We start from the raw sequence: 70,272 nt of genomic DNA on the forward strand, positions 1-70,272 counted from the left end.
AATCTAGACATGTAATTAAAATGTAATATATGCAAATAAATATAATTTGTACTTAATAATTAATTTTGTAAATTTAAATTAGATGTGAACTTATATTTTAATTTGTATTCTAAATTTATGAAAAATGTCAAACACCATACATGATAGACGTTAGATGATATATTGAAAAGATCGAAATCTTAATGTAACAATAGATATAACCTACGTTAAATATATAAGTGAAAATAATTTTTAACAAATATTAAAGTAGGAACAATCTTAACTTAACAAGTCCTATATGGTTTCACTCTATTATACACTAATATTTCAATTTGAATTACATATCTATATTTGAAATGTATATATTTTATTTTTAGATTAAAATATTTTAAAATAAATTAATAAAAAAAAATACTTGTCCTTTCTCAACCATCGTAACTCCATAAGTTATAATAAACTACGTCTATTTTTAACAACATTAACATTAATCAGAACAAAATTTGAAATACTAATGTAGAAATTAAAACAAATATATTTTTGTGTATAAACTGAAAGATAAACGTTACACATATATCAAAATTAAAATTAAAAGCCAAATATAGAATCTTAATCATGCTTCAACCCATGTCAACATTAAAAATGTCACCAAATACTTTTAATTAGAAAAATAAGAGAAAACCAAGATCGTTTGTATATAGATTGAATAAAAAAAATATTAAAATAAAAAAATGTGTATAATTGTAAATAACAAACGAATATGTAAACCTTAATTTTAAAATGATTACCCTTAAGACATTTGTTAACATTTTCTAGAATCAAAATTTGAAAGTTGTTTTCTCTATAAAAAGAAAGTTTATCCTAAAATGAATTGTTATAAGCTGCAAGAAAATCTGACAACCTCAAACAGCTGTGCCACGTTACCATGTCTAACATGCACACAATGGCATATGCAATGCAATATTGCTCAATGTTTTCCAACAGCAAAAATAAAATAAAAACCACATGAATCTTGGCCATTTCTTACTACCCAATTAGTTACACCTAACCCCTAATAAAATTAGAGTAAATTACAGAGAGAATATTTAATATTTAAACTTATATAGTTCAACAAATCTTTTAATTTTTTTATTTATATATTTTAAAATTTACCCCCTTTTTACAACTCTTTCCTGTATCAAAATATATAAATGCAGGAAAAAAAAGTAGAAGATAAAAAAGCAATAAAAAAATTAGTGTAATTTTGAATTTTATCATGTTTAATGCACGAAACATTACTTTATAAAAGAAAAAGTAAAGTACAACCAAATTTAAAAGAAATATGAGTAAAAATTTCTATTAGAACTTAAACTTTAATTTAATAGAGAGAATCTTTTTAAAAATTAAGAGTTAGTGGTATCTATATAAAAATTCATTATTTTGTTTATGTGATAAAAATATTGAAAAAACACTAATGGAGATGAAATTAAAATATACTTGTTTATACCAAACTAAAAGTTAAGATTTTTATTGAAAATTGAGGACAATGCATGATTATTAGGATGAAATATCCTTTAAGGGCATCGTACCCTTATTTTTAGAGTCCAACATTTGAGAAACATAACTATTTATCATTATTTTGACTTTCTTTGAAATGAGCTCATACATTTCAATCCAATTTATAAGAAATATATTTTGTCACTCTTTTAATCTACTATGAATATCACTTCATGCTATTGTAAAGGATGATATAATGAAATGATAAGTTCCTTTTGAATATTAATGTAATTAAGTGTTATACTAGCAATAAATACAAATTAATTAAAAAAATATGAACTAATATTGTCATCTTCCATAATCTAATTCTGAAATATCTTTAAGTGGTTTTTAATTAATATATTGCACGCTTAATTTATTTTGCTATTTTTCTTAATTAACTTAATATCAAAATGATGATTCTATTTTATTATTTTGATAAAAAATAGTACATTGATATATATGTGTAATAAATTTTTAAGCATACGTATGAGTACAAGCATGAAAATTGACAATAAAAGTTGTTATTTAACAGCACATGGGTTGGAATCTATCTCTTATAAGGATGAGCATAAATATACTTTACCACCCTGCTATAATATTATTACCTATCAGCCTGTGTATTACAATTAAATCAGGATATCTTTATTTAATTTTTGGCATCTTTTGGAAGTCTTTGCAAGTTTTTTACTAAAAGAAAAAGAAAACACTGTACTGTTGTATTTTTGTTAGGACTGGTGAATAATAAATAGTGAGGATCTAGTGAACTCACAAATTTTTTTAATGATATCTCAGTCAAATTTTACATAATATAAATTTGTATAAATATGTTATTTAATTATTAAAAGTTTATATATATATATATATATATATATATATATATTGAAGGCTTAATTAAATTTTAAATTTAATAAATTTAGATATTTTTAATTCAGTTTCTATTAAATTTTTAAAAGAAGTTATACTTTTTAATTAAGTTTTTATTAATTAATTTTTTTAAACTAGAGATGATAATAAATAATCCCTTCTCATTATCTTACTTAATTGTCTTCACATGTTATTTTGTGTTTAGTTTTGTTGTTAATATAACATGTGATTTTTTTTATGATTGGATCACAAAAAATAAAATAAAAAATCGAGCTTAATTGAAAAATATAGAATTTTGAATATTACATAAACAAAAAAAATCAATAAAGAATGAATTGAAAATATTCATATTTACCAGGAACTTGAAACTTAAAATAACATGATAAACTTTGAAATAATTTTGCATCCTGATCAAACTAATAAGAACATAAATTCAACAATTAGGTTCATCAAATTTGAATTATTTAAAAAATTATTAAAAGTATAATTTATCTAAGTTTAATATTTGATGTAAATCATTCCTAACTTACACACACATGTTTATTATGTAATAGACATATTAGATATCCTCTTGAACTTTGATCCTATATTAAGACACAAGTTCCTCATTGTTGCTGCTAAAGGTTACTTATTTTTAGATAGATTATAGATATGTACTTGAATTCACCAAACTAGTGTCTTATCTGTCTATGCCATCTTGAAAGAAAGTTTGAAGCATTGTTATAAATCTGCAGTGCATATGCACAATGAAGTGCTCTGTAATGACATCACTCTTTCAATTCAACCATCAATGCTTCTTGACCCTACCAAATGTATACCAAGCAAAGTGGGCATAATGGAGTCAATGGTGGCCTTAGGCCATCCTTTCACAAAGGAAAGATTTTCTCCCTTTAATAATACCAATTGCCATCATGAAAGCAACACCCTACTAAATATTTCTCATTTCAGCTCTTTCTATGTTTTAGTATTTATTGCACCTTCTTCTGCCAAATGTTGAGTGGGGATTCACTTCAACTGAGCTGTAATTTTGAACTCAATACTGCTAAATTAAATAATCTCAGTAGTTGGAATTTTCAAAGAGACTTACTTCAGTTAGTTCAATGCCTTGTAACTTGCACAAGATGGCACCTCCCCACTTAGTTAAAAAAAAAATTCCACATGTCGTGTCATCAATGTCACTCTATTTGACAACTATAGAGAGTGATTTCTAAGCAAAACCTTTGTGATCATTTGCTCATAGTATAATACTACTAGTACTTTTAATATCCATTTCCCTCGGTTCAAGCGACATAGTTTACACTGCACTACCTTTTTCATCCTCATAATTTTCGGTAACTGGAAATGGCTTCAACTTTTTTGGGTTTCTAAGAAGGAAACTAACTTTGGTGGTTTACATGATTAACATGAGATGGGCCTTTTTCATTCAATTTTGGGATTAGTGAACAGAATTTGTCTCTACAGTCTCACCTAAAAACTGTCCATTTCTTCCTGTCCTTACTTGATTGGAAATGATCCCTTTATTTAATTTCAATTTTCAAAGGCGCTTGTTGTCTCAATCATAATACATAATATGTCAGAAGAAAATGGAAATAATAAGAGATGGATGGGGTAATGGATTCTGTTCCCATGGTCTCACGCACTCAACGTGAATTGGGCATCCCTGGTTTGTAATTTTATGTCATGTAATGTAACAAAAACTGTCCTTTCTTCTGTAGCAGTGGAGTCACTGTTAAGCGTGGATTTTCACTTGTGTTGGGGGTGCTTTAACTGGAAGGTTGTTTAACTAAAGTGCCTTGAAGTGTGTGTGTGTGGCCTTCTACTTTTTTCATTTCTGGGTAACACAAAAGAAGAAGACCTTGGTTTCCGAGGGTGTTTGTTGTCACTGTTCATTGGTGCAAAGTTGCAATATTTTGGCTGATTCAGCGTTTCAGATGGCTTTTGGTGGTTGATTCTCCTACCAAGTTGAGAATTTGAGATGAGCAGCCAAAAGGGTCGTCATGAAGAAGAGATGGGCACCTCAGAAACCACCGGGAAAGTGGTTGTGGTTGCAGTTAAAGCTTCCAGAGATATTTCAAGGACTGCTCTGGTGTGGGCTTTGACTCATGTTGTTCAACCAGGGGATTGCATTAAGCTGTTGGTGGTCATTCCGGCTCTTTCTTCAAGTATTGCTTACTTTTCTTCATTCTCTCTTTTTTCTCCTTTTTAATTTATATCTGATTGGTTTGGCTCTTTCTTAGTTACATTACTCAGTTTAGTTTCACATTAATGGCTTTATAAAACTGAGTTAAAGAAAAAGTAAAACTAGAAGATGAGTACAGAGAATGAGGCATTGGGTGGCACATTCTACACAATTCTGTTTTGGACCTTCAAATATGTAAGGCTTTAGGACCTTGGCGTTGCTAGAGATCTGAACAATCCAGAAACCTGTTCTACTCATTCTTGTATCGAGGTTCTTAACTGACTATAATTTCTGCATTTGCAGGCAAGAGGGTATGGGGATTTTCAAGATTTACCACCGACTGTGCCTCCAGTAATTGGAGATCCAGTTTAGGAACTGCTTCAGATCAGAAAGAAGTTATAACAAAATCCTGTTCTCAGTTAGTGCTTCAACTCCATGATTTTTACGATCCAGAGAAGGTTGGGACATAACATTGTAATAACTTCCATATATGCATATTCTTTCTTTCTTTCTTTATGTCTAGTGTTCTGCTTTCCTAAACTGTCAAACAATTTACACAGATAAAGATCAGAGTGAAGATTCTTTCTGGTTCTTCATGTGGAGGTGTCGCCGCAGAGGCCAAGAGAGTTGAGTCAAGCTGGGTTATATTGGACAAGTAATTTTTAACTTTCTTTGTTAAAGGCTGCATTGTTGCTTGATAAATCTGTGAAGTTTTCCCAATTACTCATAGACCGAAGATGATTGTCTACTTGCAGAAAGTTGAAGCATGAAAAGAAATACTGCATGGAGCAGCTGCATTGCAATATTGTAATGATGAAGCGGTCTAGGCCAAAGATTCTGCGCTTGAATTTGAACAGTTCACCTAAGATGGAACTGAACATGGGTTGTTCATTGAAACTTGGAAGAAGCTTGAAAGACAACAGTGGACATGGAGGTATAATTAGAGGTCCAGCTGTTACTCCTGCTAGCAGTCCCGAACAAGGGTCACCACCACTGACTGCAACTGATGTTGGAACATCATCAATATCAAGCTCAGATCCTGCTACTTCCCCATTTTTTCACTCTGACAACTATGAGAGACAAAGGAGAGGTTTCACCTTCGTTCACGAGGGACTGACAAACCTAGAGGATATTGAGTCTGACTCCGAGAGCGAAAAGCTTAGCATTTCGTCCAAGAGTTCATATTTTCAGCCATGGATTGCGAATGTGATTTGCATGGATGGTGATTTCTCAAAGCATGAAGACAACGTGCAAAGATCCAGCGACAAGACTTTGACCACTGCCTATGAAGCTTTGCTTCAGAAATTCTCAAAGTTGGATGAAGATCCTATACTGGGAATGCTTAACTGTAAAATTGACGTGAACTTGAGCAAAAGTGTTAGAGAAGCAATTTCACTGGCTAAAGGTTCACCTCCTGGGCCTCCTCCACTGTGCTCCATTTGTCAGCACAAGGCACCGGTGTTCGGCAATCCACCAAGGTGGTTTACATTTGCTGAATTGCAGCTTGCCACCGGTGGTTTTTCACAAGCAAACTTCTTGGCAGAAGGTGGTTTTGGTTCTGTACACCGTGGAGTTCTGCATGACGGACAAGTGATTGCTGTGAAACAGTATAAATTAGCCAGCACTCAAGGAGATAAAGAGTTTTGCTCAGAAGTTGAGGTCTTAAGCTGTGCACAACATCGCAATGTTGTGATGCTAATTGGGTTCTGTGTGGAGAACGGAAGAAGAATGCTGGTTTATGAATACATCTGCAATGGCTCTCTGGATTCTCATCTCTACAGTAAATTCCTCTGCATTTTGATAATCTTTTCAGTAATGAGAGAAAATGAAATTTTAAGGGATGATTTGGATTTGCAGGACGAAAGCAGAATGTTCTGGAATGGTCTGCAAGACAAAAGATTGCAGTTGGAGCAGCACGTGGTTTGAGATACCTTCATGAAGAATGTAGAGTGGGTTGTATTGTGCACCGTGACATGCGGCCCAATAATATCCTTCTAACTCATGATTTTGAAGCTTTGGTACGTTTTTTTCTTCAATTTTGAGATGTACTAAGCAGTGTTATTATGGTATTAGGTATGTTTTATAATATGAAATTATGCGTGATTGATGTTAGGTGGGAGATTTTGGACTTGCTAGGTGGCAGCCAGATGGAGACATGGGTGTGGAAACCAGAGTCATAGGAACATTTGGGTAGTGGGAAATGAAACTCAATTTCTTTTTTCTCCCTTTTCCTTTGATTAGTTGTAAAAAAGGTTATAATGATGAAAACCTTTCTTCTTTAAAGGTATTTGGCGCCAGAATACGCTCAGAGTGGTCAAATTACTGAAAAAGCTGATGTGTACTCGTTTGGGATAGTACTGCTTGAACTCATCACAGGAAGAAAAGCAGTGGATATAAATCGCCCCAAAGGCCAACAATGTCTCAGTGAATGGGTAACATTTTCTTTTAAAGTATCGAGATAAAATGGGTACAAATTTCACTTTACAAGTTGGTTTGTTTTACAAATCGATTTTGTAAAATTTAGTTAAGTTTAAAGTTGATTTCTTAGCATTTTACCTACTTTAATCAATAAGTATTTTTTACAAACTAAGATCAAACTATAAGTGAGGTAAAATTTATGTTTGTGTCTGGAAATCTGCTGCACAGGCACGGCCATTGCTTGAAAAAGAAGCTATTTATAAACTAGTAGATCCGAGTTTAAGAAACTGCTATGTTGATCAAGAGGTATATCGCATGCTGCAATGTTCCTCTTTATGCATTGGACGAGATCCTCATTTAAGGCCTCGAATGTCACAGGTTGGAAAAGCGATTAACATCTTGAATCATTACATCTCTCTCTAACATTTTTTCGTTCTCACCGTTTTATCTTTTGTTATATGTAGGTGCTGAGGATGCTGGAAGGTGACATTCTACTGTGATTGCATATCCAATTTTCCATTTCCCAGGAACATTAGCGTAGAACTAGAACACGAACATGAACAAGGATAATCAGAATGACAACATTACTGTCTTGTGAGAAATTTCAGGACAATGTGGAGGATGCAGAAGTTTGAAGCTGAATTTTATCTTGTAAAAAGCTTAGTTTTTTCTCGTAGATTTTTTAGCGATGCTGTAAATATTATCTTCGATTTTGTGGAGAGGAGCGTAATTGGAAGTGGTGTTAATTATTTAGTTCATTGTACATAACAACATTTCAGTTTTCGTTAAATCTTTCTCTTCCGTTTTTCAATTATTTACTCTTGTTGTTGCTGGTTCGGTAAGATTTCTCACTTAGTGGGCTTGGGCTCAACATTTGGTCCTGATAGTTGCGCTCATGGATATGAGTAAGACAATGGTTACTTTTTGCACCACTCTTTCTGATAGTTGTACTATCTTTCATTTTTAATTAATATTTCAAAAGCGATTGAAATAAATAAAACAATATACAGTTAATAGTAAAGGTGTGTAAAAAAACATGTTGGAGGAGGGAAAGGAATGATATCCTTATATGGGTCCAATTGGGCTCCGATGAGAACAAGGCCCATTCGTAAATAATCAACAGTCCAAAAAAAAAATTTCTTAAGTTTCAGTTTGAGTTAGGCCATACAGATTCACTATCGCCTATTGGGTCAATACTTAAAAATAAAGTGATAAGGGAAAATCAATTGTAATATTATATATGCATAATAAATTTTGTTTATGTTAGACTATGACTGGTTATTTTTATTTATTAATTAACTAGTTATAGATATATTAAGTGATGTTTGTTTGTGTGTTTATTAAAAGAAATATAGAAGTTAAAGAAAAATAAATAAATATTTTTAAGTTTATAATTAAGTTTTGAATAGAATTAACATGAAAATGATTTATAGGTTTAAAAATTTATACCATATATATATATATATATATATATATATATATAATAGATTTTTTAAAAATAAAAAGATAAAATATATGCAAAAATATATAGTAGGCTTTTTAAAATTATAAGGACAGATAAAAATATATATAATATGTTCACTAAAAATATAAATCAATATATGAATAAAGTGATCTAATGTATATTGTTTTCTATCAATGCATCAACAAACTCGTCTAATATATATTATTAATTTATTTGATTAGCATGTGGACATTTGTCTGATGTATATTGTTAAATTCGTCTAATAACTATGTAGACAGACACAGTTAATATATATTGCAAGATTCGTCTAATCATAAAATAAATAAAGTCTTCTAATGTGTATTAATAAACTTATCTAATATGTGTATGAATAAATTCATCTAATATATATTGTTAGACTCGTGTAATAAGGTAACAAAATTCATTGTAAAACTTGTCTAAACAATATATAGACATATTATAATGATTCTATTTCGATACTAACGTTAAAGAATTTTGATGATTCTATCTTATTCAAGAACCCTACTATTAATATTAACATAAAAATAATGACAGATAACTGAGGAAGAAAATAAAATAAATATTAATTCAACATTCCAGCCCAATATCTATTTTCTTTCTCAACCAACAAATTCTGGCCAGGATGTTTCATCCTACACCTCCAAAGGTTTCATCCTACACCTCCAACTTTTTAAAAAATTTATTTTTAACTTTAGTAAATATTTTTTTTTACTTTTCACTTTCTATTTAAAGTAAGGTGTTTCATCCTGCACCTCCAACACTTAATTGTATTTCTAATTTTTTCAAAACTTTACTTTTTTAACTTTAGTAAATATATTTTTTACTTTTTTTCTTTCTATTCAAAATAATCCTACATTTTTTAACTCTGTATCATTTTTAAATTTTTTTCAAAACTGTCTTTTATTTATATTTTAATAANTCTTTAATTTAATTTAAAAATCTAATATAATTTAATATTTTTTCATATTTTAATAATTATTAAAATATAATTTATATTATTATAATAATTATATTACTAAAATTAAAATTAAAATAATTAAAATAAAACATTACTATCAGACTTGGAAATCCGATGAGTATGTTATCGGATATCAATATCCGATAACCTTTTTTTTTTAATTTTATTTTTTATTTAAAATTCAATAATGATTTAATTTTTATATAATACGTACATTACAAAAGTTAAAANAAAAATAATTATATAAAAACTGGTTTAATATATATAAATATACTAAATTATATTANAATATTAAATTAATAAAATAGGATTTCAAAATTTTTATATTTCTTAATTATTATTATTTTTATTTTAAATTTTTTANTATTAGTACTATAATAATATAAATTATATTTTAATAGTTATTTAAGTATAAAATATATTAAATAATATTAAANTTTTAAATTAAATTAAATAATTAATAAAGTATAAATTAAAAAATATTTGAAAACATTCCTGTGAGAATTGGAAATCCGATAACTATTTTATCGGACATCAATATCCGATGACCTTTTTTTTAAAATTTTATTTTTTATCTAAATTCAAAATAATTAAAATAAAATTAATAAAAATAAAAATAATTATATAAAAATTTATTTAATATATATAAATATACTAAATTATATTAAATTAATAAAATAGGATTCCAAAAATTTTATGTATATTAATTATTATTAGTTTTTTTAATATTTTTAATATTACAACTACAATAATATAAATTATATTTTAATTGTTATTTAAATGTAAAATATATTAAATATTATTAAATTTTTAAATTAAATTAAATAATTAATAAATTATAAATAAAAAACAAATTTATTAATTTGTATATCCGATAACTTTTTCTTAAATTTTATTTTCTATTTAAAATTTAATAATAATTTAATTTAAAGNAAAAAAAATTATATTTTATTAATTATTAAAATACAAAAAAATAATAAATAATATTTGGTTTTTAAATTAAATTAAATAGTTATAAAGTTATAAATAAAAGATAAAGTTATAAAAATTTTGTTAAAAAGATACAAAGGTAAAGATGTAAGATTACTTTAAATAGAAAGTGAAAAGTAAAAAAGATATTTACTAAAGTTAAAAGTAAATCTTTTGAAAAAGTTGGAGGTGCAGGATGAAGTCTTGGAGGTGTAGGATGAAACACTCTTCTGGCTAATTTAACTCGGATCAACTCCATTTGAAGTTGGGCCAAGTAGAAGGATGTGGCTCACACACAAACAAACCCATTTATATATAAATAAGAACATAAGTATTTAGTGTATTTGATGGAGTGGAGAATTGTATTTGAAGATAAATATTTTTTAATATCAATTTAAATCTCAAAGTATAATTGAAATAAAATTTTATAATACAATGTTAGGATAAAATATACTTAATATTCTTAAAAATTAAAATCCAAATAATTATACCGCAAAGCATAAGTAAATACATTTTTCTAAAAATACTTTAATTTTAAATAAAAAGTATAAGTATATATAAAATTAAATTTTAAACTTTTCTTAATTGTTACTTTTAAAATAAATGTTTTAATTAGTTAATTTTAAAAAATGTATAAACAAAATTACCAGCCTTGTGGGCATTATCATATACTTACCTATATTTTTCTGAGTAATAAAAAGACAATTAAAATACAAATACTAGTGTATATTTACTAAAAAATATTTATTGTAGGTTTTATCCGTTGAGTTTGTATATCACATTTTTTTTCCTTCCAATAAATAATCATCAGTTATTATTAGACTAAAATCTTGTTAGAATTTATATATCAATTTGTATAACTTAATAAATTGTTAATAATTATGGTTGAAACTTTTCTATTGAAACTTATACAAAACCCTCCATATCAAATTAAAGCAAAAACTTATAATCGTGTTGTGATACTTTTTATCACATAGTCATTTATTATCATAGAATAACGGATATATCTACATTTAGATGAGTTACTATTCAAATATTTATTAAATAAAATTTTATTGAAATAAAAATCAAATAAAAAAATCATATTATAAACATCTTAAAAGTATTTTTCCCTCTACTATCAATAATAAAAAAATTATAACATATCAATTGTAAACTAAAGTATCAAATAAATTAGAGTATAAAATAGTTTAAAATAAAAATAAAATAATCATTTATATACTTTCTTTTACCTATACTCATTCACATTTATGTCCAATAACTTAAAATATTTCTTTAAACATTAAAACTAATTAGATAAATTTGCAAATACCAATTTATATGTCATCCTATATACAACGCGCATAAAAAAATTAAACAATTGTGAATAAATTCTTAACCACTTTATAATATACTATTCTAATTATTTTCACTTTTACTTTACTTTTCTCTAATTTCTTTCTATTATCTTTTACACAATATGCTGTGTTTTTACCCATCACCAAGATTAACTTCTGAACAAAAGCTATCAATTACTTAAAATTATCTGCATAGAAATTATTCTCTCATTGAAGTAGAAATCTGAAATCCAAGATGAATAATCGCTTAATTTTGATCTCAACATCATCAAAACCAAAGAAAATATGCAATTATTTTCCCTTCCTTAACAAATAATTTGTAAAAAAAAATATAATATCAGCCAGAACTTTAATAACATGTTAAGAGATATACCTTAAGTTTATTTCGTCTTGATAAAATCAGTTTATGATGAGATTTATACTTATATATATACACTCTAAATTAATATCAGACTTTTAACACATGTACTCTAAATTGATACGAGAATTTTAACGTGAGAGCAAAGTTTTTGTTTATTATTTCTTAAAACGAGATTACACTGTCTAATGACAAAGATAACACATATATATATATATATATATATATATATATATATATATATATATATATATATATATATATATATATATATATATATATATATAGTTGATAATCACACAAGAAACCTAACTCATTGTGATAGGTATTTTTGTAAAGAATAAGAATGATTATATATATATATTGAAAAAGAAATTAAAAGAAGATAATTCAGCAGCTCTTCCACATTCAAACAGCAAAGTTGGTGCCAGAAAATGATGTTTTGTGTTAAAAATGTCCGTACAGTGCATCACTGGGTCGATCCACTGATTAGTTTTATGCGACAATCACAACGTATGAAACGAAGGTCTAGCACCAGTTCATAACAGCTGGCTTTATATATATACCATTTCAATTCTCTCATGAATTTCTTTTCTAGTTTGATATTCTTTTATTCTTATACAAAGTGTGAAAGATTTTATACATTTTCAATTTCTGTACAAGTAAGTTGTGGGAAACAGTAACATCTTTTATACCAAAAATTACTTGTTTATCGTTTCCATTGATTGAACCAGACACAAATAATTGATTATTTAGAAGAGAGTGACAAATTAATAGATTAAGAAAAGAACTGTTTCTGATATTAAATCCTCGGAACATGTTTGGAATCTTTGGGAAACAATAAACAGATGTAAACGTATATGCATTCTATATTTCTGTGTTAACTTCACCACTCAATAATGCAGACCTGTTTCCATGTTTCTTTTTGGACTAATCAATATCTATCACAGATAAATTCTCAATTTAGAATTAATGAGCTGTAATTAGTAGAAAGTTAATTAGATATATATATATGATAAGGAACGCGGGGACCTGTTAATTATCTACACTGTTCTTCAATCTGTCATTGCAGTGGTCTATTTTATCTCACGACCTTTAACTTGTCTTCTTTTAGTTGTCACTTTTTTTTTATTGTTTATCCTAGATAAAAGTAGACACAATTACTGTTTCTAACCTTCTTTTATGTTTTTCAATGTGTGTCAGTCGTCATATAAAATTCATCAATTCTTTTGTGTTTATTTTTTTCAAAGATGAGTGAGTTGTGTTGCACCATGCAAGGAGAGAGAGATGAATCTCACTGTGCATTTCATGTATTCATTAGAAGTATCTCANTGATAATTACACACTTAAACTATATTCGATGCTATTGAAGGTGATTAATGTATATAGTTGCTCACTGATTAAACGATATGATGAACTGAGCAGCTATAAACTATTGAAATGATTGCAATAAGAAGGAAATTTGATATTAGGGAGTGCTGAATAGAAGACTCAGTTTCCTCATTTGCACAATGATTGTTGCCAAATTTTCCATGTTGCTTTTGACTTTACAGAAAGCGATTACTAGGAAGAGTACCTCTTTGAAAATTAGAAAGCCACTTGGAGGAATCATGTATTAGAAAATTGAATGATTGTCATTTTAACAAACATAAAGTATGCATACAGTGATCCTTCGCCTCCGCCAAGTGGTGCCACCATTTGCTTAAAAGTTGTAGGTAGGGCTACTCCTATACCAGTACTAATGTATCTTATGCAACTAGCTCTAGGAATTGTTTTTTTGTTTTTGATGGATACATGAAAAAAATACAACAAAATTCAAAGTTAATAACAATAAACCCTAAACCCAATTTATATAATATAGAGATACTTCCTTCGATTTGTGAAATTTTTAGATTTACATAACTAAAAGTTCTTTAACATTTGATATTATTAAGTTGAAAACTTCATTCTAGTACTGTAATATTTTAGTGATGCAATCTATCTTTTCAGCTAAAGTGGCACAGTTCTGCTATAATATTTTTCTCAGATATAATAAGGTTGGTCATGATCGAAAAAAAGTAAGTAAATAATGGCGATTTTAGTTATAAAAGTTTTCATGGAAAGCTAACTACTTCTTTAAGATAATGTGACGATGGGATGGGAAAGTAAAAAACACTTGAAAAGGATTTGTTTGGTTTAGGATGAGAGGATCAAAATTCATCCCTACATTCCTATACTAGAGGATTTAACTTGGAGATAAATATATAAAAAAAAAAAAAACAAATTACATGTAGAAATTCAAAATGAGTTGATAGTGAATATTGAATAAAAATAAATAAGATGAATAATATATAGTACACCTATAGATTTACTGTTAAAACTTTGAATTAAGTGATTTTTTATTTTATTTTTATATAAATTCGTTTTGTCCTAGTTTCATCCTTAAAAAAGTAATTGTAAAACAGAATTCTCTTATATGTTAATTAATTGAAGAATTTCCCATTGTGTCACTTATCAAAATAAAAGTTTTTGTAACTTTAATAAACATTAAATATCATCTTGTACAAAGATGAAAAAGTTTAAAAACATATAAAAGAATAAAACCTATACATTTAATGCTTTAAGATTTCTTTTATATGAATGAATTAAAGAATTTTTGTTAGTGTCACTAGTCAAAGTAAACACTTGTTAAATCTTATATTATATAAAACTGAAAAAAAAGAGAGTTAAAAAACATATAAGAAATAATCCCTATATTTTAAGGGGTTAAAGTTAATATATTTTTTTTCTAATTTGATTCATATCTCATTAATATTATCAATATTTTGTATATATGTCATTAATACTATTAATATTATATATATATATATATATATATTATATATTTGAAATTATTGTTGATAAATATTTTCACGTATATATTTTCACGTATATATTCTGAATATCCTTGATTGATTCTGACCTGTGGAATAACCTACCCCGTTCTTTAGCCGTTGTCCTTTTCCACATATCCAATATATATGATCAAGTGGATGGTCCAATTTGGTAAAAAGAGGAGAAATTCTCAGAATTGGATAGTTTTATAATATTTAACACAAGCTATTTATATGCAAATCGTACTTTCACTAAAATTATATACTATAGTAATTATACTCATCCAAAATCATAGTGCAAAAAAAAAATGATCTTTCTACTTCAAGAAACCATGAACTAAATTTTCATCAAACACTTTCTTATTGGATGCAACTCTTTCTAGTGGCGCACTCTTACATGAATATGCATGACTTTTGGCGTTTGAGTGTGTGAGTGGAAATAATTAATATCTATAATATCTATAATTAATTAGCCACTCGTCTTTTAGAGATTGATTGATCTAACAATATATAGATCGTTTGCATTAAAAATACTTAAAGTAGTATTTAGTACACATGAAAAGGTACTATATTAACTAATATTTAGAGGGTGATTGGAGATAAATTATAATATTTTTTGTGATGGTTATGAAGAAGTTGAAATTGTAAAATATAATTAAGGTTGGTAAGAACATTGAAGAAGATTCCTTTGTGTGATAATGCCAAATGAGTCTGAGTTAGATGAGAGCATATATGGATGTGTCGTCTTTCTCATGAATTGAAAGCTTAAAGAAACCTACAACTTGCTTTTAACTCAAATTCTACCAATTTCTTAACCCTCCATTTACAATAATTATATTAAAATGGCTAGCTAGGTTAGTAGGAAAAACCTAGCTTCATCAAGGTAAATAATTAATTATCCATTTTTTCTGCTTTCATTTCCAAACTTTATTCATATATTAGGAATGTCATCATCAATAATCACTTCTTTATTCAGTCATTCTAAATAATGGAGAAATTAATGTCTTATATCCATGGCTAGAACAGATTTTGCATGATGCTTCTATCATTCCTTTTCACTTTCTTTTTCTGTCTCCCTCTCTTCTTATCACAGCATATATATTTTCTTCTCCCACACTTTTTTTAAATAAAATATACAATTTGATTTATCTTTCGAAAAAGAATCACTTAAAAAGTATAATGCCCGTGAAACATGAGTTTAATTATATAATGCACACCTACTAATACTATTATATAGTAAGCATAGGCTTAGTTTATTTTCTAATTGATGAGCTTTTTTTTTTTTTCGATAGTATTTATTAGGATGTGATTATATAAATGTTAATTTACAAAAGAAATTGATATTATTTTTAATCTAAAATCTTAAATATTATATTTATAAGTTTTTTTTTTCTTTCTTGTATGATATTTAATTATGTCAAGACTTAGAATCACATTTTATTATTTCTTGACATTAACACACTTAAAACTCTAATTCATGATTACATAATACATAAGTTACTTCAAATATAATTAAACAAGTAAGAGACAAGTTTACGGTAGGGGCACTATTATAAATTGATCTTAGAAGATTATAAAAATATATATAATAAAACCGAAATTTACTTATTTGATAAGAATGAAAAATGATTTGAAAAAAAAAAACACAAAATTTACTTATTTTATATTTGTGAACTAAACATAGAAAATAGGACATACCAATTATTCATTATGATAATGCAAACTCCAAAATTTAAAAGTCCAGCTCAAATTTAAGTTTAGATTAGCCAATTTAAGTATGTGTGAAAATAACTAGAAATGTAAAGAAAAAAAATTAAATGAGACAACAGCATATTTGACTCAATAAGAAAAGGAATTAATTAAAAATCGTTAGTAAATTATATTTATAACATAGAGGGAATTTATTATTTTATGTTGAGTTAAACAATTCAAGGTGAGAATTCTCCATAGTTATTTTTCAAACGGCAGAAAACCCTGATTTGAGCGATATGTTCATTGCTTAATTTTCTCTTAATTTTTTTTTTTTTTTTGCAGTTCTTATATTTGTAATTCTTGATGTGATGTGTTTAATCTGCTTTTGAATTTAGGTAACTGTATGCTCTGACATTAGAGCTTATTGACAAACTTAAACAATTGGTGTTATATGATAATACCAATAATAATCCTACACGGAAAATAAAAAGTAAATATAGAGATATTAAAGGGTAGGACAATTAACGAGATGAATTTAATAACTTATTTAAAATTTAATTTGTAAAAAAAAAAGTGATTTATCAACAAAATAACACTATTAAATCAAGAGTTAATAAGCTACCTTACTTTTTTTATAGTTAATTAATAAGCGAATTTACTTGGTATCTGACTAGAAATACTCTTGTAACTGTGTTATTCTTTCTTGATGTTTTCTTTTCTTGCAACTTCTGTATTTATTTAGTTTTTTAATTGCTTGATTGTACGAAAATACATAAACAAAACCATTACAATAACAATTACAACTATGACTATGAAACAAGTAAGAAAATGTAACCCTCTTGCAATGAAATTAATCCACTACTTTACTATCAAATGTTTGAATAAACAGACCAACCCACAAAATGGTTTAGTGTTTTGACTTTGAACAGTATTACCAAGAATATACTGTCTAAATACCTTAAAGTTTGTCGTAATCTATGAGTTGGGATAAAAACAAACGAAAGTTAAAGTGAACCTAATTATTGATCCAATTTAATTAGTTAATTAATTAAATTATTAAAAAATATTATATTTTCATTATATAAATAAACAATAAGCTTTTAGAAGAAGTAAATAATTTATAATTCACCATTTCAGTTTCTAATCATATATATGTGCATGATTATCAAACTCTCGAGTTAACTCTTAAATTCTTATGAGTTTACGTTCTCAAACATGACTTTTGAGTTAATTCGGAAGTAAACTCTTTTCTACATAAACTCGATAAAATTAATTATGAAATCGGCAGGATCTTGTAAAATTACGAGTTTAGAGGGATTCTATGAACTTGAAAGGGAAAAAAATTAAGAAAAATAAGGTCGTTTGGTCTTTTTTTATTATATATTTAATGAAATGTATCAAAATTAATGACAATAATCCAAGTATTTATGTTTTATTATAATATTTATTTTTATGAACTATATATCTATAAATTTTATTTATTTAAAGTTATATAATTTTGTAGACATATTTAAATTAAGATATTATTTATATAAAATTTTTTCATTTGAAGTAAACTCTTACGAATTCATGAGTTGAGTTTACTGTACTCTTAATCTTGTATATCTGTGTATATATATTATCTGGAAAGTCAGAAGTTTTATGATTTCATCACGTTCACTTCACGTTTTTAAATACCAGTGTGAATTTGATATGTATTTTGCAAGTCCCTTCGAATTATGAAATTTTGGTTGACGGACACAACTTTCAAAGTCTTCCTCTCCTACAAAATATATATATATATATATATATATATATATATATATATATTTTCTTGAGTCATACAAAGACCAATCTTGATTGAATGAAGAGAAATTCCTGATAGTCTTGCTTTTACACTCTAATTCAATATTCATGTGTTGAACAAGAATATGCATGGAACAAATTAAAAGAAAAAGTAGTTAATTACATAGAGAAGAATATATATATATATATATATATATATATATATATATATATATATATATATATATATATATATATATATATATATATGTTTTTATGCTAAAGTTAATTAGACCATATGAAGAGAGTTCTATAAATTAATTACTCTCTGCTACGATATTATTATATCCATTAATCATAAAATAAGTTGAAGGTTGGATAGAGGGATCCTGTGTAGTCCCAGAGGACATAAATGCTCCAAATAAGATAAGGTATCCCTATCTTTATGATTTTTTATCTATTTTAATTTTTATTTTTATAATAAGGAAAAAGTTGTAAAAATATCCAACAATAAACTATATCCATCCAATCAAATTTCGTGGGTGTGACTACATTTTCATTAACCCCACACATTACTCCATCATCATCATATATACCTTCAAACCAAACCATTTTTCTGCTCTCTCTTTCTTTCTCTCTAACATACACACACTAATTACATGCATATACATCATAAAGTTTCGTTTTTTATTTGAGGGGTTTCAGAAAATCTGAATCTGGTGAAGGGAAAATGGGGAGGAAGTGCTCGCATTGTGGAATTATAGGGCATAATTCAAGGACCTGCACATCTTTGAGAGGCTCTTCTTTCGTTGGACTTCGTCTCTTTGGCGTGCAATTAGACACTTGTGTTACCATCAAGAAAAGCTTCAGCATGGACTCCTTACCCTCTTCATCATCTTCCTCATTTTCTTCTTCAAGAATAACCATCGATGAAAACTCTGACCGAACCTCTTTTGGGTATCTATCAGATGGTCTCATAGGTCGAGTTCAAGAGAGGAAGAAAGGTATATATATCATTATGTTTCTTTCTTCTTTCAATCATGTTTTTTCATCTTTCCAACCTTCCTGGAATATCTTTTAGACTACTTTTCCTTGATTCTTATCTACATAGTATCTACCATTTCATCGAATAATACCTAACATTGGTGTTATGCATATCTATCAGGAGTGCCATGGACAGAAGAGGAACACAGAATATTCCTTGTCGGACTGGAGAAGCTGGGAAAGGGTGATTGGAGGGGAATCTCCAGAAACTTTGTGACCACAAGAACTCCAACACAAGTGGCAAGCCATGCTCAGAAGTACTTTCTTAGATTGGCAACTATAGATAAGAAGAAGCGACGTTCAAGTCTGTTTGACGTGGTACATATGCAAAAAATTAACCATGATTTATGTTTCTCTTTACACTGAAAAGCTATTTATTTACTTTTTCTCTTTTCCTTGTACTTTGTCGTTGAATCAGCAGGTGGGTAGCAACAACGTAGGAGGTTGTAATTCAGTTTCGGCTTATCATAAAAAAGATGATTCGAAATGTGAAGTTAAGAATAGTGATGCCACTTTGTCGTTGCTAGGGCGCATAACCTACTTTCAACAAGAAACGAAATCGGATTATAAGAAGCAAGAAAAGCTTGATAATTGCCCTCATCAAGTTCCTAATCTGGAGCTTACTCTTCGTTCCTGCTTGGGACAATTAGTATGACTTCATCACTCATGTGTTATATAAATACATATAAAAATTCTCTCAGGAATTGATGTACCCTTTTATCTGTTCTCAAGTGTCAACTCATGTCCAAGAACATCATATGGTCAAAGAAACACATTGTTCTTTGCAGCAATTCTAGTCATACTCGTTATTATCTATGGAATAATCAGATCCCTTCAAGATATATATATATAATAGTTGACTAAAATTATACCACATATATATATATATATATATATATATATATATATATATATGCAAATAAAATCTATGTGGAATCCAAATTCGAGCAAGTGTTATAGTCATTAGGCTACGTGATGAGATCATTCACATCGAATTAGTTTGCTTAATAGTGTTTAGACTTTAATAAGTAAGTTTTTCTTCTGTCTTTTTGCTTAATTAAATTAAACACTTTCACTCCAAACCATTATCAAGAATATCCCTAATGTTTGTTAAGAAAAGAACTCAGTGAAAGAAAAGAATCACTAATTAAGCACAGGAAGCTAAAATGTCAGAAATATCAAACACTTTTGGATCATTGCTTTATAAGCAAGGAGTACTTATCAACCTCATTTTGAGTTATATAAGTAAATTAGAAGAGATAAATAAAGAGAAGCTAGAAATTCAAGAACATCAATGGAATTAAAAGGAACACCTCAAAACTCAATATTGCAGATTATATCCTGATATAGATCAGACAAAAGAGATGACACATGACACAACTTTTTCCTTGTAAATATAGTGATGTGCGAAATGGAAAGAAATATCATATTAGCTAAAAATTCCAGAAAAAAAAAAAACCATAATTGTTACTGATTAAGATAGAAAAAGGTTGACCTAAAAAGAATAAGTACGGCATATTACAGTTTTTCTAATTCTTATAAAAAAAAAAAGAACTCATCATCTTCACTCGTGTTAACATCAGTTAAAGCACGGCAAACAAGATATTCTTAAATAAATATTCTCTTTTGCTCATTAATAACATTCGACGTGTAATTCATATTTTATCTTGAAAATACAGAAAATTCAAAATTTAGATAAAAAAAATACGGATTTGTATTTTTTTTTAATATAGCATTTGATGTTTTTACAAGATATCCTTAAAACAACTTTTTAGTGAATCAATTAATTTTTTTAATGAAACCAAACTAATTAACCCCCGTCGAATTTGATTCAACTTTTTTTACACTTTTATTCAAATCGAATCTAAACAAAGTTATTGTGATATTATTTATCAATTTATCTCGTTAAATAATATCCATAAATATAATTGTATTCTAACGTATGAGAGGTCATATTATAGACTGAACGGACTATTTTATTGTAATAGTATGATTAAGAGACAGAATCAAAACAGTCAATCCATAAAGAGATTAGTGTTAACTCTGTTTAATTTAAGACAAATTATAACTATTATTAATTAAATCATCATAATAATTAGATTGTGGCTAATAAAACTTATTTTAAAATCAATAAATACGGAAGCCGAATTTTGACTGAGGCAGTGTAAAATATCTTCTACATATAACTTTCTGATTTATCAAACGTTTTTACCGAATAACAATTGAACACCTTAAGTTAGACATTATTTCTATATTGTTGAGCTCTACTTTCATATCCGAAACAATTTTATATATATATATATATATATATATATAAACAGAAGAAAAGTAGAACGTGCATTGCACTGCAATTTGAAGACTAAGTTGTTAATCAGTAGTTTTCAGTGTTTGACATTTGACAACAGATCACACCCATTCTGTAAATATTTCAGATTTCTTCGACACTATGTCAAAGTTTTAGAGTCTTTCACTGCTGCATATTGCAAGAGAAATTTCGGTGACACACCAGTAAGATTATCTTAATTTTTCATAATATAACAAAATCAGAAAAGTAAGAGTAATGAATAACTTGAAATTCAGTAGTAGCAAAAAGTGCTTAAGATCTGATGAAGAATTCGTACGCATTCATTGGTGAAGCCTTTTTCTTCTAGCAACTTCTTTTGTGTAATTCTGAGTACAATTAATGAGTAACAACTTTTTTTGGTGATGTGATGAGCAATTAACATGTTTGGAAGTGACCAGAAGGGCAATCCCTTTCATGCACATTATCTATATATATATACCCCAAGATACCAGCATTGGCACCATATACCATATGCTTCCTCTCACATTCAAAATGATGTCGATGTGCAGAAAGAGACTCATGCTTTTCAGAACAAACCAATGGCCCCCCACATCAACACAGACATTTTTGTCTTCACTCATACCACCCTTCTCCGCCATAAATTTACCAAAACAAATCAACAACACTATTTTCCATCTCCTTTCATTTCCATTACTTTTTGCAGATTCATAATTTCATGTTTTTTCACTTCACAGAAATTGCTTATACGATAGGCATGTATTGAGATAAACTTAAATTTTAAAGATTTATTATTTTATTAGGTTTGGATATAGTAATATTTGGTTTGATTTGATAGAGATAAAAGAGAAATGAGTAGTTATGATTTTGTATTTATTAGGTAGAATATTATTTTATGATAGAATAAGGAGATTTTATTTTTAGGTAAGTTATATCTTATTGTCGATTTTTATTATTTGTAATTAATCCAAAGTCAATTATTTATAATGGATTGAAAAGTAAAATTATTTGTTTGGATCATCTTACGTGTAGAGTGAGACTTTCCCATCATGACTCTCATTAACCTTTCTAACAAACAATTGTTGTATCCAGCTGACTTTCTCGTTTTTGATGTTATTGTCAAGCAGATATGTTTTTTCTTGGTTTTATACTTTGATAGGAAAGTGTAAACTACTTGGTAAAACGAATCAATCAAAGATTAGATGGTTTAATTAACTTTTTAATCATATGATGAATATTACTCTCGTACAATATCCTTGATGATATAGAATGTATATTATTCCGTGAGTAGAAAGTGAAGAATATCATCGTATATATATACTCGTGTTGATTATAGATGTGAGGATAAGGAAATAAGGGAAATAAAAGCGCGTCCACAAGATTCTGCAGATAATATATGCCAAACAAACCCTTCTGGGACTTTCTTTATGTCCTGAAAGCTGATATTAATTTTTGCTTTTTTTGTAAACATCCATTCACGAGGCGTTGCGTCAAAGATGCCATCGTGTTTCTTAATTAAATTCTGTGGAAGCACTTTTTCCCTTCAATTTCATCTGTCTGCACTCTAGATTTATTTATAAATCATAACAAAGGAAATATTGTAATACAATTCAATAATATTATTATGTATATATTGATAAATAATGAGAATATCAGTAGCAAAAAATTTGAGAAACTGGCGTCATGAATAATTTGATTATAGAGGTTAAGTGAGAGAAGCTTCATGTTGAATGGCGTAATTGTGGTGAAGTTCCTATGAAAGTATTATTGGAGTTGTTAACGCGCTTCTTGAATCTTGAATTCTTGAACTTTTAGGTCTGCGCCTGTATAATTTTTTAAACAGCAAATGTTTTTTTAATAAATGCTTTTTTGTTTTTTACTTTGATTTTCTTAGCCATTACATAGATAGGATGCTTAGCATTTACTTTAGTAATTAATTGTGTGTGAAATGCATTTTAACCAATCGAATTATTAAATTTTATAAAATTATTCTGATAATTTTGTATATTAAGATTTTAAATAAAAATTATTTATTTGTTTCAAAATGCATCTTATATTTAAACTGACCGAAAATGGTTGCATTATATGAAGTTTATCATGAAAAGGATGACCCTACCAAAAAAAGGTCATAAGTTTATACGAGATTTTCGATATGCATTTTTAAATTTGTACATATTGATAGTAACAAAAGAAAACAAACTTATTATTAAAATGTAAAATCAGTGTTTAAATTAATAAAATTATGGTAATGGGTACAAAGGAAAAGTAAGATAAGCTCCGTAAGAAAAACATGGTTGTGGAATTATCTTCAACATTGATAAGCATGACATGGATAAAGGAATATCATTGAAGGACCACCTTTTTCCTTTGGGCAAAATAAATGCTGCCATGTTCTCCATAGACGCCTACCTCTTTCCTCCTTCTGTCAATATCATTTTTGAATATGCAATTATGCCACTCATGGCCTAGCTAATTACCACATACCATTAAGTTAGATACCAGGAACGTCACAAAATATCACCTATATATACCGTAAAAAGTAAAATGCACGGTACTATTTCTCTCTGACGGTCGGTTACACCGAACGGCCACACTTGCCAAACAGGTTGGACTTTATCAAATTGGATCAATTCTTATTGGACTCAAGGCCCATCGCATCACAAACGTGAATGATATCCAAACAGAAATATCGTCAAATAATATCCAAACAGAGATATCATCAAATCATATCCAAACAGGGATATTATCAAATCATATCCAAACAGAAATATATTAAGTCATATCCTATGTTTGTTTATATCTTATTTTATATTCTACTAATCTTATATCAATCCAAAGCCTATAAATAAAGGGCTAAGCATACTCTCTCCTATAATCACTTTGCCATTCTCCCAATTACTTTCTCAGACTAAGCACTACGCTGCTTAGGATTGAGGAACATCGTCGGAGTGCCTTTTGAGGTACCTTCCCCCCTCGGCCAAAGCTTGAAGATCACCGGACAGTCAAGCTTAAAGCGAAGCGTACGGTCAAGATCCAAGGCGATTAGAAAGTGAGAAAACTACGTCATCGAGATTAGTTCTTTCGGTCCCCAAAATTATCACCAAAACACATAAAAAAAACTCAATTCTTCACAGAAATTATTTGAATTTATGATGTAAAATTGATGATGTAGTTGAAATATGAAGATATTAAAAAGAAAATGCATTGTAAGGATTTGTTATTGTGAAAGAAGGTAGCCAATGGGAGGGATCCTCTGGTTCATGATTTTGTTAAAATATGGAAATAAATGAAGGGGACCACTGAGGATTCCCTTTTGGTTGATGATGAATGGTGAATGAGCAAAAATGTGGAACAAGTAAACCTGCTGAATAGTGATTGGATTTGGAAGAGACCAACGTTATCGGGCTTGCCACCATTCATTCTTAGACCGATGATATGACAGCACATGCTTGTGCTTAAATGATGAACAAATGCATCAGATGCCAAAAACATCAAACCAAACCCCTTCTGGCTTTGTTAAAGTTCCTGCAATGCGTTTTGTCATGTCTGTAAAATTTCAATCAGGTACATATAATGAATGGCTGGTTGGTTACCCATGCTATGATTGTCCCTGTGTGGGTTTATCACCACGTACTGGAAGATAAATGCATTTCTATACACAGAGAACCCAAACATCTACTCCTACATACACCACATATCCTCTTATTTTATCATATTTACTTGTGTGTCTTATTCAGCCGGATTAAAATTAAGAGAAACCATTATGTATTTTATATTTTTTTTTTCCAGCGACTATTTTCAAAGTAATACTGTATATCATGAATGAAGGAAAACTTTTTAATTAACATTGCATAGAACTTTAAAGAAAAATTCTAAACTTTGGTACAAACAGAAATTCTTAACCAATTTCCTTATAAAAAGCATTCATCGATAAGAAAATAATTACTCAATAGAAATAGCTTCTAAAACAATCAAGTAACAGAGACATGAATGATTTCCAAAATAAAAATGCGAGCCTAAGATATGCTAGCTTCAGTCTACGAAACCAAAAGCCACTTACTAAAATTTAAGTGCGGAAAAGTAATACTTATACACTGCTAATTTTTTATACCATCACTGATCCTCTCTTCTGTTGTATTTTCTTTTTTTAAAAATTGAGCTTTTTTCTAGATAATATAGACAAACACCATCCAACGACCTTTTGCAATTGGAAACTTCAAACGGTTGCTAGTTGACTCAAGAAAACCAGCGGTTTCTTGGGCGGTGATGACGGACAGATATTTCAGGTTACTCAGTAACCGGTGAAGCTTGTTTGCCACAAACGACACATTTCACGTATTTAGTAAAGAATTACAAGAAATGAATGGCAAATCAAATTATCTTCCATTATAATTTCAAAAGTTATTGACATGGTACATTTTACCTTGATGACTGCCTTGAGTCTAAAACTTGTACAGGGAAATTACACATTCCAAACTTAATCAACCCAAAATTTTTTGAATAAAATAAAGGGGAAAAGTAAGGGAAAAAAATTCAAGAGGATTGTATCTAAAATGAAATACACTAACTGCAACTACATATTACTTTATACACAACAGGCCATTCAAGTTAATAACATGGCCCCAATTACTAGGTTAGTTGCTGTATCCGGTTGAAACTCCTGGCTCCCTTGGCATACTTTTGTCATTTACTCTTACTATTCCAGTGCGTGTTCTGAAAGCAGAGAGTATATAAAGTATTTTGCAAAGGAAAACTCTTTCATTTAGTAAACCTTATTTATATTGTTTTTAGCACTTGTCCTCCCGTAGTATTGAGAAGCCGTCAATTAAAGCCCGCAAATTTCATTTCTGCTTCATAATAAATGTGAATATCACGAATCATGAGAGCCTTGAACCATCAAAGTAATACGCTTAGCACTGTCTACACGAAAGCTGTCCCCTTTAAATGCAATCTGAGAATGAAGTCATTCAAAAGTCAGGATCTTTTAGAAATTGAAGCAACAAAAACTTATAAATTTTTATATCATTTGTCAATTATTAAAGCTATAAGATACCTCAGTTGAACTATCAGGAGGGAACCACCGCAACAATGCCCCAAGATGCACAACTGCTGGAATTAGCTTGAAGAGTAAAGGTGTAGTCACCTGCACTATTTCTGTTTGTGTAAGCTTCAAAATCTCCACAAATAGTTGTGAACATAATACTAAAAACATGCAAGGATTACACATAAAACTGGCTATAGCATTCAAAAACTGGCACAATAATTTTGCGTAGGAAGGCCCAATGTTTTTACTAGTGATAACTTCTTAAACTTCAATCACATTTACTAGTAATCCCCTGCTTAGTTAAAATAAAGATGATCAACAAACAGAATTTATCTACCAAAAAAACAACGCGGTTTCGGTTCGGGGGCTTGAAACAATACTTTGCCAAAGTAGGAGTAACTTGTAACCGAATCATAATGGATATAGATACCTAATCCCTATCCTGTGTATTAAGACCATGAATTTATCATGATAAAACAAAACTCTAGTGATGTTTAGTAAATGCTTGTTCGAATCCATAAAGTAACCCCCACCAAGATTGTTAAAACACCAGTATTTCAACATTGTTGTGTGATCCGATAATTACTAGTTTACTAGATATAAAAAGGACCAGTGGGAGCAACATTGTTATTCTATAAAATAGTGCACGCGTACCAAACTAAGAGCTGTTGTTCCCAGGAGCAATAGATACAACTTTCCCTGCAGTAGGAATCAGACATTCAGTTCATATATTTAAATTAACTGCAGAAACAATGCAATTACATTCACATTTCAAATGATAATAAGCACTGCCAGAAAACTGAATTTTTTTTTTAAATAAAAATATTTCCTTTATTTATAAATTGCTTCCTACAATGCAGAAAGATAAATTGCAGTCTTCATAGAAACAAAGTAGCTGAAATGATTGTCTTGAAATGAAGTACATACCTCAACTAAATGAAGATTTGAAGCACGGCTGAGAAGAACAAAGGAAAATTCCCCAATTTGTGCCAGGGACATCCCAACCTACGCATGTGGAATAACCTAAGGCTCTTCCGTCAATGAAATGTATGACGTAATCAACAGACAGACGTAATTGTATTAATTGATGACAAATCTTACAAGAAGCGAAGTCTTGTTGCTGTATCCAAACCCCTTAACAACAGATGCAGCTACAATTGTTTTTATAATGATCACCAATATAACAGCTGCCAGTAAAATGTCAACATGATTCCAAAGGAAATGGACATGTATAAGCATCCCAATGCTGGCCAAGAACAGAGCAGCAAAAAAATTGCGAATTGGCTCAACCTAAATATTAACAACCTTGAGTAAGCTCAAAACTATAGCAAAACATGAGTCATCTCAAAACATATATATGCTTCAAGAAGGTTTCCTAAAATTCATTTGGGTGCCACCACCTTACATGAATCCGTGATGAAAATACAAAGTTGTATCAAGTATAATATAAAAGCATCCTCATTCCACTAAACACGCTTAACATGTACCCAAGAAAAAAAAAGAACATAATGAATACTGGGTATCAAGCATAACATAAAAGCATAATATAAAAGCATCCTTAAAACACAAGTTTACATCCAAGAACATAGTAAAACTAGTCACTACAAAGAACAGACCCTAGAATTATTTCTTACTTGTTCAAGTGTATGCTGACCAAGATCTGTTGTTGATATCATCACTCCCGCAGCAAAGGAACCTAGTTCAAGACTTAAACCCAGCTTATCACTACACTGAAAAGAAACAACAAATATTAAAACACTTTGTTGAAGGCACACATGTTGTTCGGGCATTGTAAATGTTATGTATAAATAAGTCAGACATGCATACATTGTCTTTATTCAAAGGAAGTGAACATAGGTACTAGGGAGTTTACAACAACTCTGCCAACTGAGAGACTTGGTAGGCATACATGCATTTAAGCAACCCCTTGGATTTAGGGAAATAAAGTTTGGTGAATATTACTCGTCAATGGAAAACAACCACAGACTCATCCAAGATTAAGAGTATTATACATTATAGATGATAAAACAGACAACTAAGATGACAAGGTTTGGCAAGAAATGAAAGATTGAGATTTGATACACACCCAAGCAACAAGTAGGCAGAAAGCCACTGATGCCAATTGATAAAGTTCATTCGTCTGCACAGAAAAAAAAAATACATAAAACCTAATGCACAAACAAACATTTAAGAACAGAGAAAAAGATCTATCTTCACCTGAGAGGATAAACTTATCATTAGCTTAAGGAACCATGGTACACAAGTACGAGATAATATTGTCAAAATGGCCAAAAATGCAATTAAGGTCACCAATCTGAAATAACAGAATTAGTAAACCAGTAGGAATAAATGACAGAAAAAAAATACAACCAAGTACGACGAAGAAAGTTAATATCATCAGCACATCAAGTGAAGTTAACTGTCTTACAACATTCAACAATGAAACGGAGTATATGTTATATAATTATGCAAGAATAATACTTGTACGTATAAGTCTTTTACTTTAATTTAGATTGTTTATGGAATAGGAATAAGATTTTTTATGACATTCATCTGGGCCTCGTCTCATGGTATCACCAAAGAAGTCTTCATCTCAAGAATGCAAGATGAACAAAAAGCTTTATTCTATTCATGAGTTTGCTTTCTTCTTTCTATTTTGTTGTTTTGCCTTTGATAGGGTAGAATTTTGTGTACTATTTTATATGAACTCCTTTCTTGTAGCTCCTTCTTATAATTATAATTATTTTTTTTACAAAAGATTTTTAAAATAACTTTATCACTGTAGACAATAGTGAGATTAAAATTTATGCACCACCATGTTTCTCTTTATAAATTTACATTTTGAGACATTCAATAAGTGTAGTAGAACTTTATGTTAACGTATCATGATCAATACTGGTAAGAAGTGGCCGACTGGTCTCGCACACCAAAATTTCTTAATTCACTTGCATCTTCATCTTTAACTCTCGTAACAAGAAAAGAATAAAAACTATGAGCAGAATATCCTTCATGGATCACAAAATATATGTTGAATTGGACGCAATGGAAAGACACAATGAGAATATTATGTTGCTGCTTGGAGAACCTTGGGGTTTAATATCATTTATCATATATTTCATAAACTATGGAGAGAGAAGACAAATGATGAACAATTCATCCTACAATTAACTTACGACTTAGCCATGGATACTACTCCTTGAAGAACACCTGATGTTCCACCCAAAACAGGAAGCAGTGCAAAGAGCAAACCAACGGCACAATCCTGAAAAGAACCAACAATTTCAAACATTTCACAAGAAGACAAATGTGAGAAGAAAAGTCTTAACAAGGAATATCAGGGTCATTCATAGCCTCTCCACTCTTTTTGCACAAGTAGCAGTAGCAATGTTTCAGTCATTCATGTGCATTCATTAACACAAAAATTACAGTACATACCTGCAGTATCAGAGTTCCAATTGTAACCTGACCATGAAGGGCATTGACGCTATTCCTTTCCATTAAGAATTTCAAGACCTGGGGATCAAAGAAGGAAAAAAAAACAAATTTAAAGTAAATAACAACTTAGAAAATCTGCTTTCCATATGCCAGAAAAGCTTTTTTTGTTCCCTACTACTTCTACCAGCATTAGTACGTATAATCCTAAATCGGTAACCTTAGGTTGTACTTTTTTTTCCTATATCAGTGAAAATAACAACAGATTGTGGATATATATGATATTCTGCTCGGTGTTTTTTGAAACACTCAAGCAGTACGTACGAATCTTCCTTGTTCTCAGCTGAGGAAATAATATATTTTAAGTTAATGCATTGTATAGAAGTGACACCAAAGAAGTTTGATAACATCTAGAAAAGAAGTGATCACAGCAAGAGCTTAGCATTTTAGTTTTTTCATCAAGAAAAATCCGCTCAACTACTCAATACAACAACTAGAGTATTGCATAAGAATTTCCCCTCAAATAAGAATTTCCCCTCAATCAAACACTAGATAGAACTGTTTCCTTCATAACATTCTACCAATGATCTTCATTCTTTTCTTGATGCAATGAATCCTACTATAGGCGAAAGAAAGACAATACAAACGATAGATTCTCATTATACAAAAGGAAAAAAAGAGCCACAGAGACAATGCAACAACTAATCTATTCATATCATTAATCAATATTCCTTTAAGAAAATGACAAAAAAAGCATGATATAGAAGCCCCAAACATGATAACATACCACACGTAAGGGTAAAAGGACAGTTGGAAATGCAAGCAATCCTCTCCAACTTAACAATCCCAATGAACATATACATCTTAAATTCACCAAACAATTAAAAAGCTTTTATCAATTCATTAGTTAATTTTTCTCTAGCTCTTATGCCACTGTCTATGAGATATGACTATCATATGATCAAATAATCTATTCTGCTTCACTAAAGGCAACTATTTTGTCCTTAAAGTTTTGCTGGATTTAATCTGATACTGAAGCCTATTGTAACACTTTTTCCCCTAAGGACCACCATCTTCCAAAAAGAAAACCTTTATTCCTCATATTTTCTACTGTCCACCAATAATTAACACTTAGCTGAAAAACTGACAGTTGTGTAGAATATAGAAATATGAACACCATCAAATCTAACCCAATAGCAACCAAGAAATGATTACAATAGTTTGTTGCAATTATAGAAGTACAGCCTTAGGTTACTTAAACACTATACGCCTGTGGTTAAATATTAAACAACATAACAATCACGTTCCAGTGAGGACAGGAAATTACCACAGCTGTTGAAGACATGGATAGAAATGCACCTACAAATATTCCTTCAGATGATTTACCACCACATAACTGCAGGCAGGATTTAGGTGCATTTATGAGGAATTTATTTACATCAAAGTGGAAATGTTTTTTGTAATTAATATTTCTAGAAGTAAAATGCATACCGAAGCTGTTATTCCACACAAGCACATAAATAAGAAAATTTGGAGTAGGCCTCCAAGGATAGCCACCGCTCGAACAACTCGAAGCTGCAAACATAAAAAGAAATATATATATATATATATATATATATATATATATATATATATATATATATATATATATATATATATGGTAAGTATGGCTGAGATAAAAATATACAAGTTCAACCTAAAAGAAATAGTGAGTGTACAAGCCAACCTTCGTTGCTGAAAACTCTAAGCCCAATGCAAAGAGCAAAAAGATGACACCAAATTGAGCAACTGTCTCAACCTGCAAGGAGTGGAAGCAATATGCAAGATTACTAGCAGAAAAAATAGATGACATTCGATCATCACTTCATTTCAATGTCTTCTAGAAAGAGAGTATCCATCACACATCGTGATTCCATTCAATCAATGATTTTATTTTTGTTACAAATGTGGCTAGCTAAAAGAAGGGAGGGGGATATTAGTGTACATGACAAAAGAACTATAAAGGCGACATACTTGAACCATTTCACTAACAAAACTCAAACCTCCTGGTCCAATGATTGATCCTGCTAGCAGATATCCAGTCATCACCTGCAAATTTGTATGTATGGATTACTTTTTGGAGATATATCATAGAGATATCTACTGAAAACCATAAAGCAAGGTTTGTAATCAAACTGGTTGTCCAGCAGAAGCAAAGGCAATGCCACCACAGGTTGCAGACACAATGACAACCACAAGATCTGATATCAATCTGAAAATATGGCATAAAAAGGATGAGCAACCTAACTAGTTAGTAGTTGCAAGCACTCATATATATAATGTTATTAGAAAAAGAGAGAAAAAATACGAACAGTAAGTAAACCTCAAGTCTAATTGAAGAACTGGATACTTTGACTTGGGATTGGATATGATAAAGACATTGTCCTGTAGTTGAAACAATTGGAAAATTACAAAAAATTAAATCAACTTCTGACAAGATTGGTAGAATTGAGTTTTTCATGCATATTGTAATGATATGGGTGTAACAGAAATTATTTCAATGTTTGAAAAACTTCAACCGCTTGAATAGACATACCTTCCGATCAATTAAAGTTGGCATATCGTCTGCTCTATTCTCATTGTCTAAGTTGAAAACATCGTGGAACTGAAATGGCCTGATAAAAAACTTAACAAATGTTATGGTTCATAGTAAAGGCCTTTGCATTAAATTTTTAAAACTCGGTACCCTTTTTCAGAAAAATTATTTGACTTTTAGAAGAAAGAGGTGCACACTTTTCTTCTTTGCTTTCATTTTTCTTGGGCATAACTCTGGCAACAGTTTCCAAGACAGCCTGATACATTAAAAAAATTATGAGAAGGACCTTAGATCACAATCTTTTCAAGTGAAAATAATAAGCCACATACATAAAATCCCGTAAAAATCACAAGTGATGTTTATCAAAAAAGGAGTGACCAATACAGAGGTTCCCACCCTAAAATTCATTATCCCAGAGAATCTAAAACAAAATTTGACAAGTCATAAGTAAATTATGAACAAGTTATTATCCATTGTAACTTCTGAGATTGAATCAGTTTAATGCTTTTTTAATGAATTATCATCCACTGACTTATTACGTTAGTTTTTCAGTTTGGGACTCATTAAACGACATTTTACTCAGCTAGAAATCGATGCTTCTCGCATAACAGTGCTTTGTAACGAGTGAAATATGGATATAACATGTATACAAACATGTTATGAAGTGTTTGAATTCTCGTTTAGAGCCTCCAAAACCGACTTTCACATTTTCCAAAGGAGAAAACTGAGAAGCATGAGTATTAGGTGGGTGTTTGATTTATATTTTGCACACGCGACAATTGCAGTTCAAAGTCAAAGCACGTGATAGTTTGAGAATTTCTGGCCAAAATCCAAACACACAAGAAGCCAGTTTGTATAGAATGAACTGTTTCCCTACTACACTGTTAAGTCCTGACCAGATTGAAGTCTAGCCTAAAACAAGACACCTAAACTACCTGAATTAGGTCCCTAGAGTGCTACCTCCAATTGCTCCCCAGGCTTGCAAAAATTTAGAGGCAATTAAATATATCATGTAAAGCAATTCACTGCACACCTGCTGTTCAGCAACACTGTTGTTGAAACCACCAGGATCGGTACCTGCAAAAGACTCGGCGAAGTTCACTGAAAGCATTCATTTGAATTAAACTTTTCACTACACTACTCACATGTCGTCAATGATTCAACGCATTCGTTACAATGTATCCATGTGAAACATTTGAAAGTTAACAGCGTCTCATTGGTTTTTCGTCATAAAAGCCAAAAAAAGAATATAGCAAATTGCAGGATTCTAATCGCAGCACACACGTTACTGCGGGAGGTTTTACAGAAAAGGCAAGTTAAATCCAGCAGCACAATGCTAATCAGGAAATTGCAGAAAAGCGCATACGAAGAAGTGAAAGGAAACTCGAATTGGGCGGCATTTTTGATAATTCACACTGCAAAGGCATACGGCAACCACGATCCAACGAGTTGTCGGAAAACATTTACACGAAAATATTTAGAAACTCTTGAGCATTAAAAAATTAAAGTGCGACAAGCTAGATCTGCGAACCTTCATTCTGCTCATTCTCGGGAAACTCTCTTTCGAGAGCCCGATCAATCATGTTCGCGAAGCTATCATCGCCGGATCTCCCAAGCGAGGCATTGACGACGGAGGTTGCGTTTTTCCCGGCGAGGAGAAGCTGCGGCTCCGACTTGGCGTCAGCGGCGAGGAGAGAGAAAGAAAATGTGGGAAGACAAAGAAGGAGATCACATAGAAAGAGAAGGTTGAGAATCGCAGGTGATGTTAACCTCATCTCCCAGACTCAGAGAGAGAGAGAGAGAGAGAGCAATGGAAAAGCTCTGAAACGAAACGACACCGCTGGCAGTTAGCAGCACCGTCGTGTTTGGCGCGCGAATTGTTTATCTCTTACGCGCAGAAAGATGTGACAGAGAAGTTGAGTGGGTTAGAGGGACAGGTAGAGTGCGAGAGGGAAAGTACCGAAAGGTCCTCGATTCGATGTTGTAGAAATTGAAAACGGAAGTTCGAATTCGAACGCGAGAGTGAACACTTGGCACTTGCTATGCACAACGAGGCGCGTGTTTGTCACTGCAGAGCTTATATGGTTACTTTACTTCCGAGTGACTCATGCAAAGCATCGCAACAAGGAACGTTGCCAACAATCTATGGACACGGCCAATACGTAAGGGATTGAACTTTTGCTCACCTCATTTTATTGGATATTCGAATTTTCCCATTTATCATATATTTCCTCATTTTGAAGGAGAATATTTTTGGACTGTGACATGTTAACATTCACTTTTTCCTACTTCCATTTTATAATTATAAGAATATTATTTTATTTTAAAATCTTTTTATATTATTTTTATTAGTTAAATATAATATTTTATTATTTAAAGTGATTATAGTATAGAAATAAGAGAAAGTAATATAGGTCAAAATATTATTCTCTTAATATTTTTTATCTTTAATGAATATTTAATTATTAATTTAAAAATAGACAATAAACTAACATATATTTTGTGTATTAATATGTGTTACTGTGTATAGCTATTATATTATTATATATTTGTAAGGATAATTGGTTCTTTTTCTAAATCTATATGTAATAATATATCTGATTTTAAATGCTAAATTTATCTGGTATTTCCACTGGTCTTATATTTCTTCTCGGTTAATTCTAATGACATGAAAGTTTTTGAAAGTATATTGGATCAAATTAAATATTGATTATAGTGTAAAAGACTATCCAAGTTTAACTGTGGTAATATTTTTAGATGTAGTAAAAGAAAATGTATTGATAGTTTTATCTGCTTTATAGAGTTTGAAAAATAAAAGTTATGCAAAATTTATGGGAGTTTATTTATGGTATGGTAAAAAAAGTTTCTACATTTTCAATGGAATATGACTCAATTATGGATTGTAAAACTATTGATACTCAAAATATAAATTTTATAATATTTTATGAATTTAATTTATAGTACTCATATCAATCTAAGAATTATGAAATGTAAATATTATATAATAAGATAAATACATAGAACCACATCGATAAACATGATTGATTTGTGAGATACAATAATATAGGTGTATAGTAGGGATCGGATAGCACTGTGAGGTCTACCTACATACCGGCGGTCCAATCAAAGACTAATCAACCGCCACCACACAACCGGCCGAAGGCTAAGAAATAGAGTCCGGTTGACACCTGCATAGCTGCAGAGACGGACGAACGTTCCACGAGAGTCACAGGACACCCGTTAGGAGTTAGGGTTCACAGAGGGTTGTCGTCTCATAGTAGCGGCGACGGACAGACGCTTCGGCCCAGTCATGGGACAATAGTCAAGAGCTAGGGATCACAGAGGGTTGCCGTCTCCATAACAGTGGCGAAAGACGGACGTTCCACGGGAGTTACAGGACGGCCGTCAGCAGAGAGTGGGTGTTGAGAGACGAGGTAATTAGAGTATAACAAAACACAATTAGAAGGATTAGGCCATAGATTGGGCCTTGATTAAGGAATGAGTAATTAAAAGCCCAAAATGAATACTATAAATACAAGTCAAAGGTAAAAGGTAGTTGGTTACATTGAATGCACATTTATTCCACTCTCTCTATCTCTATCCTTTTAAAACTAGCACTGACTTGAGCGTCAGAGTATATTTAACAGGTACTCGGCCGAATTCAACCAAGGTAGTGATCGAGTTAGGTTGGCAGACAGGAGAAAGACGGGCGGTTTGCAAGGAAAGTGTGTAAGAAGACTTGGAGATATTCCCAACTGGAACAATGGGTAAAATTTATAATTAAAATATTAAACATTTTTTACTAACTCAAACATGTAAGTATTTAACAATGTATCCATAATAGAACAAGAAGTCGTAAAAGAAATTTATATTATTTAAAATAAAATTGTTAAATAAAGTTGTGAATAATTGACATTCTTTCTTTCCGTATTTATTTAAAAAGAATATTAGGTATTTTATATTTATAAAGTGTACATATAAATATTATATGTATAACCATATTTATTGAAATTCTATTATATTATTAGAACTTTGAACAAACATATGTGTTGAAATTAGAGCATGCATTCTGGTTATATATATATATATATATATATATATATATATATATATATATATATATATTGTTATTTGAGTAGTAGGGAAAGAAACAAATCTATAATAAAAAAATCACTTTTTATGCTAGTGGTGTCTTAACTGACATAGAAAATAACTTTCAATATAAGTGTTTTTTTTTTTTTTTTACTTTTACGTTGAGTTGGAATCAACGTATAATGTTGACTTTTTATGTTAGTTTTAAAACAAACATAAAAAAAACGGTCACATAAAACGACTTTTTACACTAAATTATAGACACTTGAATTATTTAATTTAAAGTTATCATAACTTTGAACTACATCAATAACACAAATTAATTAATGATTTAGGTGTCAACTATTGATGAAAATAATTTTAGAAAAAGGCACATATTAAGTTTTTTTTTTTAAATATACGACTACATTGAGTAAAAATAAATAAATAAAATATTAAATCATTGTTAAAAATGTTATTAAGCCTAAGATATTAAAGTTTAAAAAGAAACTAAAAAATAATTATTTTAATTTTTACAAAAGTTATTAATAACTTTCCATCTATATTTTTAATAATGGACAAAGTAATTTACCGACGAAAATTAGAAATAAGATTGATTTACGAGATAAGTGTTATTTATCTTCTTATATGGTCAAATATGTAATGAAGTGTATTTGGTCATTTGGGCAAATTATCGACAAGTTATCCTCATTCAAAGTTTGACTATTGATAAAGAAAGACATTACTTCCGAAGGCACTAAACATAAATGACCAAGTTCATATACAAACAAGTTAAATAGAGGTTGAAGCTACTTAAAATAGATTCACCGTTTTAATCCTGTGTCGTTAACTTGCTATTGACTTTTACATTATGGCGCCGTTTTCCTAGGTTTTGTTGACAAAATTAATACCAGCATTTGCATATACCTGTTAGGGAATTTAGAAGAAGTTTTAAGGTTATGATTTAGGAAGACATTTATTACAATAACAGTTTTTCTGTATTTGCAGAAAATATTGTTCAAATTAATTATAAATTCTTTATTGTGATTTTAAAAATACTTTGGTGAAAATGTATTCCAAATTTTTATCATTTATTCTTAAGTTTTTTTTTTTTTTTTTAAGTTCTATGTTAGTAATCTAATAATAAATATAATCATATGGAGTATTACTATCTTTTATTAGCGCTTTTTTAATTATTTTTAATGTAAAAATATGTGAAAATTATCTAAATAAGATTGCAATAAAATAAGCTCTTTAAACTTCAATATCTTAGTAATATTTATTAAAAACTTGTTTACAGTACCCATAAGAAAGAAAACCAAAAAAAAAAATTAAACGAGTTCCTACTTTATAATTAATTTATATATATATATATATATATATATATATATATATATATATATATATATATATATGTGTGTGTGTGTGTGTGTGTGTGTGTGTTAATTTGTCAATTTTCTCATATTTTTTTTAAATTTAAATTCTGCAGTTAATTTTAGATAAATAAATTTATTTATTTACTTGTCATAAAAATTATCATGGAAAATTTTTACACATATTCTAATTCTAATTTTCAATTGAAATTTTTAAACAAATATGTTATTAACTCGAATTATATTTAAAAAAACGTGTCAAAAGCTTGAAAAAGAAAATTTGTAATTACATCGTCTTTAACACTTAAATGTGAAATTATTGAGTGTATAGAAATAATATTATTTAATTTTTATAATTTGGTTTATTTGGTTTTAACTTTATTGTTATCTCCTATTATGTTATAATATAATTTCACATTGAAGTTTATATACATATATTTTATTAATATATTAAAGTTTAGTTGTCTGTTTTTATAATTTTAAGTTTTTATTAGTATTTTTTTCATATTAAAAAATAATTTAAATCTATTACGGAATATCCATTTCAAGTTTTCAAGATTAAAAACACAAATAACAACTTAAAAAGTTCAATATTAAAAACTCATTTATAAAAGATCTAAAAATCCTTATACACATATATAAATTTTTGTTAAAGATATTTTTACAAATGACCACCTTTGGATAAGGTCCAACACCGGCTTGGGTCATGTTTAAGATATTGACTTACATATTTTCAAGATTTGTTTATTAACTTTTTTATACTATTCAATAATTACTATAAAATATTATTTGTATAATTAAAAAGTTATAACAAAGTAACCATAAAAAATAAATAAATAAGTATTATTTTCATGTATTTTAAATTTATATAGAATCACTCATAATTTATATCGATAAAATGTAAATTATTTGAAATTAAAAAAACATTTATACATTACTTATGTGATAAATATTTTCCATGAATGATCATTTATTAATAAAATGTTCAATAGAAAGCTTTTAAGAGAATAAGGAAAAAAAAATCATATGCATCGGTGTAATTAATTTATTCCTTTCCTAATAAGTGAATAAGGAAAAAAAAGATTATTGTGGATAAAATTCATTGAATAAATAATATATAATTAGTTAATGTGAACGAAAGAAGTGCCTTTAAGAAGTTTTCTTTGCAGAAAGATTCGATTTTTAATATTTTTAAAACAATTTATAAGAACACCTACTTTATTTTCTCTGAAAAAGAGGAAACAAAAATTTTTAAAACCTTTTTTTATATTGTTATTAATTATCTGGCTAAGTTTTGTTGGATCCTTGAGAATTTATAGTTAACATTTCCGTCATGATATAGTTTCACGCTATATTGTTCTACACTACTATTTAACAATCATAAATATTATTATTTTATTTATATTTGATTTTATTAGTTAAATATAACATTTTATTATTAAAATGAATAGTAAAGTAATAGTAATAGAAAAAGGTGATCTAAAATGATAATTTTTCTTAACATACATATAAAGCAAAAATAAGATCCAAAGGCGGCAAACAATAACCAAGCAAACAGCCAAGATTCTTAATATATCGTCAGATTACATTGTTACTGTGGAGATTGAGCTTGAAACTTCTGAAACCTGTCTCTTAATTCTTGTATAATTAACTTCATTTTCTATGTGCGCCACCTAAACTCTTTAAGATGAACATGTTTGTCTTAACACAGAAAAAACCGAAAAAGTTCTTGGAACTAATAATCTGATCATTATGTCATGCATGATGCATAGCTAAATAACCCAGAATTGAAAAGATGCAATAAAATAAACACTGGAGAATGTGTGATCTTCATCGTAATCAGTAATATCATGTTGCAGCATTCAGCCAAAACCGCCCACTGCTTTGATGCGATCCACCCACATTCCTTTTCAACACGTAGCAAGTGTTTGGTTTAATATTCATAACTTTTTATTCACTTGATGAGTTGTTGATTTACATGAGAAATATCTTCTGGTCGAAAGTAAACGTCTAGTTAAGATATTTGTGTGTAACGTAAGGTGATAGCTTTCGTTTGAGAAGAAAAGAACGAAAACTTTGTTTACAAGGGAAAATCTGTTGACCATTGGCATTGAAGAGTAAAAGATGTACATGATCACAGCCTTTCCCTTAAGAATATATTTACAATACCCTATAAATACCTCATTTCTGTAACATACCTTCAACACAGAAACATTGAGTATCTAGTAATGGAGATCCCTGTGATAGATTTTAGTGAGCTCAATGGGGACAAGAGGGCTGACACAATGGCCCTATTGCACAAAGCTTGTGAGCAATGGGGCTTCTTTATGGTATAGAAAATGAAAAAGATGTTAATAATTAGTCCCTTTTGTTTTCTTCTTCTTCTTCTTCTTCTTTTTCGTTCCTCCAATTATTCGATATATATCTATATATATATATGCAGGTTGAGAACCATGAAATTGACACACAATTGATGGAGAAGGTGAAGCAGTTGATCAACAAATACTATGAGGAAAACCTGAAGGAAAGCTTCTACCAATCTGAGATAGCAAAGAGGTTGGAGAAACAAGAGAATGCTTCTGATATAGATTGGGAAAGTGCCTTCTTCGTTTGGCATCGACCCACTTCTAGCATCAATGAAATTCCTAACATCTCTCAGGAACTTTGGTAATTAACACATTCTTTATATAACACTCATTAATTAAAATTCTTTCCACCATCCCAGTCTCATCAGAAAAAGTATTACATTCCACGTACTGTTTGTTAAACGCAGGCACACAATGGATGAGTATGTTGAACAACTGGTGAAGGTGGGAGAGAAGCTATCTGAGGTGATGAGTGAAAATCTTGGTCTGGAGAAGGATTACATGAAGAAAGCATTTTCTGGAAGTGAAGGTGATGGTCCTGCTGTGGGAACAAAAGTGGCAAAGTACCCTCAGTGTCCACGTCCAGAACTTGTGAGGGGGCTCAGAGAACACACAGATGCTGGTGGCATCATTCTACTGCTCCAAGATGACAGAGTGCCGGGTCTAGAATTCTTCAAAGATGGCAAATGGGTGAAGATTCCACCCTCCAAGAACAATGCCATTTTTGTCAACACGGGTGATCAAGTGGAAGTGTTGAGCAATGGCATATACAAAAGTGTGGTGCATAGAGTCATGCCTGACAAGAATGGAAGCAGAATTTCCATTGCCACCTTTTACAACCCCATTCCAGAAGCCATCATTTCACCTGCTCCTAAGCTCTTGTACCCAAGCAACTTCCTTTATGGTGACTATCTGAAGCTCTATGGCAGCACCAAGTTTGGTGAAAAGGGTCCTCGATTTGAATCCATGAAGAACACGATCAATGGGAATATTCTGGCTTGAAAGTTCAAACTTTTAAGACCCTCGCAGTGTTTAACTTTAACCCCTTTCGGGTTGCTAAAATTACTACTATTATTAAGACACTTTTATCGTACAAATATTTCTTTTCTTTCCTGTTTGGTGTATGGCTTTGGCAGCTATAAGTATCAAATAGATACATGTAAACGTGACCTTTTATTAACGAAAAATAATGATTATACTACACATTTAACTTTTTCTACATGTATTTATACTATATTTTTTATTTTATTTTTAAAATATAAAATTTTACACTTTTATAACCATTTTATTTTTATATTCTCTCAAATAATATAAAATTGTGGTATGATAACATTATTAATATAAAGAACAAGCTTTTAAGGTGGTGTCTTTTCTTAGTTTCACTTTTTCTTTTCTCACTGAAAAAATATATTTTGATATATGTAAATTTTTTATATTTAATATATTTTTTTACTTTTTATTTTATTTTTAGAAAAACACAAAAAAAAATATTTTTTATGATTTTTATTTTTATAACGTGTGTTAAATGGTTAATATTGATAACCTAAAACTGATTTCAAGTGAAAAAAAATCATAAATAAAACTCTTAAATTAATTAAAAATGATGCATATAGATTTTGTAATGTTTAATAAATTTGGTTTATCCATCAATGATAAAATGTATCCTATCCGTATTAAAAAATATATTGTTAAAATTTTTCTCGAAGAAAATGAAGCATCAAACGAGTAAATATCGAGATTTGAGAATATTAAAATCATAACTAAACTAAACATGATGCGAACTTAGCATATATTTTATCAGGAATAGTCCTCGCAAATAAGGTGAAGAATCATGAGTATATGTGCCATTTTAAAATGATACATTCATGATTGAGAAAACCTATAGACGAAAAACTATACCTAGATATCAGTATTTCAACACACAAAAATTAAAGGTATGATAATAGGTAATAATTTGTTAGTTAATTTGTCTTATTATGGGTTTAAATGGAATTATTTGGGTTAAAAAAAAGTAAAAAATTACTAATATTGGATTAAAATTAACATAATTCTCGGTTAATCTCAAAATAATAATATTTTAATTATATTTATTTAAATTTTTAGCAAAACATTATTTTTCTAAAGTGTGATTGCGTGAGAAAGGGGGTAAGTTCTTTAACTGAGATCTTTGATTGTGTGAAGGAAAATTTCATATCCATTATAATTTCCCGAGTGGGACCTACGTGAGAGATGACCTGCGAACAAAAAGTAAAACAAATACAGATAAGTGACTAAGTAAACTGAACACAGTTGAAGAAGCATAGCAGAGTGAGAGAGTATTGGAATAATGGGTGTGAGCAACAACATCACCGCAGTGCTGAACTTTGTGGCCATCATATGCTCAATTCCCATCATAGCCTCCGGCATTTGGCTCGCCTCAAAGCCCGACAACGAGTGCGTCGCCAACTTCCGCTGGCCCATTCTCATAATGGGCCTCCTCATCCTCCTCGTCTCCCTCGCGGGCTTTGTCGGTGCCTACTGGAACAAACAGGGCCTCCTCGCCCTTTACCTCTTCTCCATGGCTCTCCTCATCGCCCTCCTCCTCATCCTTCTCGTCTTCGCCTTCGTCGTCACCAGACCCGACGGAGCCTACGATGTCCCCGGAAGAGCCTACAAGGAGTACAACCTCCGCGGCTTCTCTTCCTGGTTCAGGAACCGCGTCACCGGCTCCGGCAGCTGGCACAAGATAAGGCCCTGTTTGGCTGCTTCCGATGTCTGCACTAAGCTCACGCTCAATTACATCACCGCCGATCAATTCTTCGCTTCTCACATCTCTCCCTTGCAGGTTCCTTCCTAATTCTTTCTCATACACCTCCATAATTTTCACCTAATCGGTTTACTCTTATTATTCAGTTCCTTCCAAGTACTTAGATTCTAAAATAGTATCAACTAGGTTTTTCTTATAATTCAGCAACTACATTTAACCAAAAATCAAGACATTTTTACCTGAGAATTTACTTTTCCTTTTGTACTTTCCCCGGCATTGAAACACTCAAAAGTACAATTTTAACAAGTGATTTCTTGGAAACCAGCAAGATTTAACTTGCATTGAAATATTGCTTCTTAAAGTATTTTTTTTGTTCCTCGATTGTTGTTGCTGGACCCACATCACATGACACCACGTTGTGTCTTCAACAAGACTTTCAAATGGCTGAATTTGGGAACTATTTTCTTCTTTCTAGGGAGGTGGGTTGGATCTATGAGCTTTTCTTAGTCTTCCATGTACGGTTCTGATATGATCACCGTGTCCTTCCTTTCCTACCCGTAGACTGTGTCCCATGGATTAGTTGCGAAGTTACTCGATTATCACAGTGGTTGGGAAATGATAGTAACCATCGGTTTTTAGAGGAAACCGGTGGAGATTCTCAATTAGCATGGATTGTGTTCAAACTCTGCTGGAGCTATGATCTTAACATGCTTTGAGTTTTAAATTGTCGAACTAATTCTTACAGTTTTGTTTGGTGATGATAAACGTCATGTATCATATGAATTTTCCTTCTTATTCCTAGCTTGACCCACTAGTAAGGTGTGGATTAAGTTTTAGTGCAAATTTTGATGTTAACACCAGCAGAACACTGAGGTTCATATAAATCTAACCACCATATATGTCCATTTTACGTAACTTTCGATGTCACAAAATCAGCAAGATGAGAATGCCTCTTTAGAAGACACTAGAGACATCCTTTATTACCAGCGTGAGTGACAACACATTGATGCTGTGTGGGGCCTTTCCGGTATAATTGATCCCCGGAAAGTTCAATGCAGCTGAAATTTTCACTCATTGATTCACATGTAGAGAAATAATGCAAAATTTGGCCATATTAAATTAATCATCCAAGAAAGTCAAGGTCATTGTTTTGTCGTTATAGCACAAGAAGATAAAGTTATATTATTTTTGCCTGCTGCTCAGTGGTGTGGTTTGGTAGCTGGTCACCCCTCTTCTCTTTTTCTGTCTTAGACTCCCAGTTCATTCTTTTATTAAATTTAACTGTACTTCTGTGTATTTTCATTTTGAACACTCAGGTGTGTAATTTCAGTTCTATTTTTTTAACTTAGCATTTAATATTTAGCATAAATATTAATGTGAACTCTTATATTGCTCAGTTAGCAAAGTCATGTTGAGATGATTTTCTATTGTACTCTTACCATTTATACTAATACAGAACAGAAATTGTATAAATAAAATTGTGGTAATGAATTGGTTTTTGATTGATTTTACAGTCAGGATGTTGCAAACCTCCTACAGTTTGTGGTTACAGCTTTGTAAGCCCCGTACTTTGGACAAACCCTGTGAATCCCACAGCTGATCCTGATTGCTACTCGTGGAACAATGATCAAAATCAACTATGCTACGATTGTAATGCGTGCAAGGCCGGTCTATTGGGTAACCTCAGAAAAGAATGGAGGAAAGCTAACATCATTCTCATAGTAGCAGTGGTGGTCCTCATATGGGTCTATGTCATTGCTTGCAGTGCCTTCAGGAATGCACAAACAGAAGACCTCTTCACCCGTTACAAACAGGGTTGGGTTTGATCCTATTTACTCTCAATACTTGGAAGTTCTTTACGTAAGTTTTTGTTTTTTGTTTTTGTTATCGTTATTTCTTGTCCATGTAACTTCGTTAAAGTCTTTGTCTTTAGTGTACATATTGGAAGTAATACGAGTCTCGTTGCTCAGGGAAAACAGAGAAATAGAATATTCTAATTATACTTTCTCTGAATGTATGATTAGATGAAATATATATTGAGTTGTTATTGTACATTTTTGTTTTAAATAAACTTTGGTACTTCATGCTGTTATTGTACATTTTTATATATACATTAAACTTCAAGTGGTAATGTGAAAACAAAATTTACGTCAAAGTCTCAAACACGAGTTGTCAGTTTTAGATTGTATAGTATGAACCAAGTAATGTGAAATCACAAATATGACTATTTAATTAGTACACTGAAGAATTATTACTGGTCTGTGGGCTCAAATCTACAGTTGTGGGTAACTACGCTGTGATTTTGGAGAATTATTGGTCTTTGAGTTAAATTAATTGTTCAGTTCATGTTGGTTGCAAATTTATTTGTGTTGAATTTTAATGTTTGTGTTTGACTATTGAGATCGTTTCGTTCTTCTTTTTAATGTTAAAAAATTAAATTAACTTTTTAGCAAATATTTTTTCCATATATTTGAACTCGTCGAAAATGAGATTTTATCTAAGACTTGAATTTAAAACCTTATTCAATGAAATGAAAACACAATATTGCAAGGACTAATGTAATTTTGACGTTATTTTCACTAATTTGTTGTAATTTTATATTCATATATATATATATATATATAAAGTAGTCTCTGTTGCATGTTAAAAAGGTGCCTTTGTTGTAAAATGATCGGGCGAGTCCTCAAAGAATTTTAAAAAATCGAACCTAATTTATATTTTTTTAGAGTAATAAAAAATACTTTAAAAAACATTTAATTCGCATGACAAGATATTGAGATAACCAGAAAAAAAAAAAACATATTAAATTGAATGTGAGCTCCCACTTTATTACAAGTTAAATGCCTCTTTGCATAGTTTAGGCTTGGCTTAGTAGTGACATGCTATCCTTTCAATAATAATTTTACTTAAATTAATACATTAGACTTATTATATTGTAAAGAGAAAAACACAGCATGAATTTGCGGTTTTTCTTGTTTAATGAAATAATTTTGAAAAGATATAGGATAAAACTTTTAAGTTATATTTAAATATATAAACTATATTTTTTACCATCTAATTATTTATTTTTAAAATTTATTATTTTTCAAATCACTGCTGTCATATTTTTCTATTGTTTACTAAAGTTATTCTTTATTTTTATTTTTAATGTATCCTTCTTGCTAATGGGTGGTTTTGACTAAACCAATCTTATTTTATTAGAATTTGTTGTGTTATTATTTTATTGTAAACTTTTTGTGTTTTTTTGCTTTCAATTTCATCTATGAATATCGTAGAGTTTCACGGGTTCACATAATTCAGAATGTGTTCCTTAATTGTTTTTTTTTTATCATTGTTTATTTGATAAAGTGATATAACTTAATGTCTCTAGTCTCTCAGTTCTCAGTTCTTTCTTTTAATAGTGATCTTTGTGCTTGGAGTCTAAAAGGATTATTAGACAAGAAGAGTGAACCATATTTACAACTATCTATTGAGGTTTTGTTAGAATAATTTAAACTTCTACGTTGAACGTGGAGTGAAAAGTGATTAGTAAAGATTAATTTTAGGTTAAATTTTATTCCATTCTTTATTTAAAAAAATCGAAAATTAATTTTATTAATATTTGTCTCAATTTAGTTTTTAATTTACAAAATTTAATGTAATACAGTTCTTGTCATTGATTAAATGACTTTAAATTCACTAACTAACTAGATATGTTATCATGGAGTTTTAAAATAACTTGATTTAATAAAGAAGTGTGTTAGGTGGAATTTGAATTTTTAAAAATAGAAAATTAGTGAATATTTGGTAAAATTAGGGATGCAATGATTAGGTTTATAGAAGAAGTTTAAGGCTTTGTTCTTTTGGATGATTTGTGGGAGATGATTTGGGGGAGATGATTTGAATGGATTTGAGTGGATTTGAGAGTAATTTTATTTTTGTTTTTTTGAGTGGATTTGTGGGTAATTGAGAGTGGATTTGAGAGTAAAGTTTGTGAGAATTAGTGTAAGATTTGATTGATGTGACAGATTTTAAAAATTAGTNTAATTGGTAAAAATGATAGATTACCAAAATGCCCCAGGTATTAAAGTAATATAAAATGTTATTTATTAATGTTATATTTAATTTTAAAATATTTATAAAGAATAAAAAATTAAAAATAATAATTAAATTAATTTTAATATTGTAAAATAAATTATTTTAGTAAAAGAAATTTATTTTTAAATGTAATCTTGGTTGGCAAGAGAAGAACCGAATACAACATAATTCATAACAAATACAGCATGGTATTAAAATATTCATGAAGGGCAAAGAGGATATTTGCTTTCAATTCCTGCAAATCAGCTCATGTATGCGGGTGATTTAAAAAGCACATTTCTTGCAAATCCCTCACAATTCGTCTTTGCAAATCAGTCAATGCGAACACCATCTCTTCCACAAATCCACACTCTCATTCTCTCGTAAATAGTATTATCAGCTCAAAAGAACAGAGCGTAAAAGTTGAAGAAAGATTCATTTAGTGAAATTATTAATATTATATCTTATTTTAATTTTTCGATTTTAATTTTTCTTACCGATTACTATTGAATCTCTGTAAAATTCTAATTTTGGAAATCATCAACTTTAGTGGGCTGAATCATGGTCAAACAATTGAAAAATCTCAACTTGTTTGCAAAATTCTAAAATTATGAAAATTTTCCATTAATCAATTTAATATTCTATTAAATTCACGTTCATGTCATTTAGAATGTAGCGTACCAAAATCCGTTTCATCTTTATCTTAAATCTATTTTATCTTTATCTCAAAATTGTATATTTTTTTTCTCCCTCCATCTTCCTTCATTTTCCTCTGTCTTCTTCTACTTTCCTCTCAATCTTTTTTGGTATCTATTTTGCACCATTTTTTAAAATATCATATAAAAATATACCAGTAACTAAAGATTAAACTTAAAACTAGTATATCTATAGTAACTAAAATAAAATGTATTTTATTAGTATGGAACTAACTAAACAAATAATTATATCTTTTCAAAATTTAAAACTAAAAGCAAAATTTTATATTCAGCATGAAACGGAAAATAAATTTATGGGATGACCAATTTTATCAAACAAAAATATGTATGACCAAATTTTATAAATTTTCTGAAGGCATGGCTTTCAGATAAGTATATTAAATATACATTTTAATTTATTTTAAAAATACCATAATTTAATTTTAAAATATAAATTATTGTTTATACTATATATTTATACATGCAAAGAAAAATCTCAGCGGGAAAGCTCAGCACTAGCTAGCCCCCTGTATATGTTTATAATTAATTAAAAAAAATACTAATAAATACTTTAAAGATTGTCTTTAAGAAAGAGCAAAATATTATAATGACGAGTTTATAAAAAGAAATTATAGATTTTCATTAAAATCAATAATTATTGAATATTATGTTTAATATATTTATGTTAATTTAATAATTCCTTCAAAAGTATTTAAAGTAATTATTTTTAATATTAACATAATTTACTAGAATTTTTATTTTTTAAACAATAATATTTTTTACTATTGGAAGTTTAGATTAATAAATTAAATATAATATTTTTCTATTTTAAAAATTACCAATCTTTAGTGTCAATTTTTTATGGTGGTTAGAAATAGAAGCGTTAAATTAGATTGATGAATATGTTCTAAAAGCCTATAAAATAGGTTAAGCTTGATAAAAAGAAAAAAAAAATACCTTAAATTAAACAGTAAAATTTATTGTGTGTGAAAATAAAAGTTAAAAATATGTAAAGAGGATGTTTCTTATAATTATTAAAAATAAGCCTTTTAATATATAACTTTTCAAAGTATAGACATGCACCTTTTGAAAAAAAAAATATGATTTTTTATTTAAATTTCTATAAATAGGAAATTATTTAATCATGATAAACATGTCACTAATGATATCATCAAACACTTTGGATATTGCCATTTTCAACCTTTACAAGCAAAATTCAACACGCCATGTATTATTACAGTGACTAAAATTTAACTAAGCAATCAGAAAAAGTGCAAATAGAAAAGAATAAAATTGGAGAATTATTGAAACCATTATTTTTAACCTCAACCCAGTTTATTAACATTTCTATTATCTTAGTCAGAGAGATTATGTATTATTAATTTATTATTGAAAATTTACAATATTAATCTAAGTTTAACTTTTCTTCTACTTTAAAAATTATCACTTTTTATTAATGTTAATTTTTAATTGTTAAAAATAGAAATACTAACCTAGACAAACAACCAGTCCTAAGAACGGTCATTCATAATAAATGTATTAACTATTAAAAATTATATCTGTCATGTTTTTTTAATAATCGACAATGTTTTCAACACATTACACTCATAATAATCTAACATGAGAAAAAAAAATCTCTTCATATATGTTATTAATTAATGCATAAACAGCCAATGTTGCAGAATTTATGTTTTACCTTTCTTACTTTCAATTTAAAACAGCTAATGTTGTGGAATTTTAAAGAAATGACTAATATATTTAATTTTAAGTTGCCTATTAAAATAATATTTTAAGTAAAAAAAAAAAAAAGAATGTGGTCAACGGGTGATGGGTGAGAGTAAAGTTATAAGTAAATACCGAATTTAACCCTGTTGTGAATGATGTGTGATGGGTGGAGGGAAGCGAGAAGAGTGATGGCAACCCCTTGTCGGTAGCAAAAGGATCTGAATGGCATGGTACATCTCTATAAATACGATCTTTGTTAGTCAGATCCAATCCACTCTCACACTCTCTCTATAAATAACGTAACACTCTTCTGCAATTCCCAATCCAATGGATCAACCACCCAAATTCGTAATCGAGGCATCGGAAGCCCTCGCTCTCGCCGAGTCCGCCGCCATCACACTACCGGAACTCCTCCCTAGACTGGTCCCCGCCGCCCGGTCCCTCGCTCGCCCACCCATATCCAACTTCCAGGTGGCCGCCGTGGGCCTGGGTCCCTCCGGCCGCATCTTTGTGGGTGTCAACCTCGAGTTTCCGGGCCTCCCCCTCCACCACGCGGTCCACGCGGAGCAGTTCCTCGTCAGCAACCTCTCTCTGAATGCGGAGGCCAACCTGACCTCCTTCGCCGTCTCCGCCGCACCCTGCGGACACTGCCGCCAATTCCTCCAGGAACTCCGCGCTGCCTCCGACGTGAATATCCTGATTACCTCCCATCATACGCCGCAATTCACCCCTCTCTCTCACTTCCTGCCTCACCAATTCGGCCCCCACGACCTCCTCTCCCCTGGCACTCCCCTTCTCTTGGAAACCCATCACAACGCCTTAACTCTTCTCCCAAATCACACCAACGACGACGCCTTCTGCAACGGCTACCTCCACAACCACAAGCTCAAGAATGCGGCTCTCGAAGCCGCCAACAAATCTCATGCACCCTACACTGCCTCCCCGTCAGGCGTTGCCCTCCTCGACCGCCACGGCAATATTTACAAAGGTTCTTACTTGGAATCCGCCGCTTTTAATCCCAGTCTCGGCCCAGTCCAGGCTGCGCTCATCGCCTTCGTCGCTGCAGGCGGTGGTGAGTTCGATGAGATTGTGGATGCCGTTTTAGTAGAGAAGGAAGACGCTGCGGTTAAACAGGAGCAGACGACGAGGTTGTTGCTTCACTCCATTTCGTCCGATTGCAACTTGAGCACATACCTTTGTCATTCCCGACCTTCACTATCCTAATTCCAGTAGCAACCATTAAAAACAGTTTTAAATATTATAGTTAGAACTATTAATCGTTGCTTCTATGATTAATGAAACGGTTTGATGAGTTTAAATGTTTTATATGAACAACATGAGAGTTTATGAGTGATCGTGTGTTGATAAGCTTCTATTTATTTATTGTTTAGATTGAATTCGGATATTAAAATAGATCAGTTTCACGTGTTTGAAATCAAAATTAGCATTACTTAACAAAAGGATTATAGTCTCATCCATGCTTTTTGTTGGAATCTGAACCATGCATGTGCTGATCTATAGTAATAGTTATATGACATGTTCTTAAATTAGGCCTTATCTTTATGAATAAAATACTTTCATCCCTTTATTATATATTATCAACCATTTATATTATTATTTTATTTCAAATGTTTTTTTTTATATTTATTATTATTATCTCAATATGATATTTTACTATTAAAATGGCTTTTAGGAAAAGGTGGGTGTCGATTATTTTCCTCGTCTTTACCGAATAGTTTTCTCCCTTTTTCTTATATTAAATCCTAATAGTTTTTTTGAGTTGGTAATTGTGGAGAAGCACCAATCAAACCTGAACACGAGTGTCCGTGCCTCTTCACATTCTCTACTCGAGCCAATGTGTGGAAAATATTTTACTTTATGATTAAGAAATAAATAGTTGAAACATGAAAGGTAAAAGGGTTAAATATATTTTTAGTCCCTAAAGTATAAGTGATTTTTGGTTTTAGTTCCTGTTCAGAATATTGATGGCATTTCATCTTCTTAGTATTGAAATATGTAACTTTAGTCATTAAAAATGGATGGCGTTAAGTTTTTGCTGATGTGACTAACGACACTTCCAGGTTTTCACTGTGCATTGTCTCCTTTTTCTGAAACGTGTCATCTTTGACTTTTAAATGTTTGATTTTTTTGCCTGTGAAAGGTTACATGTCACAGTTTTTTTTTTCTCCAAAATAAAGTTTGGTGAAGATGAAGGTTTTTCGACAAGCTTCGCGATGTCGCGGAGGATCGGTGGGGAACAAGTTTAGGATGTCACTGGGTTTGCCGGTGGCGGCGACGGTGAACTGCGCTGACAACACCGACGCCAAGAACCTTTACATCATATCAGTGAAGGGGATTAAGGGGAGGTTGAACCAGTTGCCTTCAGCGAATTCACTGAAACCCTCGTCACTGTCACCATGGAGCACAGAACGTTGGAACTCAGCCTCGGATTGGCCAAGGATCTGAAAAAAGTTAATTTCTTTTCCAGGATGGAGGTGTATGTCGTCGTTTCGCTCTCCGACGTTCTTCCATGGCGTGGCCAAGCTCACCGCTTGCAGCCATTTGTTTGCCTATGCAATTATGCTCCACGTCATCATCATAATGGTGAACGCCATGGGTAATCTGAACTTCACATTGTCCCCTACATCGTAGTACCCTCCAACTAGATCCACCTGCAATTTCACCACAACAATTGCAGAAACAATAAAAACCAGAACTTTCCAAAGAAAAACTGAAAACCAAGATAAAAATGATTAAGTTTTTAATGCTTTGAAGTTACCCCGCTAGCTTTGCCATCTTGCAAACCAAAATGTGCTCTCCATGTGACTCTCTGATTATGGGAAAGGTAGCCAGATCTCTGAGCCTTAAAGAAGAGAAGGCTCTTGCTGAGAGCTTGACCATAGTCATGGCCAGCAGAGGTAAAAGGAAGGGCCAGAAGAAGAAGGAAAATGAACGTGCAGATAAGCTTATCCATGTGGGAGTGAAAAGGAAATGGCAATGTGGGTGAGTGGAAGCCACGGGCTCCTTGAACACCTCGTCGGTGGAGGAGTTGCAGCCGGAGAAATCGCCAAAGTCGTTGATGTTAAAAATGCTACGTGGCAGACAGTGAACAGTGAAGCTGGAAGAAGACCTGGAAGTGCCGTTAGCCACATCAGCAAAAACTTAACGTCGTCCATTTTTAAGGACTAAAGTTACATGTTTCAATACTAAGAGGATGAAATGTCATCAATGTTCTAAGCAAAGACTAAACCAAAAATCACTGATACTTGAAGGACTAAAAGCATATTTAACCCAAAGTAAAATAAGTATTGTAGCAAAATGAACGGATTAAGAATAAATCAATGACTCATTTTAACATAATTCTGAATCAACTTAAATGAGTTTTAATTATATGGGACATTTGAGAACTTTTAATTTTCTTTTTATTAATTTTTTTGTATCCTATTATATTTTTGTTGTATAATTAATATAAAAATGACAAAAATATCTATATTATTAATTAGTCGGATATACTCCCTTACAAGTAATAGATAGGTATTTTAAACGAGTGTTCGGGGATAATGGATAAAGAATAATTTAATATCCGTTTATAATATAAATGAATAAGGTGTAACTATTATAATGGTAGTACTAAGATATATTTATTATTCATAAAAAAAATTAATTTATATTACGCTTTATATATATATATATATATATATATATATATATATATATTTATTGTAATTTTATTTATTTTCATTTGGAAAATTTATAATTTTTTTTAAATATATGTGGTATCTATAGATACTTGCAGACTTGCAGGTATTTTGTAAACTAATAATTTTTTTTTACTGTAGATAGATATTATACCCATTATTATTCTTAATTGTATTCTTATAAAATTTTAAAAGTTTTCAATTGACTATCGATTATTAGATTTTTCTGTTAATTAAAGTATGATCCTTAACATAATGATGTGATTATTATTTTGCTTTGTCACATTGTTTAGTTTTTACCTTTTATAATTTTATATCTTGCAATCTTAACATGTTGTAATCTTATAATCCAACATCAATACATCTTTAACCTCATCCTTAATCTCTTTACTGAAAAATCTCAAAGTAGAGAATAGGTAAGAAAGTTTTAAAAAATGATGAAATTATAAAATTACATGTAAAGAAAATAAAACAAGTTGACCAGACAAAATAATAAACACAACTCATCATCCAGTTAATAACTACATCACTTAATTAATCGAAAATTTTAATAATAGAATTCAATTGAAAATTTTATTTGAGAATTCAATAGAATATAAAAATTTAATAGAAACTAAATTGAAAGTTTTTAAATTTGTGAGTGACTAAGAATTTAATTAAGTCAAAAGATGTTACAAAATATTTCATAATAATAATTATTTTATGTCGAGAAAGATATATGCATGTTGATTATTTGAACCACCTAAACAAAAGAATTTGCTATCCAAATTGCTTCAGGAATTGATCAAAGCAAACTAAGAATCATCCTGTGTCTAAAGCAAGCACATCAGTATTCAAGCAAGTGATTTGGTACAATTATTGAACCTTTCAAAAGACATGTTTCTTTTTTAGTGCAGAAGCTATATCAAATGTTTCTTTATGGGCCTACTGTGATAGAACAATTTAGGTAAAAAGCAATGCAGAAAGTCATATAGTTCCTCCAAAAACTACAAAAGAAGGATATCAAACAACACCCATTTTAATTTAGTGAAATATGAGCAAACTTTAAGGTTGTTGTCATCATTCATCATCACAGCAACACTTTCCTCTATCCTACTCCTCTAAGCACAACTCCTTTGTAAAGAACATTGCTGGCTGCATGCAAGTTCAATGGTGGGGCAGCTGGAATCGACTGAATTATTATGACTTGAAACTACTTTTGGAAGTTGCAATTAGCATGCTGAACTTGCTCCTTTATAGATGAAAACTCGTGTTTCTTTAACCATGTGTAAAATGTCACTCTACTTTTAAATGTGCAAGACAGAGTTTTCATTAGGATGCAACTTATTAAATGATGAAAAATGAAAAACGCTTCGAATCACAATCAAGGTACTCAAGTTCTTGTTTCACTATCAGTTTCGTAGAAATGTGTGAATTAAAAATAATAATATTTGTGAAGATTTGACTAGCTAAAAATCTTGATAAAAGGAGCCTAAAGTGTGTTGTAATAACAGAGTAAATCATCTTAGTAAATTGTTTAGTCTCTTGGCAATAAGCTTAAAGAACAAAAAACGAAATTTGTTGGCATAATATAGAAGAACCCTAGCCGCCGGTGGTGGCTTGTAGAGGTACAGGCTTTCCATGTGGAGTGTTGATAATGCATTACATGTTGGAGAGTGGCTGGAACAAGTTCATTTTGGTGCAGGTGATTGGTGGAGGTCTCGGTGAGATATAGGCATAACTTCTTCTAAGGGATTTCATATTTTTTGGGATTTCTTACAAGATCAAGATTACCAAAAATTATCTTTCTCTAAATCTTATTTAAATGTGTAAGAACAAAAATGTATATTTTCCTAGGTCCTTAATAACATGTATGATATTTCTTTGTTCCAATTATCTTCTCCTTATATAAAGAAGATATGGTCTTTGTGTAAATTTCCAAAGAAGTTTATCTTGTTTTGGAGGAGTGTAAAAATCATTTACATAAATGTATTTAGTTAACGATAGGGAATAAATTCCTTATACATTTAGATCTTTGTAAAAAGTTTGATATGGTTTGAAAATATTTAGATTAACATAAGAAAATTTCACATGGCAAAGGATTCTATGAATTTGCTTTTTCTTTTCTAGAAGACATGTAAAAGGAGTTTTGGTGGTTGAAACTTGAAATTTATTTCTTGACATTCTTCGTGTTTTTTTCTTATAGACAAAAGATTTTGTCCCTACTTCCATGAAACTAAAAAGAAACTCAATGTTTAACTCATATTTATGGCTTTTCTTTAGAGTATTGGTAGCCAAAAGCGATTTTTTCAGTAGCACGTGAAATTTGTATACATTTTCTCAATAGCATGTGAAGTATGAGAAATCACTTCTATCTTTTGCAAATTTTAAAATATTAGTCATGATCTATCTAATTATAAACGGTTACAACATAATGTTAATGTTATTTCTAGTGGAGAGAAAATAATTGGTACAAAAATACAATGACATTATCGCTCTAAGGTGATTGGTGCATATGAGACTATATAGTCTCTTTAACTCAAGTGTTAGAGTTTGTGATAGAGCCTATGGTGTAACCTGTGATGAAACCTATGGTGAAGCTTGTAATTCAGTCTTTTATGGTGCAACCTGCTATGGTACAACCTGTTGTTCAGTCAATACTTAAACGAGTGGTGGTTAATCATGATAATATTTGTGTTATGAATGTAACTTCTCTTTTTAAGATTTAGATGGTGATGTACCAATAAATTTTGATTTCTTAGCTAATATGCTTTATTTGGAGGATGTCACTCCTATTATGAATATATAATTTGCAATGTTTACAACAATTATATTCAAATCGTAGTAATTAGGTGACAATTTCTAATCCTTTGATTTTTAAGGAGGCTCGTTTTATGGAAAAATTAAAAATAACTTAACATATTTAATGTAAGAGAGAAGATTTTAATACTGAAAAGAATGATGAACTAGTTTAAACTATAAGAAGGGTTAATATTAAATCTTTAAAAGCAAAAACTTTTAAAAGTTAAACACTTTCTTTTTAATATGAAAGGATTGACTAGTAATATTTTTTTTTTATTATAATAAAAAAAATTGTGTAGATTTCAAAGTATGAAATAATTTTCGTGAAGAAAATTATAATTTTTTTTTATATTACATATTATTTTTTTATGTATATACGATATAATTTTATTATGAATTTGATATGATCTTTATTTGTTTTAAATAAAATCTTCATCTAATGATAACTACACCTATCACGAACTTATTTGAAAATTGTCTAATCTCTTTACATTTAGAATTTAGATTCTTTGGTGTATCTAGCTTGTTTTATAATGAGAAATATTATTCACAGTGAAGACATATTTCACGTGTGTTCAATATTATAGTGATCTTTGTGTTATAAATAGAATCTTATAATCTTTGAGTGGGGTTGACACTTTATAGTGAATTTATGAGTTAATTACTAAACATAGTATGAGTGTAGGATGTGATGGATTCATAAATAAGAAAACAAAATGATTGGGGTTTTGAAGGACAATATATTGCACAATGGGAAGTAAAAAGAAATCTAAAATTTAGTGATCCTAGATTGCCTTGAGGTGGGACAATTCTAAATGCAGTACTAAGGAAATTAGAAGAAGACGACAAGAGAGATATACTTCATCCAATGGTGTCTCTGTCATTACAACATGGACCAACACAATCATCAGCCCAATGTCTTTCTCTCGACCTGTCATGTAACTGGACACCATGAGGAAGATCTTCACCACATTATTTCTAACCTTTTATCTTTCTAACACATTTATTATATTTTCTTTATTAGCTTTCTTCTANCAAAAACACTTTATTTATCAAAACTCATGTTAAAAATACACAAAGACATCTTTTATCCATATTTTCTTCACATTAGAGGAATCGGTCTAAATTGATCAACAAAACGAATGTTCCACTTTGATATTACTAATGAGTTTTTGTTTTTATTTTTTAAATTACTAGAGATATTTTAAAGTTTTTTTGAATAATATTAATTTTTCATGTATAGATTGAATTTATATTTTATTGGTATTGTCTCTCTACAACTCTTCCCAAACTAAATGATTAAGAACAAGTGATAAAAATCATAATATAATACAAAAATTATAAGAATATAGTAACTCTTAATTAAGCTGCCATTGCTGTAGCTTTGAAACATACGTGTATGAATTGGTGACCTCTGAGTTTAGTGGTGCAAATTGTGGAATCAGCANTGAATAAATTGTAGGTGACAAATTAAGGGCAGACATAAAAGATTACAAGACAGTACCTGTAACTTGATTTTCATTTTAATAATCGATAAACTCTCATTAAACACGTGGTTCACATGTACTTTTAAATTGGTAGCCAATTTCATCGTTCATATATATTAAACCAATTAATATATATGTGTATGTATATATATATAAATATATATATATCAGTGTTGAACTTCCATGACCTTGTACATTTGTTTTTGTAAAAATAGGGTATGATAAGTGTTTGCAGAAGAGAACTTTCACATTATATTGCTATTAGGATTTGACATGTCTTGAAAAATATTGCATTTTCTTTCAGAATTTGGCACATCTTGCAAGCAAGCATCTTTCTTTAATAATATGTGAGTTTTCCTCTAAAGAAAGCAGCAGAAAAATAGGTCAAGATAAAAGGATACTTAGAGTCTTTGACTGATACACTTATTTGCACATCCATTTTCCATTTAGCACCTTTTGAATAGTCAAGATAATGTGATCTACCAGTTTCCCTATCCTCTGTGTTCTTCACAACACTATATAATCATAAATCTCCATATGCACAATAACAAGGATTGTGATAATGAGTAAACTAAAACCATATACTACCTCATTAAATTCTTCTTTCGTTTTCTACTAGGTGGTCTTCTGATGCAAAAGCTAGCATGGAAACACATTTGGTGTTGGAAAACACCATGGGTGAGATCTGATGGAATCAGAGTAGGGTTCTGTAACACTTCAAATGAAAAAAGATGAAATTTATGGGAACCCCAGATTCCATTACATTTTCTAAATTTAGCTACCAGAGCTCTGCCTATTGCAAAAATTTAAAAAGATGAAATTTATGGGAACTCCATAATAAAGTCAATATGCACAAATGAAGTAATGAGTAAAGAAGATGAACCAGAAAATGAGATTAGTGCAATCTGTGAAAGATGTGAACAGTTTAGTGCTGAAATCCATGGATCCTTGTTTATATGCAATCTGTGATTAGAGATCCAAATGGGGATCTCACCCTATCTCAAGTATATATTTACTTACATACCCAAAATAACAACACATTGTTAAAGCTAAGCTTGATCACAACAATTTTGAACCAAATAGCTGGAACTACCTTATTTCAAACAGAATAATTTCAGTAGCATCACTCTTTGAGAGCGATTTGCTTAAAGATCAAGAATTTTACTCACTCAGTGTTGCACATCTGCAATGCTGTTCACCAACAAAAAACTCCATTAGTCTTTATGCAGAAGATAGAAGAACAGACTCTGCAAATGAGGAGGATCCGTTATTTGCCGCTCCCTTTATCTTTAGGATAGAAGTAACCAAATTATAAATCTCAACATTCTCAAACGATGGTATCTTCTTCCCTCTAGCAAACTGAGGACCATGCCCGATGAAAATGGTCCTCATGGAGAAAACCGCATTGTCATAACCGTGAGAACCGCCACACTCTTGGCGCTTCGTTCTCTGCTGCTCAACCTTGAAACCTTCCTCAATCAACCCAATTATCGGTGCAATCCGATCACTCGCTGCATAATGAAGCCGACTGGGCAGATTCTCCTTCAAATACACCTTCAAAAACTTGCCATTCTGAACTTTCCCCGAGCTCAGCCCTTCATTCATTTTAGCAACAACATCCGTTGCATCATGACCAGAAGGAGGACGGATAGCAAGCACGGGAGTATGTGTCACAACCCAATCTTTCTGAACATCAATCCAAGGAGCCAAATCATCAAGGAAAATCAACTTCTTATCACAAGTACCAACCATTCCATGATCACCAACCATAATAATACTAACATCATCAAAAACCCCTCTTTGCTCCAAACCCCGAATCAACCTCCCCATCATGGTGTCAATCCTGGCAACAGCCTCAGTAATCTCAGGATCATCGGCACCAACCTTATGACCCTGATGATCAGGGTCCTCAAAATAAAGCGTCATGAAATCAGGAATCTGGTCATCAGGCAGATCAAAATACCCCAAAACCGTATCAACCCTTTCCTCAAACGAAACAGAAGCATTATACTGGCGACAATAATTGAAAGGGCAAGTCCAAAGACCCTTTTTTACCTCAGACCCAGGCCAGAAATAAGTTGCAGCCTTTAATCCATTGTTGACCACAGTTTCCCACAAGGGTTCCCCAAGCCACCACTTGGGGTCATGGCTTCCCATGTAAAACGCCTCCCCAGAAACTGGATCGCTGAAGTGGTTATTGATTATGCCATGGTAAGCAGGGTAGAGGCCGGTGGCGATGGAATAATGGTTAGGGAAAGTGAGAGAGGGAAAAACCGGAATCAAACCGGCTTCTGCTTCGGTTCCGTTAGCGATCAAACGAGAAATGTGGGGTGTTGGAACTTTGAATTGGTAACCGAACCGAAACCCATCTGAGGAAACTAAAAGGACAACGGGGCGGTTGAGTTTGGATAGAGGGCGAGCGAGGAGAGAAGAGATTGATGGTGTTGGTGGGTTTGAAGAGAAGTAGAGAAAGGCGAAGGCGAAGGATGTTGATAAGGCAATGCAAGTGATGAAGATGAGAATGATGAAGAGGGCTTTGTGGGAAGAGGAAGATGAAGATGGAGAAGAAGAGTCTGAAGAATCTGTGCTGAAGGAAAGAAGAGCTTTTGATGAAGGTGAATCTTGGTCGTCTTGGTCTTGGGTTGGGAGTGCTGTAGGCTTTGTGGAAGTCAATGCAGACAAGGGATTGGAACCCATGTTCGATGTAGTTTTTCCAAGTAATTTTGGTTGTTCTTCAGAGCTTTTGGTTATGGAAGTTTGGAAGAGAAAGATGATTGAGTTGAGTGAGATTCAATCAAAGATAGAAAAGACGAAGAAGGTTTAGTAGAATTTGCAGGTTGAAGAGACAAGGACAGAGACTAAGGTGATTGGTTGTTCGTTGTCTTGGTTGGTGCACTCGTTTAGAAGACGCGGAGAAATTAAGGAAATACCACGTGTAACTGGGTAATCATATTTTTTTAAAAAATACTCTTACATGTTATAATAGATTATTGTAAAAAAATATTAACATACTCAACTAACTCTAATTTAGAGTTCGTTTAAAAGGTGAGATCGAGGTAACGTAACATGGGAGATTCTAAATTAAACTTTATTATTTTATCATGATATAACCACAAAAATTAGAATTTAATGTTTATGTATTATATTGGTTTAAAATACCAACCCCTTTATGATAATGCACAAATTCTTTATTTTTTACATTGTCTATGCTCTTTTTTTTTTTTCAAAAACATAAATTAATATTATTAAGGTTTTGTTTGTATAAGTTGGATGGTGGTTTAATTTTTTTTAGTTATAAAAAAATTACTAAGAAAAAATGATAAAAATTATGTGAGCAATAGCAAATGAGAAGTGAGGGAGGAATGATTTATTTTGAGTCCAAATTTTCTGTTAAATTTTTGGTAATGATTTTTTGATTGAGATTTTAAAATATATTGTGGTATATTAGAAAATTTTTAAATATATTTTAAAACATTAATGTTAATTAATATATTTTAAAATTTCAACATATTAACAACACCAAATTTCAAAATGATTTTAGTTTTGGGAGAGGAAATTCATTTCTTGGTCATAAAAGTAAAATAGTGGAAGGGAAATAATGGTTCGAGATAGAAAAGTCAAAATAAGTTATAATGAGTAAATCAGTTCATGAGTTAGGTTGATTTGAAAATATTTTCATTTTTATGAATGTGGATTGAATTCAACTCCATTTACTTAACCTACTAATTAAATGAATTCAGTCTACCTACTAATTACATGAATTAAAGTTAGGCTGAAGGTAAATTCATCTATAACACACTAAAAAACAATACTTTAATATTATAATATTTATTACTTATAATTATATAAGTTTACAGAATGATCTTTTTAAATAGTATATATGTTTGAATAATTTAGATGTTTAATTATTTATTTATCAAGTTATATATATTAATATTTTAATTTCTAGCTACTATCTTAGTAAAAAAATTTAAATAATTTGATGAATATTAATTTGATGAATATTTTGATTCCATTATTATTATAAAATATTTGTAAGTGAGTCAATCTCTTAACCCATCCATCAATCATGAATTAAGTTGTATTACAAAATTATTTACTAAAAAGAATTATGGATTGAGAGACATTGTTTACTTCAACCTATAAAAGATAAACATGTATATATTGACATTCTTATATTGAGAATAATTATAAAAGAAAAAGGAGATATAAAAATGTGTACATCAATATACTCATAATTTTTATATATAGTTACAAATGTAAATATTTCTTTTTCATTTTTAATTTCTCATAATTTCAATTTCAATTTAAGGAAAAGTTATAAAGATCAAAATAAAAATAAAAAACCATAGCATCAAAATTTGAGAAGAGAAATGCAAAAGCAGCAAAATTTAGAACACAAATATAAAAATAATCTTACATAAAAGCAGGTAAATAACTACTTCAGTTAAACTTCATAAAATCTTTCAAGATCTTAAAAATAATTTTAAATTATTTCTTATTACAAAAAAAGATTAGAATATTAGAATATTAAGGTAAGATATTAGAATATTAATATTATTGTGAAATTTAAGAAAAAAAAAACTTAAGATATTAGAATATTAAGGTAAGATATATCAATAGAATAAAAATTAATAAAAAAAATTTAAAGAAAATTTATATCATATGACATGAAGGGACCTACAAAAGAAAAACAAAATAGTAGACGAGATTTTAAAAACAATAAATATGTTTCAACAAAAATATCTTTAGTTCAATCTACTGGACATATTTCAGTACGATGTTGATCAAAATAATTTCAACTTACCTTTAACTCTGAATGTAATTTCAATTAGTACGATCTCAACTTACACTTATTGAATTCATGTTTAATCATTATTCATGGTATTATTATTATTTTTTTTTTTAAGGGCTTATGAGAATCTTTCAACTTCATTAGTTTATCAACCAATAAAAGTTAGATAAAACTCATTTTTTATTCTTTCTGAAATTCAAATTTTCACATGAACTTCACTGATGTTTATGACATTTTTTCTTCTAATAGTTAGATCTTATAGTTTTTTCGTAAATGGATCTAATGAAACAAATTTAACTTCCTGATTCCATAAAAAAAAATGGTTCATAATAATGTCCCAAAATTCATTACTATTTTGAAAAGGCTATATTGAGCTATATTTAAAAGTAAAATATCAAACTAAAAGTTTTGATTGATGAAAGACAAAAAAATTCTACAAACAAAATGCATAACAAAAGTATAATTTAGACTATAAGAAATTAAAAACAAAAATTTTATAAGCTAAGGATGATAATTCTACATTTGACCATGTAAAGGAATATATAGAATGTAACGTGAGCTAATCCATGTCATGAGCATGAAATAAAGGAAAAGAACAAGAAGGAGATTTCAAGGTGTGAATGGTAATAGAAGAATGATGAAATATAAGTATTAAGGGAAAAATGCAGGTTAAATTACACGTGCACATTCACCAGAGTCGCATATTAAAACAGCAGTGTCGTTTTGTATTCGGCTTGCTAACTCTGGCTGAACCTTGAGATATTCTTTTCTGACAAATGATGCAGCTTCAGTTGCAAGGTCAGCCTCCACAAATGCAACACAACACCCTCTAAACCCAGCACCACTGAACCGCGCTCCCAATACACCAGGAGCTCTCAAAAGGATCTCATACAGCTGAATCAGTGGTTCACAACCTTGGCAGACACATCATTTAACAACATCATCATTACTTACTCAAACATCAAATTATCTCCAACTATTAGGAATATTACTTTTAACCACTCACAAATAAGAGTCATTATTTTTTATCATTTTGAATAATCAAAGGCTTTAGAGAGAAACTATAATCTCAATGACTACAATATTCAATCCAAGAATGACAATATTAAAAGTTAAGCAATAAGTAAAATAAACCATATTTAATGTAACATTTAAACTTTGAAATTCTCCAGTCTAATAATTTTTTCTTTTGAATTAAACTCTCCTCTTATACTTAAGATATTAAAATTAAACACTTTGTCTTGCCAGTGAAACACAAGAGTTAGTTTATATGCTTCGTCTGATTGTTTGCTTGGATAGACAATAAATATATTTCGTCTAGCTGAAGCATTTCATCGTATACGTCAAATACTTATAACTTGTTATTTGTATGTGTGCAGCGTCTTTTCGTTTCTTACAAGAGTATCTCTTTTCGAAATGTCTACATCAAGTCTTTTTAAGAACACTCCTAAAGTTGCTTCATGCAAACAAATTTTCTGAAAGGGAGGAATGTTAGTCTTACAAAGACATAAAGTTGTGTCAGGTCTTTTACTTCGATTAAGTTTGGAAAGAAACTGCCTTAATGCAGTGTGAAGACAGTTAATGCATTTGCTGCTCAAACCTGGACAAACGCAAGATGAAGAAGAAAGTTTGACAACTACAAAAAATATTATAATGAGAACGTTTGAGCTCTTATAATCTTTAGCAATCCTTAAGCCTTTGTTTATGAGCAAGAAGAGTGTTTGTGTTTATAGCAACCTAAAAAAGTATTTATTATCTTGTATTTGTCTGAAGATGCTACTCTCTTCTAGTTAGCAAACCTTGTAATCTTTTAGGCCACACCTCTTTGTTTGGCAAAGTGTTCAACTAGAAGTAGCTGAGTCCAAAGAATACCCATGCTTAACTAGAAGTTGTTGTGACCAAAGATACTTATTGTTTCAGCCAGAAGTGACTGGATCCAAAGAATACTCAGTCTTATCTAACAGTGACTGCATTCTAAATAATTCTAAATAATACTGTGTTTATTTAAAAGTGGCTTGGTCTAAATAATACTCAATGTTTAGCCAAAAGGAGTTGGACCTAAATAATACTTGTATCTTTCCATGTTAGTTTGCTAGTGAAATTTGATTGTATTAATCAAGAATTGAACATAATCTTTGTTGTCTGACGAACCAGTATAAAAGCACCTTATGCAAATCTTTTTCAATATACAACTTAACTCTCTTCTTGTGTATTACTTCTGTTTTATACAAAGTTAAAACACAATATCAACCATATGATTGTCCTCTAAACCTGCCCTAGAACTACAAACATTTTACGTATCACTTTACATCCACCAACTAACACCAACATTACATTAAAATTTTCAATTGATTGAAATCAAAGCTGGTAAGAAATTATTCGTGATGTGTCTGATGAGACTATCATATTCCTCTTACAATTCAGCTAAGCTTTATTTTGGTCTCTTGTTTGCCAATAAATTCCAGATATAGTGCAAATGATAGGACACCAAAACCACAATCTAACGTTTGGGGACAGGTAAAATTGAATTTGGTGAACAGAACAGAAAACAAATAGTGCGTTTCAGATAATTTGGACTGAGTAATGAATATTCCATCATGTATGAAGGGCTTGTAAGAAAGATTTAGGAAAGCAAGGAAATATTTCACAGGAAAATATCGAACAGTGGAGCAGATTAGGGCCATATACTACAAGAGTATTGGAAACAATTTTATTTTGTGTAAAAAGTTATTATAGTGGTTTCCAGCCTCAAATTTTAATTTTTGCATAATTAATTAGGGCTATATACTCAAAGAACATTGGGAAATTGAAAAGATTGCATAAGAAATATGTTTCCACCCGATTTTATCACTTTCATATCAGAAGAGAAAGAAGATGAAGTTTCAAAACTTCCAAAAATGAATTTGGGGATTTAGGTTATACCACATTCATAATTTTGAATGGAACTCCGACCAGAAGCTGTAATAAGCATTCCAAAATCTTTTAACTTGCCCAACGACCAAGCCTCGAGTCCTGTGTAAAAAATTAAATAAATAAATTATAGCAAAAAGGGTTCATTGAGAAGGTCACATTGGGCCCTCAAGATAAAATTTATCAAAGCAATTAAACTAAATATACCTTTCATAACACGCATATTCTCTGAGAAATAATGTTCTGCTCTTTTAGCTAGATTTGGTTCTAATTTGTCCTGGACAAAGAAAATGTAAGACTGCTTGATTATGCTAAAATCATATCTGGGATTCGAATTATACAACATATGAAAGAAGCATTAAACATCAGTAAATAAGCTGGTACAAGTTAACAGGTTAAATTAACTAGCACAGTAAGAAAATGTATAATACTTCCTAACAAATGTTAATTTAAAAAAAAAAAAAAAAAAACTCCTGTCAAAGTTAACTAAGACATTCTTAGTGGATTTTGGCAAAGAAAAATAGCTTTGGCCAATGTCCATTAAAAAACATCACCGACGTACATTTTTTAATTATTAAAATATTATTTAATCTTAATTTTTCTTATGCATAGTGATAAGATAAATACTCCATCCAAATAAAAAAGTTAATAAATTTAAATTGTCTAATTCAGACAAAATATTAGAAAAATGTACTAAAAGCAATTTAAATTCAATGTATTTTTAATTCTCTTGAAAGTGTTAAATTTTCTATCCAAATACATGGTTAAAAACTTTGTTCTCCAGTTCTATTTTTTCCAGGGTTCTTGGTTGTGTTCGTGGATTGAAATTTGAGATAAAATTCGAGCACACTTTCATCATCAAACACACACTAAGCCACTAAAATTACAAGTCGAACATCACAATTCATCACTTGATAATCGTCCATGAATAAATTCTTACTTCGCATTAAAGCCTTAGTTGTTTATCTCCATTCGGTTGGTGATAGTATTTCATTAAAAGAACATTTCGATGCAAACCTTGAAGGATTACCTCAACAATTGAATTTTGTATTGTTCTAATAGAAAGTCAACCAGATGATATTACTATCAAAGAGTTGAAAGTCTTATTCTGGCTCAAGAGTAATGCTGCCAAAACGGGTTGAAACCCGTAAACCAATCCAGTTCACCACAGATTTAAATCAAGTTGAGTTGAAAAAAACTTTAAAATTTTGTTAAGAGTCAATTTTGAATCCAGCTCACCTAGGTTGAACTTAATATTCCCTACATTATTCCTACTTCTATTGTGATAATATTAGTTTGTTCCTCTTGCTCATAATCTTGACCAAAAAGCTCACTGTCCAGCATATTCCTCGTTTAGATCAATGGGCTAATCTCCTTACAAAGCCTTACTCACCTGCATGATTTCTGTTACTTAGAGTCAAACTCAATGTATTTGAGATGCCTAAAGCTTCTCACCAACCTTTATAACAAACTCAAACTCTCTTTGTAACAGCTTTACAGTTGTCAGTTATATCTGATCCTTTTAAATAGGATTGTAAATTAATGCCTAAAGCAACTCTTCCTACCTTTTGCAATCATTACTGGAATTTTAGTTTCTGTAAATTCAGTAAGATCTGTTACAATTTGGCATATGGAATATGCCATTGCTATCTTGGACAACATTCTGACGGCTGTTTTTAGCATGAATGCATGAGATACCTCAACTTAGACACGCTCTTTAAACATAGACGATTTCCCATATAAAATTGTTACTATGTGGGTTGTACTCTGAAGTAGCTCCAATACAGTGATCGATGAATTTCACCTATCCAATTAACACAAATTTTAAAAATCTAATGACAGGTGAATCAAACATGAATAAATTCAATCAAGCCAATGTTATTTCAGAAAACCACATTTGACCTTTATTATTCCTTAAAAGTATATTGTTCTCAATCTCAACGAACCCCAATAGTATGGAACTTCAGAAGTTTACTAATTAGTATCCAGTAATTACTCTTTATAAGTTAGACAGTTTAGAATCCCAGAATACGTTTTTGCAATGAAAGTAATGAGTGCCCATCCAATATGCTTCTATGTCGGGCATCTCAATTTCCAACATGAGTAGGTTTTCCAGAATTTCAGTTTCTTTCGCATAACATTACACAGATTGTTGATTTTTTTTATATAATACTGCATAAAAATAAAACATTTAAGTACATTTATTACTTTTCTACAGTTACACAATTCTCAACATCACATTCCTAAGACAAAGAATCCCGTTTAGTTAGTTAGCTACACATTTGATTTTTGTTAAACATTTGTATCATCAGCATAAACATGAATTGTGCATAATATCACAAATTAACCAGAATATGTAAAAGGGTGTATACTTATCGGTTTAACATGCCAATGCTTCATACCTTATGAGCCTCGTAAACTTCTGGATCAACTGCACAGTGGAAAAGACAGAAAAATAAATGAGTTAGCTTTTCAATAAAAGATATAACTAGGTTCACATGTGAGAAGGAAAGATACTGGCCATTGGATAGGATGGGCTCGGTTTTGTAATCTCCAGATGCTCTGCGGAATGAATATAAACAAATATAAACTTCATGAGCCATGATTATCTCGCCAAAATTAGCTTGGTGTCATGTGACAGATCTAATTGATATTAGGAGAAAAATATATTTTATCCACTTCGGCAATTAACTACTTCCATCGTCTAGTAAAGTTTATTGACACCCTTTCATAAGTGTAAAGCTGACATTTAGCAACAGTTCTCGAGACAGTAAATTTTAGAAATGTCTTAAATATTTTGAAATGCATGTAAAGTAAACACAAGTTCTTATTTGTTAAAATACCCACTGAAAATAATAATAAACTTTTAAGAGAAGAAAAAAATAACTTACTCAAGAAGAAGTTTTGCAGCCTCTCGACACTCTGTAACTCGCTTGTTATATCCAAGGCTATTCGTCAAAGCTTGCTTCAGACCAGAAAGTGCCACCAATATACTGGTTGCCTTCGGTTGCTCACTCTCCTTTGGTTGGTAGACAAGCTTATAATCTTTGGTCTGCATGTTCCAAACTAACGCATGAAATAGAGAAATGACAATGACAACAGTGACAACAATGTTACATGCAAGTAAAATGCATTTCTTCACAGGAAAGTTTACAGTATCTGATGTTAAAGCAAGTGATCAACTAATGAAGACGCGTATATAAGAAATAAGAAAGAATGAAAAGAATCAAGCCTTGCATCAGGCTTTTAATGCTGCAAAGCATGGACCAACTATGTCATGACTAATATCTGCAAGAAAACCTAGCTGGCCACCCTTAGTGGAGAGTATCTCTTTCTGGCCATATTTTTTCTATCTACAAGACTAAAACCCGAGACCTTATTTAAGGAATCTGAGTTTAATTTCACTGGGACCAACATGTTAATTGCTAAAAATATGCTTGTTGAAATTGAAGGGAAATCAGGTAGAGACAGAGGAAGAGAGCAAATAGAGATTCAGAATGATATTTGCAGTGTCTCTAACATGTGAAGGCGAGGGTAGACAATTTATAGTGCCTATATATAGTCCTACTATTGCATAGGAAAAAAAAATCATAGGAAATAATAAAAGATAATAGATAAATACAAGGAACAGAGAAGACAATTAATTATAAATAATGGTGTTCATTAATAAGTGTACTAATATGTAATTATATTAATTACACTAACATATCCCCCTACCTCAAGTACACATGGTCAAATTTGGCAGATGGCAGATATGGCAAACAACATTTGGGATCTGTGACAGGGGACCCCTATATCTGGGATTGAGATGAAGCTAGACTGCGTTTGGAATATGAGATAGAGTAAGACTGCATCTAGGATCAGGCCAACCTAAGGAATGACAGACTGGAATACGAGAAAAGACGGGTTAGAATGGATCCAATGTATGAAATCATAGGTTGAAACAGAACCAACGTGACGAGAGACCATCTGAAAACAGAACCAAATTGCATAAATAGAAGCTAGAAGAGAAACAGTCTGCAGTAAACTGAAAACAAAATCTATCAGCAAAACTTACATAATGAAATTGAATCCATCTGCCAAAAGAAGCTGGAACTTGTGAGCATGTACAACATATACAAACCGAGACACCATTCTCAAGGTATGGGTTTGACAAAAATCAAATTCCACGAAATCAACACAATGGAAAGGAGAAACTATTCTCGAGGTGGATTCCATATTTCTAATACTTTGATCTTGTTGTGACTAAAGGAGGAAAGGAGGGAAGATAGAATAGATTGCATTGTGTAGACAATTTATTACTAGTCTATCATTCTAATTAATTGTATTACACTAATAACATGAATATAAGATACATTTGAAGGAAGTCCATTGGTCACTAAGACTATGGTCTATGAATAGGAAATTTAAAAGAAAAAAATTATTTTTATTTATTTTCCTAAAACAGCTAAAAATGACAAGTTAAATATCTTAGAAATTTTTTTATAAAGTTTTATGCTAAACAACTGTAAACAAAATCAACAAAACAACCAGGTATTTACAACATAAAAGATATCCAGCTCATCCTTATCCAAGGGATGCTGCACTATAAACCAAAATATGTTCTAATTTTCATTTATCTGAGCTAAGCAGCTATCAAAAATAAATGCCTACATGAATCGGATCTAGCAATTAATCCAAGTTTGTGGAATAAAGCAATTCCTTATTCTGGGAAATTAGGTTAAATGGAAATTGATATATTTATTACAAAGAGATCATACAAGATATATACAGGAGACCTAAGCTATTTTAGGAAATATAA

General features: G+C 30.4%; 8 protein-coding genes and 1 pseudogene across 12 annotated transcripts in view; 5 read left to right on the forward strand and 4 right to left on the reverse strand.

Annotated features, from left to right (window-relative positions):
- The first annotated feature begins 3,669 nt into the window (after positions 1 to 3,669).
- Positions 3,670 to 7,766, forward strand: LOC106769552 (inactive protein kinase SELMODRAFT_444075). Its single transcript, XM_014655214.2, has 9 exons — positions 3,670 to 4,520; positions 4,841 to 4,995; positions 5,098 to 5,192; positions 5,293 to 6,317; positions 6,395 to 6,555; positions 6,651 to 6,727; positions 6,822 to 6,969; positions 7,184 to 7,333; positions 7,420 to 7,766. The coding sequence occupies exons 1-9, from the start codon at positions 4,334 to 4,336 to the stop codon at positions 7,453 to 7,455; spliced, it is 2,034 nt and encodes a 677-aa protein (XP_014510700.1). The 5' UTR covers positions 3,670 to 4,333; the 3' UTR covers positions 7,456 to 7,766.
- Positions 7,767 to 18,930: 11,164 nt separating this feature from the next.
- On the forward strand, positions 18,931 to 20,227 carry LOC106767245 (transcription factor MYBS3). 2 transcript variants are annotated; one of them, XM_014652093.2, is made up of 3 exons: positions 18,931 to 19,375; positions 19,537 to 19,733; positions 19,834 to 20,227. In XM_014652093.2, exons 1-3 carry the CDS (start codon positions 19,102 to 19,104, stop codon positions 20,068 to 20,070), a joined length of 708 nt encoding a protein of 235 aa, XP_014507579.1. In that variant the 5' UTR covers positions 18,931 to 19,101; the 3' UTR covers positions 20,071 to 20,227. The 2 variants fall into 2 exon arrangements, with proteins under 2 accessions (XP_014507579.1, XP_014507580.1); XM_014652094.2 differs by having other exon boundaries at positions 18,932 to 19,375; positions 19,837 to 20,227.
- A 5,850-nt stretch (positions 20,228 to 26,077) lies between these two features.
- Positions 26,078 to 34,891, reverse strand: LOC106769002 (K(+) efflux antiporter 4). Of its 2 annotated transcripts, XM_014654435.2 has the most exons (20): positions 34,300 to 34,887; positions 33,802 to 33,845; positions 32,966 to 33,024; positions 32,769 to 32,847; positions 32,556 to 32,617; positions 32,369 to 32,444; positions 32,207 to 32,281; positions 31,920 to 31,991; positions 31,685 to 31,768; positions 31,521 to 31,589; positions 30,197 to 30,274; positions 29,935 to 30,023; positions 28,979 to 29,075; positions 28,848 to 28,901; positions 28,396 to 28,491; positions 27,863 to 28,051; positions 27,689 to 27,766; positions 27,416 to 27,460; positions 26,771 to 26,860; positions 26,078 to 26,668 (listed from the first exon to the last, which is right to left on the reverse strand). In XM_014654435.2, exons 1-20 carry the CDS (start codon positions 34,541 to 34,543, stop codon positions 26,588 to 26,590), a joined length of 1,761 nt encoding a protein of 586 aa, XP_014509921.1. In that variant the 5' UTR covers positions 34,544 to 34,887; the 3' UTR covers positions 26,078 to 26,587. The 2 variants fall into 2 exon arrangements, with proteins under 2 accessions (XP_014509921.1, XP_022639981.1); XM_022784260.1 differs by lacking the exons at positions 26,078 to 26,668; positions 26,771 to 26,860; positions 27,416 to 27,460 and having other exon boundaries at positions 27,688 to 27,784; positions 34,300 to 34,891.
- Positions 34,892 to 40,248: 5,357 nt separating this feature from the next.
- LOC106766639 (1-aminocyclopropane-1-carboxylate oxidase 1-like) lies at positions 40,249 to 41,795 on the forward strand. Its single transcript, XM_014651355.2, has 3 exons — positions 40,249 to 40,542; positions 40,656 to 40,879; positions 40,986 to 41,795. Exons 1-3 carry the CDS (start codon positions 40,441 to 40,443, stop codon positions 41,578 to 41,580), a joined length of 921 nt encoding a protein of 306 aa, XP_014506841.1. The 5' UTR covers positions 40,249 to 40,440; the 3' UTR covers positions 41,581 to 41,795.
- Positions 41,796 to 42,794: 999 nt separating this feature from the next.
- On the forward strand, positions 42,795 to 45,416 carry LOC106766895 (tetraspanin-2). Its single transcript, XM_014651675.2, has 2 exons — positions 42,795 to 43,402; positions 44,839 to 45,416. The coding sequence occupies exons 1-2, from the start codon at positions 42,905 to 42,907 to the stop codon at positions 45,148 to 45,150; spliced, it is 810 nt and encodes a 269-aa protein (XP_014507161.1). The 5' UTR covers positions 42,795 to 42,904; the 3' UTR covers positions 45,151 to 45,416.
- Positions 45,417 to 49,946: 4,530 nt separating this feature from the next.
- LOC106767723 (cytidine deaminase 1) lies at positions 49,947 to 51,152 on the forward strand. The gene has a single exon (XM_014652665.2). The coding sequence runs from the start codon at positions 50,128 to 50,130 to the stop codon at positions 51,022 to 51,024; it is 897 nt and encodes a 298-aa protein (XP_014508151.1). The 5' UTR covers positions 49,947 to 50,127; the 3' UTR covers positions 51,025 to 51,152.
- A 1,014-nt stretch (positions 51,153 to 52,166) lies between these two features.
- LOC106766641 lies at positions 52,167 to 53,033 on the reverse strand (annotated as a pseudogene).
- A 5,806-nt stretch (positions 53,034 to 58,839) lies between these two features.
- LOC106765779 (venom phosphodiesterase 2-like) lies at positions 58,840 to 60,688 on the reverse strand. Its single transcript, XM_014650513.2, has one exon. It carries the CDS (start codon positions 60,461 to 60,463, stop codon positions 58,988 to 58,990), a length of 1,476 nt encoding a protein of 491 aa, XP_014505999.1. The 5' UTR covers positions 60,464 to 60,688; the 3' UTR covers positions 58,840 to 58,987.
- Positions 60,689 to 63,053: 2,365 nt separating this feature from the next.
- The window catches only part of LOC106768507 (galacturonokinase), a 20,455-nt gene continuing 13,236 nt past the window's right edge, over positions 63,054 to 70,272 (reverse strand). For all 3 annotated transcript variants that reach the window (XM_022784261.1, XM_014653692.2, XM_022784262.1), the window contains 6 exons: positions 68,363 to 68,523; positions 67,993 to 68,033; positions 67,874 to 67,902; positions 65,679 to 65,748; positions 65,484 to 65,573; positions 63,054 to 63,475 (listed from right to left, as the gene is read on the reverse strand). In XM_022784261.1, the coding sequence (XP_022639982.1) occupies positions 63,231 to 63,475; positions 65,484 to 65,573; positions 65,679 to 65,748; positions 67,874 to 67,902; positions 67,993 to 68,033; positions 68,363 to 68,523 (636 nt within the window). In that variant the 3' untranslated portion in view covers positions 63,054 to 63,230. The remainder of the gene's footprint in view (positions 63,476 to 65,483; positions 65,574 to 65,678; positions 65,749 to 67,873; positions 67,903 to 67,992; positions 68,034 to 68,362; positions 68,524 to 70,272) is intronic.

Source organism: Vigna radiata, chromosome 7 (assembly GCF_000741045.1).
Source record: "Vigna radiata var. radiata cultivar VC1973A chromosome 7, Vradiata_ver6, whole genome shotgun sequence".
Lineage (NCBI taxonomy): Eukaryota > Viridiplantae > Streptophyta > Magnoliopsida > Fabales > Fabaceae > Vigna > Vigna radiata.

Bases quoted from the DNA above. Each gene is read 5' to 3' on its own strand.
- LOC106769552 (XM_014655214.2), top strand. From the start codon at position 4,334: ATGAGCAGCCAAAAGGGTCGTCATGAAGAAGAGATGGGCACCTCAGAA. The intron at 6,318-6,394 runs GTAAATTCCTCT...TTGGATTTGCAG, and splicing joins TCTGGATTCTCATCTCTACA to GACGAAAGCAGAATGTTCTG. The intron at 6,970-7,183 runs GTAACATTTTCT...TCTGCTGCACAG, and splicing joins AACAATGTCTCAGTGAATGG to GCACGGCCATTGCTTGAAAA.
- LOC106767245 (XM_014652093.2), top strand. From the start codon at position 19,102: ATGGGGAGGAAGTGCTCGCATTGTGGAATTATAGGGCATAATTCAAGG. The intron at 19,376-19,536 runs GTATATATATCA...CATATCTATCAG, and splicing joins AGTTCAAGAGAGGAAGAAAG to GAGTGCCATGGACAGAAGAG. The intron at 19,734-19,833 runs GTACATATGCAA...TCGTTGAATCAG, and splicing joins GTTCAAGTCTGTTTGACGTG to CAGGTGGGTAGCAACAACGT.
- LOC106769002 (XM_014654435.2), bottom strand. From the start codon at position 34,543: ATGAGGTTAACATCACCTGCGATTCTCAACCTTCTCTTTCTATGTGAT. The intron at 31,590-31,684 runs GTATGCATTTTA...TCCTGCCTGCAG, and splicing joins TGTGTGGAATAACAGCTTCG to TTATGTGGTGGTAAATCATC. The intron at 27,767-27,862 runs GTAAGATTTGTC...CCACATGCGTAG, and splicing joins GCAACAAGACTTCGCTTCTT to GTTGGGATGTCCCTGGCACA.
- LOC106766639 (XM_014651355.2), top strand. From the start codon at position 40,441: ATGGAGATCCCTGTGATAGATTTTAGTGAGCTCAATGGGGACAAGAGG. The intron at 40,543-40,655 runs GTATAGAAAATG...ATATATATGCAG, and splicing joins AGCAATGGGGCTTCTTTATG to GTTGAGAACCATGAAATTGA. The intron at 40,880-40,985 runs GTAATTAACACA...TGTTAAACGCAG, and splicing joins AACATCTCTCAGGAACTTTG to GCACACAATGGATGAGTATG.
- LOC106766895 (XM_014651675.2), top strand. From the start codon at position 42,905: ATGGGTGTGAGCAACAACATCACCGCAGTGCTGAACTTTGTGGCCATC. The intron at 43,403-44,838 runs GTTCCTTCCTAA...TTGATTTTACAG, and splicing joins CTCACATCTCTCCCTTGCAG to TCAGGATGTTGCAAACCTCC.
- LOC106767723 (XM_014652665.2), top strand. From the start codon at position 50,128: ATGGATCAACCACCCAAATTCGTAATCGAGGCATCGGAAGCCCTCGCT.
- LOC106765779 (XM_014650513.2), bottom strand. From the start codon at position 60,463: ATGGGTTCCAATCCCTTGTCTGCATTGACTTCCACAAAGCCTACAGCA.